This window comes from Oryx dammah, unplaced genomic scaffold, assembly GCF_014754425.2.
Source record: "Oryx dammah isolate SB20612 unplaced genomic scaffold, SCBI_Odam_1.1 HiC_scaffold_2, whole genome shotgun sequence".
Taxonomy (NCBI): Eukaryota; Metazoa; Chordata; class Mammalia; order Artiodactyla; family Bovidae; genus Oryx; species Oryx dammah.
Window position 1 is genome coordinate 158,998,673 of NW_024070186.1, and position 60,948 is coordinate 159,059,620.

Here is a 60,948-nt window from a genome sequence, read left to right on the forward strand (position 1 = left end):
AGCACAGGAGCAGGCAACAAGGAACACAGTCAGCAGTGTGCATCTACCAAGCCAGGAACACTTGGGCCGGGTCCGTTTCCTCAGGGGATCCTGCCCCCACAGGAGGCACGTGCAGAACTGTCGGCTCAGCTTGTCTTTTTCTTAAGCAATGGTGTGGGTGGTGGGGTCCTGTTCTCTGACAGGTAGTACAATGCCCATTTCGCACCAGTTTTACGGTAAGCCCTCTACAGTTTTTTAGACACTACAGAAGCACATTTGCAGGCAGAGCAGAGAAAACCCTAAGTGACAGGATTCGACCTCGCTTCACTGCTGGAATCTTTGCAGGATACATTGGATAGATATTATGACTGGAAGCAAAAACCATTTCAAGTGACTGGTACCAGTATCAAAACATTTACTAACCAAACAAATGAAACGTCCCCCATGAACATTTAAAAACTAGTAAAGTGAGACAAAACATAACAGAAATGTAACCTGTAAAATCTAGATGGTGGTTCTGTGACTATTTGGTGTACTAAATTTTTTCAGCTTTTCTGTATGCTCACATTTTTGGAAATGGCTGCATTCACATATAAGGGTTTAGCTAAATTCCAGGGCTGCAGCATGTACTCAGTAAAAGGTCATCAGTAAATCCTACTCAAGAACAAACTATTAATTCATTATGTGCTCTGTTTCCTGGGGCTGTTGCCTTAAGTATTTCCAGTGAGGTTTTGTGCAATTTGCTTGAGTTGTAGAAGCAAAGATCTCAGGATGTTAGCCTCAACTTCTCCTATCTCACCTTCCTGTAAGTAACCTGGACACAGCCCACCAATCGGAATCCTGTTTCCATGTGTGCAGTGCTGCCAAAATGCTGGATAAACATTCTGACTCAAGAAAGAGTGCCCAGCTGTGGACAAACAAATGAGAGTGCACTGTTCTTTTCCAGGGCTATAAAGTCTTTTTAGACATTATGTCTTAAAATGAGAGGGCATACACAAAAATAAAAGCCAAAATTAAAAAAGAAAAAAGGCACTACAGACATTCAGTAAGGTGTCTGTAACACTAAGCAACATTGTAACGGTTGGAGGGCTTGCTTGGACAATCAAGTGAGTATATAAATTCAGTGCTTAAGAGTCTGAAGTTCCCCTGCTTGGGGTCTGATTCAAAGCTTTGTTGTGTCTTTGTATCAATCCCTTAATCATTCCGAGCCTCAATTTCTCATCAGCATTAAGGAGACACAGACAGTTCCTACACTTCATAGGTGTCAAGAATATAAACCAAAGTAACCGATAAAAGAGTCTTGGGGATCTAGCTAAGGCTCAACAGATGTTAGCTAATATTAGGAGAAAGGCTTTGGAGGCTTTTCTCTGAGGCAAACTCTTGGCTCTTAAGTCACACAGACTCTGAAAGATCAGTAGGGGTCCCTGGACTGCCCCCATTACGATCACCAAGAGTAGCACTGTCCAATAGAAAGAGAGCCAGCTTCAAGAGTAGTCTAAAATTTTCTTTGAGCAACGTTGCAAAAAAGCATTAGTTAACAGATGAAGTTAACTTTGAGTAACATTTATCTGACACACTACACCCCAAACATAATCTTTTCACCATCAGCATGCAAAATGATTAATAAAATATCCATGCTTCCCCATGCTAAGCGTTTTAAACACATCAATTTGAACTAGGTACATTTCAAGTACTCAGTAGCCACGTGTGGCCAGAGGCTACCTTATTACACAGCTGACCTAGAATACATATTCCAGGGCCCCACCCCAGTCCTAAAGATCTGCTCTTTGTAGTTTGTGAAAACAAGCACCACCGTTTATTCTTAAAACTCAATTAAGACCACAGAGTAAAGGAAGGCTTTTCTGGGTGTGGCCAGAGGGCTAGAAAGCAAAGGTTGATTCTGTTTACACAAGTGCAGGTAACAGGACCGTGGTTACCTCCCCCATCCTCTGGAAAGGTGCGCGTCCAACAGCCAAAAATAGGAGAGAACAATTAGTCATATCTCGAGTACATGGCGTTTCAGCTCACATCTCCGGAGCACCTTCTCCATTTACAAGTACATTTCAGGCACAATTCATGAGAGACTGGAAAAGGCCACGCCTCTGCTCCGTCGATTTAACCTTTCCGTATCCTCTCCTTCGGGGTTACCGTCAAACTGGGCTCCAAGACATTAGGGGCCGTATCCCCAAGGGCTAGCACCGGGAACGGCACACAGGAACCCCGCAGACGTTCGTGGAGTCGATGTTTGAAATTAATGGCTTCAAAGGGAGGGTCAGACGGTCACCCAGGGCATCCCAAAACGCATCTCGTACCCACCGGCCCCGGCCCCGGCCCCGGCCCCGCACGCGACCTCGGCGCCCCGCGTCCGCGTTCACTCACAACTCCCCAGTCCAGGAGCCAGGCCGCGGGCGCTTCCAGGGCAGGGCCCGGCGTTGCGGGCCTGGGTCTCCAGCCCGGTGAGAGGGCCCGGAAGGCGGAGGCCGAGTTCCCGGCCGCTCCGAATCCCGCGGGCCTCACTGGTCCCGCTGCAGAGCCGAGGAAACGAGGGCGCCCTTCCGCCCGCCGCGTCCCCGACCACTTCCGGGCCGCAGCTTCGGCGCCTCCCACTCAGCCCGCCCCGGGCCACACTCTTTCTTCTCAAACCCGGAGCGACGCCACAGGCCCCGCCGTCACCACCGCGTGGCCAGGGAGCAGGCCGGCTCCACGATGCGCCCCGCCGAACATGGCGGGCGGGCCTCAAAGCTCGGATGGGGTCGGATTCCCGGTACTTACATCTTCCCGCCGCCGCGACCTCCTCCCGCTCTTCTCAGCCTCAGAGGGCGGCGCGGCTCTGGCGTCAGGATTAGGGAGCGGGAAGGAGCGGTCGTCCGGCGCGCAGCGATGACGTCGAGCCCCTCGGCCAATGGGCGCGAGCGAGAGTGTTAAAGGGCCAAGGCCTGTTTGGGAAGAGACGCGTCGGGGCGCTTACTCTGGAGGGTCGACCGGGGCTTCTCCGGGAGGGCTGCACGCTTCGTGGGGCGATCAAGCTGGCAGCTCTCTGCGGCTGGGAGGGCTACTTCGTGCGGGCAGTTTGCTGGCTGGCGCGGAGAGGGTTAAGGCGGCCGCGGGCCCGCCCCTCTCCGTGCGCGTGCGCACCGGGCGGGCTGCGGGCCAGGCGGCGTCCCGGGTCGCTGGGCTCCCGACCCCGCTAGTACGTGGAGAGTCCCGTGCGGCCCGGCGGCGGGGTTGGAGGAAGGGTGCGCAGGTGCTGCACGCTCTGGCGGCTTGCCGTGGGCACCCGTAGGGCGGAGGTGGCTTCGCGAGCAGGGCAGTTGCGGGGATGGGTTCGTGCAATTACCGCTCATGGCGTGAGGGGTGATCCTGTAGGCGCAGATTCTGTGCCGGCGGAGTTGTACCAGGAGGACAAGGCAGCGGGTAGTGCAGCCAGAACGAGCGGGCTGCAGAAGGCAGGGTGGAAGACAGTGTGCAGAAGGGAACGCGCCTCTGAGGGGCTGACCCTGCCGCTGAGGCCTGCAGTAGAAGGGCATGCCCTGCAGAAGGAACAAATGGTGCGAAGGCTCCTTGGAAGAAACCGGGGCTAGGAAGGTGGAGTTTAGCGTTTGGAGGAACAGAGAACCTGTGCAACATACGGCGCCAAGGCTTCATCCTGCACTGTCGGAGCCTTCTGGCAAAGGCAGGAAGCTGAGAGTTAGAGGCCCAGGACCAGGCAGGAGGCTGTCGGAGTAAAACCTGGCGCTGAGCGGGCCAGGGCTTGCGGATGTGTTTACCGCTGTGTCCCTCCCCTCTCCGAGCTGCGCCTGGCAGGCAGGCAACGTTTCGTGACTGTCAGTGGGGGGAGAGAAGGTGCGCTCCCACTCTTGACGGGCATGTGAACAGGTAGGTGCCACAAGGAAGAGAGGGAACAGATTCAAGGCCCTCGTGGCGGAAGGAACCAGTGTAGCTTGGAGATGGATCAAATATCAGGGGAAAAGACAAGACAGACCAACATGGGGCGTGGTGGCTCCGGATGGATGGATGGATCTGTGATTGAAATCTTCGAGTCATTGCTTTCTTCTCCATGTAGTTTTCCCAGCCAGTGGATGGTGGCCTCTTCCCTTCATCCAGTTCCTCTGGCTCTGTCCAAGGTGTCAAGGGTGCCCCTAAAACTAGCCTGGGCTGAGGGGCATCTGAGGAGTTGGGGATGGAAGACAGTTCCGGGGGTGGGGGGGTAGGCAGCATGCCTTTTGTGTCCTCTGCCTTGGCACCAGCATACCTGGGTGGTGGGGGTTGGCGGTCAGTCTGGGTCCCTTTTCCCCTCTGCATTTAGATTTGGGGAAGGGGGTATTTATTTCTGCACCACTGTCTCAGCTGCTGTGGCCACTGATGGAGGCTTATGTGGGACAGAAGTATGGCTCAGGCTCTGCACCAGAGAAGAGGCCCAGAGGGTCTGTGTTGTGGGTGGTGGTGGGAGTGTGGCCTTGGTGGGTCAGGCCTGCAGCACCCGGAAGTCTATAAGGAAGCCACGGCAGCGTGTCAGAGCCCCATATTCAGTGCCACATCAGTGTGTGCTGGGAAGGCTTGGAATCCAGAGCCTTTGCCCAGGGACACAGTGACACCCAAAGTGAGGATAGGGCAAGCCCGTGACCACCATGGTGGAAGGAGGGTGGAGACACAGCCATCTGGAATCTGGGTTTTTGTTGTTGTTGTTGTTAATGCTCTAGAGTAATAGAATTTGGCATGCAAGTAAATTTTTTTTAACACATTTTATATTAAATGTAAAAGCATGATTTATTCACTTACGAATTTAATCCAATTTGTTTCTAAATATTGTTGATTCATTATCAAGTGTGTTATCAGCTGTTGAGCTTTAAAATTTTGAGCATCTTGGCTTTTGCCATTTTGAGAATCAGCAGGATGTGTTCGGAATGAACATGAGAAAATAAAACTCTGGAGGTCTCCCAACCCCAGCCTTCCAGGAGTCCTGGGTTCCTTTCCACCCAGCCCCCGGTGCCAACTTGCTGAGGCCACGGAGACTGAAGGCCCGGGAGCTGTGGCCTTTGGGGACCTCAGGAGGTGGTTGGTGTAGGTTTGATGGATGGGGTGGGCAGTCTGGAGCTCCAGACCATAGGCATCCTGTGGCCCTGGCCAATATCCTGAGCCCCTCTCCCTTAACCCCCGGGGTCAAGGCCCACCTGTTGATAATGTAGGGCTGCACTCACTTTGAGGAGCATGCCCCCATTAAGGCATACTGTCCCCCTCCCTTTATCTGCTATAAGTCTGGCGGCCTCTGCAGTGCCTGCCCTTCCAGGCTGGTACCCTGCACACTGAAAGAGCCGGGGAGTGCCTGGGCTGTGTTGGAGGTCACAAGGGCCACACAGGAGCTTTGAGCAGGCATTTGCATCCACTTGTAAAGCACGTCAAGGAAGCATGTCTGCCCACTGCTGACAGACTCTGTGCCAAGGGCAGGCATGGTCCAGCCAAGCGGAAGAAAGAGGTTTGGGTGGGGTCAGGGCAGTTGTAATGTATCGGTGACCCTGGGAGAGGCATTAGAGGAGGGGGTGGGTCAAGGGGGACTGACTCCTGTCTGTAGGGGTGAATGCCTGCAACCCCCAAAGGAGCCTTGGAGGGGGAGGTGCCAGCCTGTCCATCTCGGGAGCCAGGCTGGATCTGAAAGAGCCAGCCAGCTGTGAGGGTCTGTAGTTGTGGGGAGGCCTCCCTGGCTCTGTGTTTCCATGGTGTGGGGGTTTCAGATCCTGAGCACCCCCTGACCGCGAGAGACAGACTGCCCAAAGGAGGGGCTGCAGGGCCGGGGGCCGCTTAGTGAGGGGCTTGGGGGCTTGTGCTGGTTTTCATGCCTGGAACCCCATGTCCATTTTGGCCCCGGGGAGGTCAGGTGCACCAGGTATCACTATATCTGAGCTGCCTACCCTGGGGCAGGGCTCAGGGAGGGCGTGGCCAGAGAAGGGGGCAGGTGTGCCCCATCACTGGGTAAGCCGCTGTGGCTCCAGGCCTGCTCTGGCCATCTGCAGCCAGTGACTTGGGGCTTCTCCGACCTTGGAGGCCTCTCATGCTGGCACCCGTGGGGTGTGGGCTGGGCCCCAGGAGTGGGGCCTGGGCAGCCCTGTGTGTTGAGGAAGGAAGGCAGGGCCCCCGCCCCCCGGACCTGACCCCAGCTTCAGTGCCGCTGGCTTGGAGCCCAGGCCATGTGTGCCCATCAGGCACGATGGGACTCTGGGCCCGGTGCTGTGCTGCCTCCTGGCTGTCTCTCCTGCGGGGATCTGCCATCCTGATGGCCCTCCTTGGGCAGCCTCCTGGCCCACCTTTACCTGAACCCTCCTTAGGGTGCCCCGCCCTCTCCTGGGGAAGGGAGAGGGACTTCAGGAGCTTGGGGTCAGGCCTGAGCTAGGGTTCAGGGAATGGGGCATTGTGTCTGGAGAGTGGACACTGTATACTTGGCCTGCTGGCTTCAGCTGTGGAGTCAGGTGAACAACTAACCCTGAACTTGGTGTTGGGGGTACCTCCTGGCGCCCCTGTGGGTCTTCTCCTTGATGCAGAAATGGGTGGAGTTTAGCCTCTCTCAAGTCAGGATGGGCCTTCTGCAGGTGCAGCTTGGACCCCTAGCCCGGACAGTGGGGTGTTGATGAGGGTGGGTGGCACTCACCTTCACACTGACCGATCTGTGTGGGTGTGGGGGTCCCGGGGGCCTTGCTAGCTCATGCCATGAGCATTGCACTGGTCCCCAGAGGTGAACTGAATGGCAGCTGGTGTGGGGTGTCCTTCAGATGGAGCCGCAGGAGTTGACTGCCGCAGCTGGCAGTCCAGCTGTGGGTCGGACTTTTGGAACCTTCCACCCCCACCCCCCAACCCCTGCCGTCGTTCCCAGGCTCTGGCCCCACAAGGGTCAAGTCTGAGTGCCCTGGGGCCTTAGGACCCCACCACCTCTGTTCAAGGACCGGACTGAGTTCAGCGGGGCTGGGGGTGAGTCCAGCCCAGGAAGGCAGGGGTGGCCCTTCCTCCACCTGCCTGTGTGGTCGTTCCCAGTCTGTGAGTGCCTGGGACCTGCCTTCCAGCCTTCCCCTAGAGATGCTGACCTTGGCTCCCTCCCCCATTTTGCTGGGCTTTCTCTGCCTCAATCTTTCTGCTACTTTGTGAGTCTGGGCACAGGGGTCCCCCAAGGTCACCTGACTGGGGTGACCTTGGCTTCCTCTCAAGTGCCGGGCTAAAGATTTGGGGTTGGAATTTGCCCAGAAACTGTCCAGTTTGTTTTGCTTTTCTGAACCCTTGCAGCCCCAGGGCTAGGGCCCTCTGGCAGGGGTTGGGTGGGGAAGTGGACCCTGGCATTTGGCCACAGACCAGCAGAGAGTGGCCACACCCGGGTCTTCCTGGCTTGAGGCGGGGTCTCATCAGCCCAGGTGGACAGTGAAGGCATGGTGGGGGGGGTCACTTCCTCTATGAGGCAGCCTGCCCAGCACTGTCACTGCGGAGACTGCAGTTGTCTCCTGGTATCGGGGGTTCTTTTGGCGGGGGGTGCCTGGCTAAATAAAAGACTGTGTGTCCCAGCTTCCTGCATCTGGTGCGGCCATGGACCTGCACTCTAGACGATGACAGGGACACAGAGCATGTAACAGTCAGGAGCTCTGTCCTTCTGCTCGGCCCCCTGCTTCCTGCTCACTCATCCCAGATTTCGGTGGCACCTTGGACCCTGGAAAGTGACCTTGAGGAGGGAGGCTTATACCTCGATGGAGCAGGCAGGGGAGTCTGGCTCCCTGAGACCTTGACCACTGGTGACGGAACACCTGCCTTCTCTGAACTTTGTACTCAGCAGAGAAATAAACTCTTGTCCTTTGTAAACCCCTGCGGTGTGGTTTTCTGGTGTGTGCAGCAGGCCCAGTGCAGTCTCATTCCACAGCGGCTGCTCTGGTGACTGTCTACCTGGCAGCCTTTCCCCATGGTGAAGGCAGAGGAGGGGCCCACTCGCCCACCCCAGCCACGATCGCCGTCCCCTTCTTTCCTGAGGGCCCTCGGTTCTGGGTGCGGCTGTCAGGCTGAAGGACAGCCCCTGTGTCCACTGACGGTCTCAGCTGAGCCACACTGTGGGCAGGACTCTTCCACAGCCCTGGCTGTCAGCCCTGTGGCGATTTCTAGCCCTCGGGAGCTGAGACGAGGCCGTGCAGGCAAGGAAGGCATGACCCCGGCCCTGGTGGATGTGGCAGCCGTTTGGGGCCAGCGTCTCTAGGACTGTCTGGACTGAGAGGTATGAGTAGAGTGGACAATGCTGGGAGTGGGGGTGGGTGGAACAGGCTGACCCTCCTGTTGGGGAGCCTGCAGGTCCTGCCCCCAACCCTGGGCTTGGAGCTGCCACAGCTCAAAGCAAACCACCAAGGCTGCGGTGGGGGCTTCTGAGGCCGTAATCCTGGTTCTTCGAGGACACGTGCCTCCAATGCTGGGTTCCCAGCAGCCTCGCAGATGACCCGGGGGTGCCACGTGGACCCTAACAGTGGCACCCATCTGCGGCTCTTGGGGTGTCTCCTAAGCGACTCCCCGACAGTTGCCAGAGCTCTGCAGCGTGGTTCATCTCCCACCTGCTGTGTGCCTCCCCTCTGGTCCCCACTGCTGCAGCTAGGCTGTGCCTACACCCTCCTTTCCACACCTGCTGACGGGGTTTCAGATCACCAGAGCCCTGCTTTCATCCTGCCAGTCTCCTCTGCGTGTCTCCACCTCATCTCCCATCAGCAAACTCACCTCTTGCCGGGCCTGTGCCGTCTGATCTCAGTGTATGTGCCTCACACATGCTGTCCTTCAGTCCTGAGCACCTTTCCTCACACCGTGTTTTGTGGCATTGTAGGGAAAAATGATGAATTTCTGAATTTTTAGTGTAGGGGTTAAGGTTAAAAACAAGGCCAGGATACCCTGCAAGAGGGCTGCTGGGGGACATGCAGCCCAGCCCTGCTGGCCTCTGGCCTCTGCTCAGGACCAGCAAACCCAACCCAGCTGCAGCAGCCATGCACCTGCAGACAAGCCGCAGCCCACCTCTCGGATGTTTGCTGCCCGGCAACGTTCAGGGCTGCAACGACCCCTGTGTGTATTTTTTTTATAACATGTAACTAAATGAGAATGTTTTGAAGATCCTTAAAGGGAGTGACAGCTACTGGAAATTATTTTCAGCATTCATAAACTTTGAGAGACTAATAAAAATGCAAAGTTGAAACTGTACCAGATGAAACAAAACCAAATCTTTTCTAAGCCCATGAATTCTAATGGACTGTAAAAGGCTCAGAGATTCAAATCACAGGAATTTAGAAAGCTGTAAGAAATAAGGATGCACCCACCAAAAACGAGCTGACGCCGAAGAAGACACTTCTGGAAAATGGTGTTGAGGCTACGAGCAGCCCTGGAGCCAGAGGCCCCTGGCTCACCCAGATCCGCACCCTCCTCCACAAACCCTGTCTTCCTCATTCCTCACCCTGGATGGAGGGTCTGTTGAGTGGCCATTTATCCAACCTGCTTTTGTACTTGTAGTTTAGGCTTCTTCCACAGGAGTGAGTTCTGTAAATTTACTGCAAATTGAGAAAAACGGGCTTTGCCTTTGTCTTTTTTTTTTTTTTTTTTTGCCATGCCTTGCAGCATGTGGGATCTTTGTTCCCCGACCAGGGATCAAACCTGAGCCCCCCTGCATTGGGAGTGTGGAGTCTTAATTGCTGGACCACCAAGATTCCCCCTGCTCTCATCTAGAACTTGATACAGGAGGCTTGTCTGGGGCTGGGTGGTGCTGGAGCTGCGGGCCCATCTCGTGACTCACAGACCACGGTTGCCTTCCCTCCCAGCCTTTATTTCCCAGACAATCACTGCGCCTTAGGTGCGCCCTCCACGGATGGCCGCTCGGCCCCAGGTGGCCCCGACTGGCTTCCCGGCCCGTGGTGTCCCCCTGGAAGACGCCGGTGGGATGACGCCGGGTGCAGGGCTGGCTCTGTCTGGTGCAGCATCCACGCTCTCTGGAGCGGGGCTCCCAGGACATGCAGCCGTGTTGGGAGCCAAGACCTCAGTACTTATCCGGCCACGTAGCCCTTGGGGATGGCGATGGGCACCCCTCTGTCCATACCCAGGCAGCCCATGAGCCGGCTGCCCCAGCCTGCTGGGCTCCCGCTTTACCAGGTGCGAACGTGGGGGTGTGGCTGTGCCCTCTGCCCAGACTCGCGGCCTGCCCGCACAGACGATTGAGATTCTGGAGAGCTGGCTCAGACCACCTGAGACGAAGGCCCGCCTGGGCTGCTTCTCGGCTTGAGGGCAGCGACACACCCCGTCCATGCTGTGCCTTGATTCTCATCTCCATCGTAGAGAACAGTGATCAGAAGAGAGGTACGGGGCGGGGTGGGCGCGGAGGGAGAGGACGCCCACCGAGGGCTTGGCTCCTCATGGACCTGCGTCCTCGGTGGGTGGCTGCAGGTGGGCGAAGCTCAGGAAGACCTGCTCCAGTGAGGTCTGGCTCACAGAGTAGTCATCCACTCCGTACTTCTCTTTGGCCTTCTCCAGAATGCCAAACACCTGGGGGAGTAGAGAAGCCGCTATCAGCCAGGCAGGGCCTGGCACCTTGGTGGGTCTGGGAGTCCTCTGGCCATAGTGGGTGGGAAGGGCACCAGAAATCCCACCCCTGCCTGGGATGAGCAGGCCTGGGCGCTACACCCCACCCTGACTCTTCCCAGCTGTGGTCCCTCTGCAAGTTCCCTTTTTTATCCAATTTTTCCCCCCATCTCAGATATTTTGGCTATAAACACCCCAAACCTAGTAAGTATTGGGGTGAGTGTTAGAGCAGAAACTGAAAGCGATTGTTCCTTGGAAAGAGCTGACTGGAGAAGGAGTGACTGCTGGGGGCCTGCTGGGGCCCAAGCTCACCTTCGCCCAGCTGAGGTCATCGCCGGGCAGGTGGTAATGGACCATCCCTTGGTGCTCATCCTCCAGGACGCTGCCTGCACAAAGGAGAGACCATGTCCCCCTAAAGGCCAGGCTGGACAGCCGGAGGAGGGTGGCGTTGGCCCCGGAATCGTGACTCCCGTCCTAGTGCTCAGGGATGCACAGACGCACAGCGCCCTCTGCGGCACATACCTGGGAAGGTCAGGCCCACGAACGCCTTGAACTCCTCCAGGGCCTCCTGCTGCCCATCACTCCGGATCTTGGCCCACAGGGAGTAGCCACTGCCAAACTTGCTCTTGAGGTGCTGTGGGCTGCCCAGGCACTTGAACTGACCCTGCACCATGATGGCCAGCCGGGTGCACAAGGCTTCACACTCCTCCATGCTGGGGAGAGGGGGCGGAGCCTGATATAGCAGCGGGGAATGCTGATGCCCGCCCTCCATGCACCTGGGAAAGTGCTGACGCCCAGATCAAGCTGTTCCTGATTCCCACGCTCAGGGTGTGGCCCATTCGCCTCACAGACTCTTCACCAGAGGCTAACAGGTTTTCTGTCCACCCAGCCCCTCCCGGCCCACCCGGCCCACAGCCCCCGTCCTGGCTGAACCTGTGGGAGGTGATGACGATGGCCTTGCCAGACTCTCGGGCCCGTGCCACGGTGTCCCAGAGCAGACGCCGGGCCACAGGGTCCATGCCAGTGGATGGCTCGTCCAGGAAGATGACCGCGGGCTCTCCCAGCAGGGCAATGCCGGTGCTGAGCTTGCGTTTGTTGCCACCGCTGAGGCCGAAGGGATGTGGGGGAAGGCGAGGCTGACAGTTAGTGTGGGGTCCCAGGTCCCAGCAGAGGACGGAGCCCAGGGATGGCAGAGCCCCCGGGAAGGAGAACAAGGTGAACGTGCCTGGAAGGCCCACCTCACAGAGCAGGAGGCCCTCAAGAGCTGTGCCTAGGGGTTCGTCCTGCAACCCACAGAGAGTGGTACCACTGCCTGTCTGCACCCAAGGGGGCCTGACTGGGGGCACGGCCGTGCCTTCAGTGGGGAGTACTTGCAGGGTAGCCCTTCTCATCTAGCACTGCCTGGGCCTTGCTGCCATATCCCTGTGGATCATGGAACAACGGGTGGGAGTCCCTGACCCATGTGCCCCCTGCTCTATGGTAAGGGATACCCCAATCCCACCCTGGGAAGGTCTGGGGTCACCAGGACTGAGGCACACCTGTACGTCCTGACCAGCTTGTTGGCGTGCGGCTCCAGGAGCAGACCCCGCAGCGTGTTCTCCACGCACGCGCTGATGTGGCGCTCGGGGATGCCCCGGAGCCGGGCGAACATGACCAGTGTCTCCCGGCCCGTCATGTGGTCCAGCAGGGCATCGAACTGGGGACAGTAGCCGATTCGCTGCCGCACCTGGGGTTGGAGCACAGCAGGGAGTTGGCAGGTCAGAAGCCTACTCTCAGGAGATCTCCCCAAGGTGGTCCCTCAGCTGGTGCACTGGCCCTGGTGGCTACCCTCCGCCCAAACTTGCCAAGTGGCACTTCGGTGGGGACACTAAGAGAGGTTTGCCTGGCTCAGTGAGGGCTGGGAGCACTAGGACCCAGACTACCCCCCAACCAGGGGTCAGAGACTGGCCAAAGCCTGGTCTACCCTGGGCAGCAAGGGGGCAGACGGCTACAGGAATACATTGATTGTACAAAGTAACTGTGTCTATGCAATGCTTTAGTTGAGAGATATCCACTCTGTAGTTCATCGGATGTTTAACAAACACCTAACCTGTGCTGGGACCTTCCCTTTCTCCCTCTATTAAGAGATGTTTGTTGGCAACACCTTTGGGGCGGGGTGTAGCCTAAGAAGACGGCATGAGAGCTGGTCTCAGGTGAGTGGACACGTTCGGCAAAGCCAGAACGCCGCACGGCTGGCCTCCAGCTCCAGCCACATTCGGCAGCTGGTGGGCACAAGCATGCCTGGGTTCTGTGGATTCCAGAGATGGGATTTCTTTTTCTTTAACCTCCTCTGGGTTCTTAGGCTTCCAGGATCTGGTCTTAACTGGTTTGGAGACCTTCTTGGCTGTGACCGTGGCAGTTACTATCTCTTCCCTATTCTCTCCCTTCCAACTGGAGCGCAGAGTAAACGTGTCTCAGGCTCCTCACGCTGGCTTGCGTTTCCTGGACCACATTTATAGATCCCTCTTCCTTGCATGCCTTTTCTATCTTGTTTATTTCTCTGAACACAGGAAACACAGTTGTTTTATGATCTGGGTCTGATAACTGCAAATCCAAAGTGGTGGGCCTGACCCCCTACAGAGTCCTGGTGTCTGTGGGCTCCAGCCACAGCATGGGGTCTCCTCCGTCTGCTTTGCTTGTGTGCAGTTCAGGCCTTGAAATACTACGTGAGGGGTTCTCGGAGGTCCAGGATGAAAGCCTTCCTGCAGAGAGGGTGCTCTGCCTGCTGTGGTCAGGGCATGGCTGACTGGGAGCCCCTGATGTCGGTTCAGTACATGCTGTCACTCCCAGGCACAGGCCCTTCTCTGCTCCTTCTGTTGCCATGCTCAGCACACGCAGAACTGTCCACAGTCCCCGGGAGCAGCAGGGCCTGCTTCATAACTCAGAGGGGTGGCTTGTTTCTGCCCCCTACACCCAATAAGGTCCTTAACACACGCCCAAGTCTCAGGGGCCAAGTGGCCTCTGTGCAGGGTTGGCTCCTGCTTGCAGACTCCAGCTGGGGGTCGTCACTAAGGCTCTTGCTCTTCCATGGTCTCAACCACGTGGCTTAAGGTTAACCTTTCATCCAGCTTTTGGTTCTTGGTTTGAATGGCCCAGGGCACCATTGCCATCACTGTGCACACAGACTGGAGTCCTTTTGAGAGGGCAGAGTTCTGTGGGTGCCGCTCTGTGCCCAGGTCCAGAGATGTCACCAGTCCGGGGTTGGGGGGGACCCAGTCTCAGCCTGCCCGCCTGCCGCGCCTGGTCCCTTCCGGCCCCGGGCGCTCTGATAGAGCCTCACCCGGTCCCTTCCGGCCCGGGGCGCTCTGATATAGCCTCACCCCTCTCTCCACCACTTGCTTAGCTCTGGCCATGGCCACTGCCTCGTCCTGCTGTCCCTGAGCCTCGAGCCAGAGGCCAGCCTCATCCCTGCCTCCCTGGCCGCACCCACCTTCCCGATGTCAGAGCTGATGCTGTAGCCACCAACAAAGGCGTCCCCAGAGGTGATGGTTTCCTCCCCGGTCAGCATTTTGAAAGTCGTGGTTTTCCCGGCTCCGTTGAAGCCCAGCAAGCCGAAGCACTCCCCTTTCTGAACCGCGAGGGACACCTTGTCCACGGCGAGGAGCGGCGCCCGCTGCTCGTACACCTGCGCGTGCACGGAGAACACAGCCGTGAGGAGGCGGGGGCAGCTGGCCGAGGGGCAGGACCAGCCGGGGCGGGGCGGAGCAGAGCAGGCTCGGTGGAGCCATCCGGGGGCGGGGCTATCCGGGGCGGGCCGCCTCACCTTGGAGAGCTCCTTGATGATCAGAGGCGTGTCCAGCAGGGAGTCCAGGTTGGGGGACAGGATGCGGTTCCTTTCGTCCGTCACATCCTGGTCTTCAGGGAGCGCCGCCGTCCGGGGGTACACTTCTGTCTAGTTGTTTGGAAGAGACCGCCGGGGTGAGCTCCCTCGAGGGGTCCGTTCCCGTGGGAGGAAGAGCTAACTAAGGTCTCCCAGGCTGCTCACCCCAATTCAGCCCGACGCGGGGCCAACTCAGGTCTCCCACAAGGAGAGCTGGGCGGCCATCAGGGCTGACACTGGCCCCAAGGAGACACACACCCCTTTCCTTAGAAAAGCCTAGTGTCTTCGCCCCATTAGCCCTGGGGCCACCTGTCCTGCAAGTGCTGTCTTGGCAGGTTTTGTTTGTTTGGGGAGGAAATGTATGTGACAAACACGAGGGCGCCGGGGTCCCCAGGTCTCCGGGGAGACTGAGATCCCCGAGGCCCCAGGCTCCCTCGACCCATGGCTTCAGAGAGCCCCAGGGGACGCTGTGAGCGCTGCCCGGTGGACTCCCTGCGCAGCGGCCCCAAGGAAGGCTGACCTCGGTGGCAGGGTGCCCCCCTGCAGAGCAGCTGGAGGCCCGACAGGCCACTCACCAGTGCCCGCCTCCTCTGGAAGGCACACAGGCAGGTCTTCAGCCTCCACAGCAGGTCGGCCTCCACGAGGAAGAGCAGGGTGAGGTAGGCAAACCCCGAGGCAGCCATGGAGGTCACGAACCTGCCGACCCCCGGGGTGCTCCATGCGTAAAAGTTCTCTTGGTACTGGATGTCTGTGCAACACAGGACAGGGTGCTGCACCCGTGGCCTGGAGCGCCCCTCCCCTCCAGGGGGTCCCAGCCCCCCCCACCCCCCCAGCCCTCTCTCTGTGACTCCAAAGTGCCTGTGTACAACCCCTGGGTGAAGGCTGCACAGGTGGGGCCCACTGGGCCTCTAAGGGCGTGTCAGAGCCACATGGGGACCCAAGCACTGCCTGCGTTTTGGCGGCTTCACCTTCGACGTGGCCCTTCTGGTTGCAAGGGGTTCAGCTGTCTGGAGTAAGGCCTGGACACTCACTGTATTTCCGGCAGTAGTGGGCCGCCACATCGGAGGAGGTGCAGTACCGTCTGGTCTCGTAGTTCTCGTAGAAGTTGCTCACCGCCATCCCCAAGCAGTGGTTGGGAAGCACCAGGAACACGCGGTCCAGGGTTCTGGAAAGTTCTTCTAACTTGACCGCTGTGGGGAGGAAGCACAGGCCAGTCAGCGTGGGAAGACACAATGCACCCGCATGTGCGGTGCAGGAAGAGCTGGTGTCGGGAGTTCCCCACGCAGCCCAGCTGCGCCTGCCCCAGGGATCTGGCACCGGGCCTGCTCTCCTGCTGGTGCGGTTGCCGTGCGGCACAGCCGCTGGGTACAGCGGCTGCAGCACAGCTGGCCAGGGTGCCAGCTGGTTGAGCGGCTCTGCGGGTCACGGAGTGGGTGAGGGGGTGGGCTCCTGGCGCCCACCTGGGATGCGCATGATGGTGACAACCAGGAAGGTGGCAATGCCCGACAGGATGTTGAATATGGTCAGCCGCGTGTAGGCGGTGGCTGCCCCGGAGAAAAAGAAGCTCATCAGGTACATGAGGGGGATGATGGCCCAGCCGTAGAGCGTGAGCAGCAGCAGGGCGTCAGCCACGTGCCCGTCCCGCGTGAAGGCGTGCACGTCGAAGGCCTTGAATACCACCTGCAGCGGCACAGACAGGGGGAGTGAGTCCTGGCCCAGCAGCCCCCAGGCCCCACCTCCCAAAGGAGCAGAGGTCGGGGGGCGGGGCGTGAAGAGTGGAGGGGTGGGGCGTGAAGACAGACGGGGGCGGGGCTGAAGAAGGGCGGGGTCGGAGGGGAGGGGGGTGAAGCCAGAGTGGGGCGAAGACAGGGTGGGGGCGGGAGGTGAAGACGGGGCTGAAGGAGGGCGGGGCTGCCAGGGCCTTCCCACTCTCCTCCCGCAGCAGGGGTGGAGCCGTCAGCACCTGCTGGGAGCCCAGGCTGATTCTGCAGGCTCCCTCCAACCCCAGACGCGCGGGGAAAGGCCCCAGCGCCACGCAGCTCACCAGCAGCAGCAGACTGGGGACGAGGAAGGATAGGAGGTCCCACAGCAGAGCCGAGAGCCAGAAAGTAGCCACGTGGACACCGCTCACGAACTGCACATGCTTGGCCTGGACGGCCCTCTCGCTGACTGCTAGGATGGAGAATGTGCTGGCCAGGAACGCCATGGCGAACAGCAAGTTGAGGGCGATGTCGAATCCTTTCCGGCCCCTGTGGTGGGAGGCGGGGAGGGCAGAAGACAGGTCAGGGATAGAGCACGGCACATCCCGGCAGCTGGGCCATCCAGTGCTGGCTCACTACTGTCCAAAGCAGGTGATGCAGTGACTCAGCCAAAGGGGTTAAGGAAGAATCCAGAGCCTCAGGGGCTCTGCACCAGGAAAACTGCATCCCCCTACCCTGCCCAGGAACAGCTCCCCTTCTGGGCATCGGGTCCACAGTGATGGCACTGCCGCCCTCCCAGTGGCCTTTCATCTGTTCCTTGTGTACCTACTCCCCACAGACACTCAGGTGTGTATCTGACACTTCCACCCGGCACTGTGGCGGCCCAGGTCAGACCCGCTATTGGGCACGGCATCAGGACACTCACTGGACACTCACTGCACCCGCATGTCTAGTGGCAGTCTCCCCACTCTCGTTCTTGAGTGGGCAAGACCTTCAAGTGCCAGCAACACCTATCAGAGACCAGCGCCGACAGCATCATTCCATAGCTTAAACTGCCCCCCTCCCCACCCCCTGAACGTTTCAACACACGGTGCTGGGGTGGGGAATGCTCTGAACTGATGAAATGCTGGCACATGTGGATGAGTCTCAAGAGTGAAAGCCAGTCACTCAAAGCCACATAGTGTCTGATTCCACCTACGGGAAGGACAGGCAAACCACAGGGACAGAGAGCGGACCCCCGGCTGCTTAGAGGTGGAGGGAAGAGGAACGGGGAGTGACTGCGACTGTGCTGCGGTTCCTTGAAGATAATGAGAACATTCGATAAACCTATATTGTGGTGATGGCTCCATGGCTCAGTGTACTAGAAACCGTTCGATTGTGCACTGTGTAAAGGAGAACCATATGGCAGGTGGGTCATATCTCCTAGAGCTGTTCCAGGAAAAGAAAAACTCCTGTTCTCACCCACTTTCACCATGCTAAGCCCGACTCCCCAGCCTGATCCCTGGTGCAGTGAGAACAGAGGACTGCCACCCAGTCTCTGCTTTTACAGTGGGGTCGAGAGGGGGCGGAGGACACTGAAGGGCCAGGAGGCAGTCTAAAGTGGGAGGTGGCAATGAAAGCCCCATCAATGAACTGCCCTGAGGTGGGGTGACTGTTCTGCAATAAACAGACTTTTCTGGTTTCATCTGGACGGTCCGCAGAGTTCTAGGGGCTCTCTCTGCAACTGGGAAGAGGAGAGTCCTACACCATGAAGGTGACAAGGCCGAGGACAGAAATGCTTGAGGTAGTCCCAGACTTGAGGCCACTGGGGGGCAGCGACACACACACACGCCGGGCACTGAAGGCCGCACCCCCAGGACACAAGTCGGCAAGAGCTGGGTGCAGATTTGGGAAGAGGGTGCAGCACCCTCCAAATCTACAGGAGTCTCTGGTGGGGCCTAGGTGTGTGTGGGCTGGGGTCTCCCCAAAGTCTCTGCTGTCCCAGGAAAGGTTGTATGTGGAAGGCTGGGGAGGGTGTGGGGTTGGGGTCCCCGTTGGGGGGAAGCCCAGCAGTGCCTCAGGTGTGGAGGCGGTCAGTCCTGGTGCTAGGAGCAGGTCCTGAGCACTTGGGGATGGAGTCCTGGGGAGGTGGGACGGGGCACATACTCATTAAACTGGTCCTTGGCAGCCTGCAGGGCGCTCCGGGGCTGGGGGAAGTTGGACACTGTGATGGAGGCTCGGGGGCCGCATAGCAGCTTGAACAGGAGGTTGTCCACGACGGCCAGTGCGGTGGCTGGAGAGTGGTACGCTTGGTTGTTGAACAGGGCGGTGACGACCGTGTGCTCGCCTGTGTCTCTGAAGGACGCTGCCACTAGGCACCGCTCGTTGAAGCCGCCCCCCTCCACTGAGGCCCTGAAAATCAGGAACTCCTCCAGGTCACCTGTGTGGTGGCGGCAGGGGCAATGGCAGGGTCAGTGGCGTGGATGACCGGCTCAAGGCTGGCAGCCCGCCAAGGCCCCGCTCTGAGTGCCTGTCCTGAAGGGCCACAGGAACCACAGAAAGGACACATCACCTTTCACCTGCACGCTGTCCAGGGGCTGAAGGGCCATGGGGTGGGAGCCACTGGACCCAAGGCTGCAGGCCTGGGGGGGCACCCCCATAGCCACAAGCTCTTCCTTTTGCACCCTCATGTGGGTGAGAAGGGGGCTCTGCCAGCACAAGCCACGCCCCCGAGCTCCCCGGGACACCCCCCCGAGACGCCCCTTACCCAGCACCTCTCGAGGCTCCTGGCCCTCGGCCTGCAGCACGTCTTTCAGATGCTCCGACAGCTGCTGATCCAGCCGAGAGGTCCCGGGGACCGAGAAGGGCACGACGGTGTGGCCGTACTCGCCCAGGGTCAGCTTCAGGAGGGGGTCGTCGAAGATCTCGGAGGAGTAGTTGATGGCCAGGAGGGCCAGGGTGAGGCACGTCACGGGCACCAGGACCTGGGCTGCCGCCACCTTCCACTCGCGCCAGCTGTAGGTGGCCTTCTTCAGGAACATGGCCCAGAACTGCTGGCAGTGGAGGGCCAGCTGCGACAGAGGGGCACCAGGGTGACACGGCCGCCAGCCCGAGCTGGCCTTGCCCCTGCCCCTGGCAGCACGAGTGGGCCTGGGGCCTCCGGCTGACAGTGGCGCGCTGGGTCCTGGGCCTCCCCCCAGGGCCCGGGCCCTGACATGGAGGACCCCTGAGAGCACCTCCTTATAGGTGCCCCCTGGGCCTTGGGGCCTCACATCAGCTGTGGTGGCAGAGCAGGTGCTATTCCATCATCCAAGGATGTTAGGGGACTCTGTGATACCCCAGAGAGGAGCCAAGGCCTCGGCCTTCCATCCCTGCTGGTTGGAAGACTACAGCCGCGCTCAAAGCAGAGCAGGTGGACAAACCTCCTGCTGCCTGTATTCCCCACGCTCAGTCCTTCACTGTGCAAGTCAGGCTGGCAGGGACCAGAGCCCAGCTCCACTGTGAGCTGCCCAGGCGACCTCGGCCCAGGCCTCAGCTTCCTGTCTGTAAAACAGGGCCATGGCTGCCTCTGTCTCGCTGGGTACAGGGCCCATGTGCACGGGGCACTGTCAGCCTTATGAACGGCGTTTGCCGTTATTCGTGAGTGGCCAAGTTAGAACAACGAGAAGTGGCAGTGCTCAGTTAAAACGCTCCGGGTTTTCCTTCTCTGGGCCAGCCTTCAGGAACATGAGCTGCTTCCCAGGGGCCCGGACCCTCTGGATGCCCGCGTCTGCCCTCGCGGCCTCTGATGCTCTCACGCTCTCACCCCGGTGTTGAGCCTGACGGCAGTGCACTCCTCCTCAATCAGCGCACCAACGCCGTCAGTCGGGTCCATGGTCCCGCACAGGTGGCCGTCCACGGCCCAGTCGCTGGCCCGCCTCTCGTGCTGGTACTGCAGGGCAGGGAGCTGGATGGCCTGGATGTCCATGCTGGTGTCCACCAGCTTGCCAACCCTGGCCGAGACACGAAGGCTGGGTCAGAACAGGCTCCTTGGGGAGGGAGGGGGCAGCAGAGGAGGAAAGCCAGTGACTGTCAGGGGCACTAAGGCAGATGGCCATCTGTTCTGCCAGCTGGGCCGTCGTGTGCCCATTCACACACTCATCCCTGCCTATCTCCAGGACGCCAGCTGCGGAGACCAGGCAAAGCCCAGGAGAGAGAGAGACAACCAGGCAGGCCCTGATCCTGAGGGCCCTGGTCTCCTGGGGAGACTGACCACGGTCAGCATTTATGCCCCAGACTGTCCAGAGGGACGGGACGGGGCACAGGGCACAATGGCAGTGTGTAGAGGGCTTGCCACAGTGTGGAGACCTGTGGGTCGGGGCTCACTGCATGCCGAGACCAGGAGGCAGAAGAATGTATCTTGGGAGAGGCCACCTTAGGGTAGGCATGATGGTGCATGTGGGGGGCGATCCCATGGACTGTAGCCCGCCAGGCTCCTCTGTCCATGGAATTCTCCAGGCAAGAGTACTGGAGTGGGTTGCCATTTCCTTCTTCAGCATACTTCCCGACCCAGGGATCGAACCTGGGTCTCCTGCATTGCAGGCAGATTCTTTACCAACTGAGCTACTCAGAAGTACATGTGGGGGGTGGGTGGGGGCAAAGCTGGCAGGTCCTGGGTGGCAGAACTCGGAGTCACGGCCTTGGGCTGCGTGGGGGGCTACACTGAGGCTAGGAGCCACCCAACCTGTGCACCTGTGTATTTATATTCACTGATGGCGTTGCTGCCTCTAGGCTGTGTGAGCCCCAAGGGAAAAAATCTGCATAACATTTATTTTTGTATTTCTTGTTTTTAGCACTATATCTGCTGAATAAAACATTCAGGAAATGCTTGACCAGTGTGTTAATTGTCTGGAGCCCTTGCCCCAGTTCTGAGGGGTAAAGGCTAAATTTAACATCTTCACTACAGAAGCATGCCTGGGGTTGATCACCTGAACTCTAGAAGAGCTCCCGGGAGGGGCCCAGGGGAGGGGCCAACACACAAGGTGGGAGTGGAGCGTCCTGGTAGCAGAGTTCCACTGCCTTGCGGCCTGAGTCACCCGAGTTTCGAGAACCTGGCTGAGTCTGTGCTGGTGTTACTAACAGGGCCCTGTGGATGTGAGCTCAGGCCCTGAGGGCCGGCCCGCTGCCCTCCTGCCACCCCGGCCTGCGGGTCCACCTCGGACAGGTGTTCCAGATGACAGTCAAGGGCACTGCTTTATCATCACCCTTTAGAAAAGCCACCCGCAGGGCTGAGACCCTGACGGATGCAGACGCACGGGTACTAACCGGAGGAAGACCTCCTCCATGGTGGTGACGGAGGCCCCGAAGCTGGCGATGCCCAGCTCCTTCTGCTTCTTCTCCAGTTTAGCAAAAAGACTTTCAAACCTGAAAAAAAAAGAGACCAGGCTGATAAGTTGCTTCTCAGTGACTTTCTAGGTGATCTGTTCCTAAATAATCACCTCTGTGCAGTGGGGAGGGGGGCAAAGGAAGGTGAGCTCCTGGAGATGGTGTCTCAGTAAAAAAGTTCAGCTTTGTCTTCCCCTGTCCCCCTTCCTCCCCCAATATAGCATTTTTTAAAATAATCTTTTTATTTTGGCCAGCCATGCTGTGTGGCTTGTGGGATCTCAGTTCCCTGACCAGGGATTGAACCTGGCAGTGAAAGCGCTGAATCCCAACCGTCAAATTGCCAGGTAAGTCCCCACACAACCTCTTTTGGGTACTTGGGCCTGTAAAGCACTCTTTGATAGCACATACGTACGTGAAGTCACAGACCAAACCAAAAGAAATTGGGGAATATTCATGGACTTGTAGGACACAGAGTCCTTTCTAAGGAGAAATCACAAAGGAAAAGATAGAACCCATTTGATGTAAAATATCTGTGAGGGAAAAACCTCTCACAAAATTAGAAGGCAGCAATGAATTGGAAAAAAAGGTACAACAGAAATGGTTGATGTTAATACTGTATACACAGGACTGAGACAGGCAACAGCCAGAAGCAGCAACGCTTAGCACCCAGTAAGCACCAGAAGTAGTCAATCTCCTCCCAGGAGGAGTGGAAGAAACACAGATGACCAGTACGCAGTGTGGGCCATTCCCACCCATGAGATACACAAGTAATGAAGAGAAGTCTGACTCAAAGCTGGCGTCCATAAAATGGACACTCCCCGTCCTGCTGCTGGGGAAGTCAAACTCAACACCTGTCCGGGGGAGTCTGAGAACATGTACCCCACTGCTGGGGGTCTACCCCCAGGGGCTACTGGAGACCTCAACAGAGTTTTCTAGAAAGACGTGCATTAGCATATTTGCATGTGTGTGTCTGTAAAACATGAATATGTGATGACAGAGTGGGTGTTAAAACAAATTATAGTACATCTAAGTCAGGGAACGCTGCCGTGATTAAAACCACATTGCTCAGTCAGGCTTGTAGCAAGATTAATGCACCTGTAAGTTTTCTATTCCAAAGTTTCTGCATGTGAATCAGAAGTTTCGTTTTTACCTGCCCACATGGGGAGTCTGCTCTGTTTACGAGGCATGTGTCCACGACTCAGACTACGAGACCAAGAAGATATGTGAGTTCACAGCTGCACACCAACCCTGAGGGGCTGCGGTGTGAGGAGCAAGCCACGCATGGAGAGTGCCAGTGCACCCAGCACCCTGTGATGACCACCCTTCTCCTTGGGTACAGCCCTGATGCACAGGGAGGCCTGGCACCCCGGGCCCAGCAAGTAGACTCACCAGGTACCAACCATCACCGGCCCAGGAGCTGAGAGGGACCCTGGTCAAGCCCACAGGTGCAGGGTGCGTGTCTCACACACAGGCCCCTTAAGTCCCACTGAGCTCCCTTCTCAGATCTGCGCTTATGTGTGTTCTGGGACATGCATGTACCTCTGTGTGCTCTCTCTAGGATGTGTGCCTAAGCGTGCTCTAAGACACATGTGTACCTGTGCATGCCCTGGGACACACATGTGCCCGTGTGTGGTCTGGGACACGTATATACCTGTGCACCTTCTGGACACAGATGTGCCCATGTATGCTCTGGGACACATATGTACCCATGTGTGTTCTGGGACACAGATGTGCCCGTGCATGCTCTGGGACATGTATATACCTGTGTGTGTTCTGGGGCACATGTATGTACCTGTGCGTGCTCTCCTTGGGAAGAATGAACGACAGCTCTGCCCCGGCGCTGCTCTCCAGCGTGGCATTGGGGACGTGGTGCTGGACCAGCCGGGAGATGCCCTCGGGGTTGCAGTGAGGCTCCTTCACCAGCGTCATGTGGTAGCCTGCGCCTGAACACCCCAGAGTGTTCAGTGCTCACCCAGTGACCCAGTGGGGTTCACCCAGGGCCCCGGGCTCCCTGGGGAGGGGGCAGGCTCCTAGGGAAGGGGATGCAGAGTGGGGGCAAGTGAAGTGGAATCGATGCCCCTCAGGGTGCCTCAGGGCTGTCACGAGGGGCTCAGCTCCCCTCCCCTCACCCTCGCTGGGGAGAGATGCTGGAGGACCCGCGGTACTGAGCACAAGGAGGTGAGAGCAAGCTGGACTTCAGACTGCAAGTGGCAGAGGCTGGGTCCAACTGTCCCCAAGACCTCTTCTCCCTGCTTCCTTGGTAACAGAGCCTCAGGACAAAGTCTGTACTCTCCAGCCTCCCCCCAGCCTGATGGTGAGCACTCGGGGGTCGCCTGCCACTTGCAGGGCTGTGTGTAGGCCAGGGGAGGCCGTGGGAGTCCAGGGTGCACCTCCTGGGGTATCTGGGGGAGGGGTGCTGTTTCTCGGCCTTTGCTTCCTCTGCCGGTGGGACGTGAGCAGACCTGGCCTGCCAGGACCACGTCGGATGGCAAGCAGTCCTCCAGCAGGGAAGCTGCACTCACACAGCAAAGAGGGGGCTGATTACACCCACTGCCCATCCGCCCTGGGCAGTGCTGAGGGACCCCCGCCTGTTCGGGAGCTGTGATGCTGGCGAGCAGACTTGGCTCCTCCAATGGCACCCCTGCTCTTGGCAGACCCGGCATTGACTGCTAGTCCACCAGTCAAGGCCAAACAATGTTCCAAATTAAGACTTTCTGCTCTCCTCCTCGTCATTCTCACAGCCCCTCCACCTGGGCCTCGGGTCTCCACCCACAGGGAGCAGACAGGCCGCCTAGAGAAGGCCGCTCCTCACCTGACCTCAGGGGCCCTCGGGGAACGTGACCGGTGGACACTTTCTCCCGCTCCTGGGCCAGCCACGCGGACCCCGTGCGGAATGGACTTCCGGCTGCCCCCCGGCCCCGCCCACCGTATTTCTCCTTGAGGAACAGCGACGACCCGCAGCACTGCAGCTCTCCCTTGGCCATGATGGCGATGCGGTCCCCCAGCAGGTCGGCCTCGTCCATGAAGTGGGTGGTCAGCAGGATGGTGCGGTCGCTCTTGTGCTGCTGCAGAAGGTCCCAGATGGCCCTCCTGGAGATGGCGTCCACGCCTGAGGTGGGCTCGTCCAGCATCAGCACCTGGAGGGCGGAGGGGCGGCCCCGTGAGGACGGCAGAGCCCCGGGCCTGGGCTGCAGGTCATGCCGCAGGCCCCCGGGGCCTACCTTGGAGCCCGCGATGAGGGCGATGCCGATGGAGAGCTTGCGCCGCATCCCGCCGCTCAGAAACCTGCTCCGGGAGTCCCGCTTCTCCTCCAGCCCGAGCACGTGCAGCATGCGTTTGACCTCCTCAGGGCACTTCTGACACGGCAAGCCTTTCAGCTGAAACGGCAGGGATGGAGACCCGGCCCGTCCAGGCGGCACCGGCCTTGGTGCTGTCCTTGTGCCTCCCCATGCTGGGCCTCACGCCCTGATCACCCCGCACCCCACAGTCTGCTGACGGCTCCCTGGGGCAGGTTCGGTTTGCTGAGAGGCCAAGGGCTCCCGAGGCTGCCTCGCGGGTGATGGGACCACCACGGCAGCCCGCGAATCCTGTCCCCTGCTGGCTCACCTGAGCATAGAAGTAGAGGTGCTCGGCAACGGTCAGATTGTCAAACAAGACGTCGTGCTGTGGGCACAGACCTAGGCTCTTCCGGATCTGATCCATGTCCTGGGAGACTTCGTACCCACTGATGTACGCTCGTCCGCTGGTCGGGGGGAAGAGACCTAGGGCCAAGCAGAAGACCCCAGGGCCTGAGGTCAATGCAAACACCCTCCAGGAGCAGGAGGAGGGCTGAGCCTCCCTGGTTCACGTGGTGAGCACCCCACCCCACCGAGTGGGCTTCCAGAGACAGGAGGGTCATCAGCCCTGGGTGCTGATGCGACCCTGAGCCCTCGGGCAGAAAGGGAGTGGCTGGTACCTGGGGGAGCAGGTTGGAGGGCAGTCCCAGGAACCCAGGAGAAGCAAAGCCCGGAGGATGGTCCCTACCCCATGACCTCCTGACCCTGTGGTCCAGTTCCCACAGGAATGGCACCTTGGACACGTGCTTGATCTTGATCCCGGCCACCTCGGCTTGTTAGGGATGAGGTGGCATGCCCCCACACCCTTGGAGCCCAGGTCCCAACTCGAGCCTGCACTCACGAAGGACGGGGTTACCGCCAGAGCTGGGCCAGCGTGTCCAGGATGGCTTTTAGGAGAGTGGGCGGGGGACCCCCGTCAGTGTGGGTGGAACCCTTCCCTGTGGCCTAAGGGGCTTTCGCCCTGTCCCAGGGCCCCTGCGGCTCCGCAGCTCTCAGCACAGACAGGCCACCTGAGGGCAAGTGGCCTGGTGGTCAGGGGTGGGGAGGGGGCGTGGAGGCCGGGTCCTCACCCGTGAGCATGGAGAGAGTGGTGGTCTTCCCCGCACCGTTGTGGCCCAGCAGGACGGTGATCTGGCCCTCGTATAGGTTCAGGTTCAGGTCTCTGACGGCCGCCTTGCCCTTGTTCCCCACTCTGAACACCTGTGTGAGAGGCAGGGTTGGCCCTGGGCATCAGGAGCCCCGGGGCCCTCACTGCAGAGGCCCTCTATCCTACTCCCCCAGGAATCCCTGTCCACCCAAGGGTGTTGGGTGGAGATCATGCCCAGTGCACCGCGAGGCCGGAGTGCTGATGGAAGGCCCCTTCCTTCCTGCGGCTCCCCATCTGCCCCTCCCCAGGGCCCCAGCACCCAGCGTCTCAGCAGGACTAGAAGGTCTGGAAGACCCAGGCATTGCATACAGCTAGTCCAGAGAGTGTCCACTGCCAAGCTGGTCAGAGATTAAGGGGGCAACAGCGGGTCCTGAGTCGATCCTGAGCCTCCACACTGGGCCCTGGGGCACAGCCAGGGTGGCCAGTGTCTGGGAGAGCCAGTCAGAGGGCAGCCCCAGAAACCCAGGAGAAGCGAGGCCCAGAGGATGGTCCCTGCCCTGTGACACCACGGTCTAGTCCCCACAGGCGTGGCACCTTGGACACGTGCTTGATCTTGATACCGGCCACCAGGTCCTCGGGCTCAGCTTCAAAGTACTCAGTCCTGAGCACCTTCTCAGGGTCGTCGTCCTCCTCCTCTTTCCCGAGCACTGTCCTCGGGCGTCCGCACCAGTACGAGGGCTAGAACAGAAATCTCGATCGGCCCAGTCACGTCAGCTCATTTTTTTTTGCACAAACAGAGCAACCACTGACTGACACGCTGGAGCTGCGAGCCTGCCAGCCCCGGCCTCCCGTGAGGCGCTGCTGCAGAGAACGCACTGCCGAGAGTTCTGGGGTCGGACGGAGACCCCGCGCAGCTCCACACCCACTGCCCTGGGAAGTGCTGAGTCTGTTCCTTGTTCTGCCACAAGGGCTTACCGTGCACAGAGCTCAGAGGTGATAGGAGGGAAAGTAAACCAAGAAACTGAATACAAAGCCAGGTCACAAAGCGCCCTGCCCAGGGCGATGTGGGGAGGCCCGGCTGCATCCTCTCCCAGGTGCTCGTGAAACAAACAAGAGACGCCCGCCGGCCGGCCTCTCTCCCAACGGTCTGGCTCCCGCATTACAGGGGTCACTCGAGGGTGGCACACGGTTGGCACAGTGGTGTGGGTGGGGTCACAGGAGAGGTTAGCACAGGGCTCTGGAAGAAGCCCCCCAGGGGAAGCCCTGCTGGGGGAGAATATGTCACCCACAGCTCCAGCCCTGTTCCCCGTGTACCCCGCAGCCAATGGGGCGGTTCCAACGTGTCACATTCCATTGGTTTGGGGGGACACCTGTCTCCCATTTTAAGTGACTTTGAAATTAGAGTGTGTCTTATGAATTACAGAAACCACCACTCAGAACAATGGCCAGTATTTTTCTTTCTTGGTGACAAAGTGATGGTGCCTCTAAGAATCAGGACCATCTTAGATTTGATGAAATAATGAGTGGACCCTGATGCTGGGAAAGACTGAAGGCAAAAGAAGAGGGCAGCAGATAATAGATGGTTGGATAGCATCACTGATTCAATGGACATGAACTTAGACAAACTCTAGGAGATACTGAAGGACAGGCAAGCCTGGTGTGCTGCAGTCTGTGGGGTCACAAAGAGCCAGACACGACTTAGTGACTGAACAACAAAGACAAAGTGAATGGACCCTTGATAAATATTAGTTGAACCAAAGATAAACAATAAAGTGGCTCCTGGCTAACTTAGCTAATCAACAGGGAACTTGTTAACAATTTGGTGGTGCACGCATGAATACTGTGTAGCTGTTAAAAAGTGAGGCTGGTTGAGAAAAATGCATGTTTAAATAGAAATATATTTACAAATACATTAAAAACATTATAAATATGCACAGATAAAATCTAAAAGTGTATTTGTAAATAGACCCATGTGTATATGTACTTAAAATACCTAAGATGCACACTGGGCTTCCCTGGTGGCTCAGATGGTAAAGTATCCACCTGTAATGCAGGAGACCCGGGTTTGATCCCTGGGTTGGGAAGCTCCCCTGGAGACGGGAATGGCTGCCCACTCCAGTATTTGGGCCTGGAGAATCCCATGGACAGAGGAGCCTGGGGGGGCTAAAGTCCATGGGGTCACAAAGAGTTGGACACGACTGAGCGACTAATACTTTATAAAATGTACCTAGGGAAAAAGAGCAAGTCTCAAGCATTTTTACATCATCCCCTTTTCTAAGTACAAACATATAGATGTCAGATAACATCACGCGTGCCGCACATGCACAGGAAACCATCTGAAGAACTACGCTCAGAGTGTCAGTGGTGTTCTTCTCTGGTTGGTGGGATTGTGCTGTTCACTCCAGCAACATGATCAGTTTTGCAAGAAGCTCTGTTACTTTGTGTGCAGAAAACCCAACCAGATATTTTTTGAGGAAGGTGGCTTGGGTGGGGCTGCGTGCAGGCCCTGTGGCCAGCCTGCCAGTGCCAGCTCCTCCTCTCGAACCTGGGCATTGTAGGTCAGGGGATGGAAGGGCTTGGGGCACGCAGGTGGCCATCAGAACTCACCAGGATGAAGAAGTACCAGGGCTGGGGCACGCCAAACTGGCCTGGGAGGACGGCCTCCACGTACCAGGTCACCAGCCCATAGAGGACAGAGTCCAGCAGCAGCATGCCCAGCACCTGCCCGAAGGTGAAGTCATCGTCCACATTGACGGGACTCAGGAGGTCTCGCCACTGGATGCCTGTGCCTGGAAGACACGCCAGGAGACGGGCCTGACGCGGACCCACAGGGCAGAGTCAGCGTGGCAGCCCCCCCGCTCCTAGCAAACCCGACAGCTCTCCCCAGGCCTTTCAGACCAGAGCAGGTCACCAGATCGGTGTCACAGAACCAGCAAAGCTCATGAACCGACAAGAGCGGCTCACGTTTGGTTTGCGACATATACATGTACAAACGTGTCCATCTACACAACACACCTGTACACAGACACACGGATACATGTACACATACACGTATGAGGTGCATTTAATACAGGTCTTTTCAGAGAAGGGAAACATGTCAGTGCACATAAAGCTCTGTTTAGCAGTGCTCGTGGTGTCCTGTCTTCTCACTGGTTTGTGGCATCACCGTCCAAAGGATGCCTGGGGATTTCCGGGTGGCTGACTCCAGGGCCCCTGGTGGAAATGGCTGGTCTCCAGCCTTGTGCTCTGTTAACTTCCAAACAACTACAGATTTGTCTGTTTTAGGGAAATTCAGTATAGAATTTTGAAAACAGTGCCATCTAGTTTGACTTCTCTTTGTAAATGTCTATTTTAAAGAGCATCTGAGTGCAGGGAGCCAGCGTGAGGAATCCCACCCGTGACAAGGTCATGCGGAAGGACGCCTGACAAAACGCAAGAACGTGTTCGGCTTCAGGGATTCCCCCTGGAAATTCCTGAGCATCCACCCCCCCAAGACCAGAATCTGCCTGCTTTACTATGTTATGCTTTCCACCTACTCTTCTGTCATTAACAGGGGACTGTCCCCCCACCGCCTTTTTCTGGAAAAAATTGGAGCTTTTAGATAATAAATCTCCTGGGCATAATACAAGTGTTTCAATCCAAAAACCCCTCTGATGGCTTTCTAGCCTGCCTGCAGGACTCGTACAGCTGCTCATGTGATTGTTTGAGGCCTCCCGACTGCAGGGAGGCACAGGAAGCATAAAACATCCTAGGAATGTCGAGGCTTCCAAGGAATCAAAATCATTAGAATAGGACTGATTAAAGGTTTCATTTGTTGAGCCAATACTTGCTGCAAAATTTTCATATCTTTTATTTTTAGGTATAGTTGGTATATAGAAAAACAGGTAGTAGCCCTGGTATTAGCAACACTAGATCTTTGAGTTAAGTACTTTCTTTGTTATAACCCGCTGCACCTTTGTTCTATAGGAATGTAACTTTTTTGTACTTTTAGGGTGATGCAGAGTAAAGAAAAAACACTTCTAGGGAAAAGGAGTTTTCTGGACAATTATCCAGGAAGAGAGCCATAAAAATGTTAACAAGCCTCTTGGCCAGAAGATAATGTAAACCACCTGAGACCTTTTGTATACGGGAGGGTATGCAAAAAGAAAGTTTTGTCTCAATGAGGGTCAGGACAGCTGCCCCTGCATAACTCTTATTTCTTTATGTACAACTTGGGGTATATAAGCTGATTTTGAAAAATAGTTTTTGGAGTCTTGCACCGATGCTGGGCTTCCCCATGTCGTTCTTTTCCTTTTCCGGCTGAATTCCCACCTGGAGCACGGAGGCTCATCATGTCTACTTATTTGTCCCGGCTTCTAAGATCCGTAAGAGAGAGAGCCCAAGGCGGGGCACTCTCCGATATTCAAACGGACGCCAGTGGCCTAACGTAGATGGTGCAAGCTCCTTGTCTGGAACTTTATTGGTCTTCCACATAATCCAAGTTATTCAGCCTCTTCTCTCCACCTAAATTTCCTACTATATTATTTTCTTCCTAATCTAATCTTATATCGCTAAACAAATAAGTTTTCCTCACCGACGCTGTCCACCCTTCGAATTCCCTGGATCCACCGGGGCTGGACCCCGGCATCTGAGCCCTGGAAGGTACTGTGCATTAAAAAACAAAAATCCACAGTTTATCACACACTGCTGAACAGAGAGACACATATATTTAAAAGTCCCAGTATCGGCTGAAGAAAAATATTCTAATGAAGGATAAAGCCACACTGAATGTTCTTGTGGACATCCACGCCCTCCCTCCTTAGACCACAGCCAGGAAGCCATGAGAAGTAGGAATTGAGGCCTGGAAGAAACGCAGGCTTTGCGCCTGAAAGAGGATGTCTGTGTGGGGTGGGGCTGAGAAGCAGGGTTATATTTCCCCTCCTGGGAGCAGAGCAATGCCAGCTATCGCAGGACGGATGCCAGCACAACACGGGCCACGTGGAAACCCATCCTGTCCCTCCTGCCTCTGCGTAGAGCCGAGGAAGCGGGAAGGCGGACCACGTCTGGGTCCATGTGCCTCTTCAAGCCCTTCCGTGAGAGGGTCTGAGTGATGGGAATGATCAGGGCCTTCTCCTGAGAGGTGAGTGCTCTGCCACTGGAGATTTCTCAGCAGGTGTGGGGTGAAGGGTAAGACCAGGTGCACTTTCAGCCCTTCAGAGGAGCCTTGACTCCATCATAAGTGAAATCTGAGCAAAAACGGGAGTCCCCAGGCCAGCATCAGCCCAGTAGCGTTTATTTGACTGCCAAGACATTTCACACCTCAGCCTAGTGGCACAGAGTGTAAAGAATCTGCCTGCAATGCAGGAGGCCAGAGTTCGATCCCTAGGTCAGGAAGGTCCCCTGGAGAAGGAAATGGCAACCCGCTCCAGTAATCTTGCCTAGAGAATTCCATGGACAGAGAAGCCTGGCAGGCTACAGTCCATGGGGTCGCAGAGTCAGACATGACTGAGCGACTAACACATGACATTTTACAAGTTAGGAAATGTCACAAAACCCGAGAAAGCCATGTCCCGGTGTGTCCCTTGTTCCTCTCTCAGGTTCCCTGTCTTCATTGCCAATCCCTGCAGGAGGTATCAGGGAAACAGGGGGAGGGGAGACGCTAATCCCACCGCTTTACCGAGAGCTGGGAGCTATGGAGCCTACAGACTGAGACCCCAGGCTTAGGGACCCAGCCCATGAAGCAGGCGGAGACTCAGAAGTGACCAGCCCGAGCCCCACGACCGGCAGGTGCAGACTCTCACATCCAGTGTCTTCTGGCAGTGACAGCTGGTCGCAGGCAGGGCTTCGTGGGGAGCTCAGAGCAAGGACGGGGGTGGCCGATGTCACGGTGAACACACTGACTCTCTATCCAGTCTGCCATGTTTCTCTGACCTGCCTCCCTTGTGGCTCCGGCCCCTTCTACCTGTCGTGAGGACCTGCCTTCTGGGTGTTCGGCTCGTGGAGCTGCGCTGACGTGGCTGGAGCGAGCGTCTCAGGGCTGGAGGGCCCTCTGCTCAGACCCTCTCGGGGCAACTGAACCAGCAAGGGCAGCTGTGAAAAGGGAGACTACTCACCTTTGGCTTCAAATTTCCCTATGAGCTGGGCTCCCATCGCCATGGCGACATTGGACAGGAGGCAGGAGAAGAGCTTCTGGCTCAGCGTCATCCAGTTGTACCGAGGAGCGACGAAGAAGTAGGGGATGTAGGAGAAGAAGTAGAGGAAGCCGCCAATGGCCGCTGCCATGTTGGCTGTGGATGGAGAGAGGGTAGGACGGGTGTCTGCCGCCCCACCATGACTGCTCCACCCTCTCCCACAGACCCGCCTCCAGCTGCCTTCACCTGACGTGACCAACACTGAGCTCTGACCGCCCACCACGCACCCCTAGCCCTGCCCCATCTCGTTCACTCATTCGGCCCACAGAGACTCGATGGACCCGCTCAGTGCCAGGCCCTGGTCCAGGCACCAGGGAGGCAAAACCCTCCATTTGGGGAGCTTAGGACCAGTGCATACATAGCTGGTGGAACTGGAGGAGCTTAGGACCAGAGTGTACATAGCTGGTGGACAAGAAAGCCAACAAGGCAGGGATGCTGGGTAGGCACAGCGTGGGAGGGGCAGCAAGCCGCTGATCTGGGACAAGATGCACCCTGGGCCGGGGGCTGTAACTGTAACCAGGTGGCCAAGGGAGGCCTGGATGGGAAGGTGACACGTGGGAAAGACGTGAAAGAGGCAAGTGTCCATGGGTGCTGGGTGGAGCTTTAGTCCACACAGTGACCCCCACAGGCTCCGGCCTTAAGACTTCTTTATGCCCTAAAGATCTGTTGAGGACATCAGGGGCTTCCCTGGTGGTCCAGTGGTTAGGAATCTGCCTGTCAATGCAGGGGACGCGGGTTCGATCCCTAGCTCAGGAAGATCCCACATGCCTTGAGATAACTAACCCCGTCCACCACAGCGAGTGAACCTGAGCTCTGGAGCCCGCGAGCCACAGCAAGAGAAGTCGCCACAAGGAGAAGCCTGCTCACAACTAGAGAAAGCCCCCGTGGAGCAGAGAAAAACCCAGTGCAAACAAAAACAAACAAATAAACAAAATTGGTTAAGGCAGTAAATTTATATGTATTTTACCTCAATAATAAAAAAAAAGAAGTTAGTTACAAGACACGAAGGGCAAACTGAGGCTGCCCCGAGACTGAGGCTCCGAGTCAGGTTTAATAGGAGAGACGGGGGAATAACAGGGCACAGTCTGACAGATGACGAACTGAAATGAAGGTCTGAGATCCTCAGATCCAAACATCCACACAGAAAAACCAGACCTAGACCATCAGCAGCCTTCTTCCCAGCAATAAGGGAAGCCCCGTGGCCACAAGCTAATGTTATCAAAGTGCCAAGGAGATGCTTACACTCCAGCTAAAACAGCCTTTGGAAGTGAGGGCAAAACAGAGCCCTCCCAGGACACAGAAAGTCACGGAGAATTAACCCCTTGCCGAACTTCACTGAAAGAACTGTTCTAGGATGTACGCCAACACTTAGAGAGCTGAACGCGGAGGACGAGCAGAGTAAAGAACATGTCGGCCCCTGGGTCGTTTCTGCTCAGATGCCCTCGGACCCCTGAGCCTCACTCATCCCGAGAGAAACACCGCCGTCTTCTGAGCTGGGGATCCCCTAAGACAGGACAACTCACCTTTGCTGAAGAAGGTGCTGACCATGAAGCTGAAGGAGATGGAGGAGACGGCAAAGCAGGCCAGGAAGACCAGCACCAGCGCAGGGTCGCTGTGCGCCAGCACCGCCACGCCCTTCTTCACCTGCACGGCAGGGGCAGCTGGTGGCAGGGGCAGGGACACAGGGCCACCTCCGTGCCCTCTGGGCGGGCAGCCTCCACCGTTGGAGCTGGGACCGGCAGGAGGAGGCACCACACGGCGCTCCCGCCCACCAGGGTGGAGTCTTGGGGGTCGCCCTGGGGGTGCCACAGCTGTCTCTGCCCCCACCCCCACCCTGGATGCCTTGCTTTTCACATCAGACTCCCTTCCGGGGCCGCGCTCACCTTGACGCAGAAGAGCAGGGTCATGAAGGAGACGGCGACGAGGAGGAGGAGGAAGAAGAGGAGGAACCACGCGGTCCAGAGCAGCCAGCTGCTGAGCCCCATCATACGCACGTACTCCTGGGGGTGCACGGGCGCTGCTGCACTCGATCCATGACGCCTCCCCGGGGCCCAGCGCACCCCCACCATGCCACGCCAAGCCTGCCCTGGCCCATACAGCCGTGCCCGCGGCCACCTGGGGCTGATTTGGCTGAAACTAACTAAGATTAAAAATCCTGCTCCTCAGCCCTGCCTGCTGCAGGTGCCCAGTGGACCTGCAGAGGGGGTGGACCCCGGTCTTGCTGCTCTGGCGAAGGTGGGACCAGGGCCGATGAAGCGTCTCTCCTGGGCCGGCAACCAAACAAGGCTGATTTCCCGGCTTTCTACTCACAATTTCAAATGGCCTGAAAAATGGGACAATTGGAATAGTGGCCACCCACACCCCCACCCCTTGGGCTCCGTGATCATTCGGCATCTGGTCATGCTGGGTCCATCTATGTTATGTGGGGGTGTGTACACATGCAAACACCTTCTCCTGAACTGTGTCCTTGTCCACAGCTGACTGCTTCAACACTGCACCATTATCTTAAAGTTATTTAGGCGCTAAGAGAACAGGACCCACTTCATGAGTTCCCTGAGCCCCTCGTTTGCAACAGTTTAAAAGCTCCAATAATCACAGAGTTGGCACTGCTGAGAATACCCTAAATGCCCTTCCACTGGCACTGCAGACATTGCTAAATGGAGTGCTATGTGGTGCTTAGTCGCTCAGTCGTGTCTGACTCTTTGCAACCCCATGGAGTGTAGCCCGCCAGGCTCCTCTGTCCACAGGGATTCTCCAGGCCAGTATTCTGGAGTGGGTAGCCATGCCCTCCTCCAGGGGATCTTCCTGACCCAGGGACTGAACCCAGGTCTCCCGCATTGCAGGCGGATTCTTCACCTTCAGCCAACAGGGAAGCCCAAGAACACTGGAGTGGGTAGCCTACCCTTCTCCAGGGGATCTTCCTGACCCAGGAATCGAACTGGGGTCTCCTACACTGCAGGCGGATTCTTTACCAGCTGAGCTAACAAGGAAGCCCTACTAGAGGGAGAACCTCACGTAAATTCTGATGACTCTGGCAGAGTCAGTGCTGGGAGCTCGCAGGAGACGCAGCTGCGTCCAGGTGTCTGCAGCTACGTAACATCAGTGAGGGGTACCTCACACACCCGCCAGGCCCCCCGACATCTGCCTGGCAGCCAGACACTCCGGCCGCCCTTGATTACCCCTACAGTTAGCTTCCTGCTCGCCACGTAGGGGAATGTTTATCTCCTGTTGACCTACATTCTCAACAGAAAGAGGATGCAGGCCACACACATAATTCGGAATTTTAGCAGCTGCATCAAAAAAGTTTAAAGGGAGGGTTTCCTGGGAGCCCGGTGGCTCAGACTCTGTGCCCTCACTGTGGAGGGACTGTGTTCAATCCCTGGTCAGGAAACTAAGATCCTGCAAGCTGCATGGCATGGCCAAAAAAAAAAAAGTTTAAAGCAACAAGTAAGATTAGTTTCAATGATGTGTTTTACTTAACCTGATGCATTCAGAACACTGTCTTTTCAATGTTCAGTCTTTAACATGAAAAGTTAAAAAGTGTTAGTTGTTCAGTCATGTCTGACTCTTTGCAACCCCATAGATGACAGCCCGCCAGACTCCTTTGTCGATGGGATTCTCCAGGCAAGAATATTGGAGTGGGTAGCCATTCCCTTCTCCAGGGGATCTTCCCGACCCAGGGGTCAAACCCAGGTCTCCTACATTGCAAGATTCTTTCTTGTCTGAGCCATCAGGTTAAGTCTTTAGTGTACAGCATAGGAACTACGGTGCTTTATCAGGGTGGTAAAAATCTGGATGGACCAGGCTTGATTTCAGAGAAGCCCAAGATGGGCTGAACCTCATGGGCATCAGCCCCACGCCCAGCTGCCCCGGTGACCTCAGTGCCCAGCAGCTGCCTAGGCTGGACAGCAGGACTCAGGACAGGACTGCCTGCGGCTGCACAGAACCAAAGCCCAGGGTCCCTCCAGGCAGACACAGAATGGTTACCTTCAGCTTCTTCTCCTTCTCCTGCACGATGGCCCGGATGATGCTGAGGGAGGTGTAGGTGAAGCTCAGCATGAGCAGCAGTGGAAGCTGGTACTGGATGGCGAACAGGAAGGGGTCGGAGATGAAAGGTGGGTAAGGGAACCGCTTGGCGATCACCATGAGCTTCTTAAACAGCTGGTGCGCGGAGGCATTGGCATGGTAATGCATGATGGCCCTGTCCACCGCGTGCTGCACGGCCAGGAAGCCCTCACGGATGTAACCTGCGTGCGAGGGCAGAAGGTGTTTTGGCTCGTGGGGGCGACACGCACGGGGGACGTCACATCTCGGTGCCGGCGCTCAGAGTGCTGCGGGCACCGAGCTGGTGGCGGGCTGAGGTCTCGCAGGGGCCGCTCACTCCTCTCTGGCTCTTGAGCCCTCCCTCAACCTTCCCAGCCGGCCAGGCAGCATCTCTCTGACTGGCCTCCGTGTCATCACTTCTTTCTCTTTCTCTCTTCTGCCTCCCTTGCCTGCTTTTAAGGACCAACTGAGATAACTGACAATAATCTTGCTCCCTTGAGACCAGCTGATCATCAACGTTCATTCCCATCTTACAGGGAGGCAGGATCCACAGACCAGAGGCCAGCACTACACACCTCTGTGCGCTCGGTGATCCCTCTCTGCCGGCCCTGTCTGACTCCTCACAGGCGTCTGTGATAAAACTTTTACAGTGAAAAAGAGAGGGACAATACATATTCCAGTCCAGAGCAAGGCCTGCTAGGGGCTGAGCCTATGGAAGCGCGGGCACAGCCTCAGAAGGGCGGCCTGGGTCCTTAAGGTCTGAGGCCCAGGGGATATTGGGGTGCAGGCCTGGGTGGTGTGGGCACCCTTGTCCCTAAAATAGTGAGTGATGTTTGGAACACCTAATGTTCTCTGACACTGAACTGTGAGCTGCCTCTAGAAAACAGAAAGGCAATTCTATGCCCAACCCCCGCACAAGGCCGTCATGTCTGCCATCTCCCTTGAGAGTAAGTGGTTTCAATGGCTGCGATAACAGCAGGCGCCCAGTGAATGGTACCCCTCGCTATGCAGGGTGGCGGTTTAGTTCTCGTCTTCACAAAGACCTTGCAGAATAGGCAACACTGCCTTCATGGGACACACAGGGCCACCGAGGCCCAGGTGTGGAGCCCCCGCACAGCAAGAGGAGCTGCAGCCAAGATGGACCCTGGTCTCCTGGCTTGAAAGCCAGCGTCTGTCTGGCTGCATGCCACCTCCCCCAGGAAACACCCTGCCTGCCTCCTGCTCACATGTGGTTCCCCTATGAGGCCACGCATGCTGCTGCAGGGTCTTCACCACCACAACCTCTGTGGTTGCTCAACACCAACGAGCACCTACCCTCTGTGATCAATCATAGCCCCACAGCTGAAATTTTAATGATTGTAAATAATGCTGTGGGAAACATCTTTGTGTGTCTGGATTTTCTCCTTCTTTCAGGCTATTCCAGGGGCTGTGTCTTTATCAGGGATCAGGGGTCTAAGGTATGGACCCTTGGTGGGGGGGGGGGCTGGGGGACAACCCGGGCCCCATTCATGGTGGGGGGGGCGGTGCTGTGTGCCAGGTTCACGTCCTTTCCACGCCTCTCCGGTCTTTGTGGGTTTTTTAAGCTGATTTGGACTAAGGAGTCCTTTATGACAGAGGAAACATTCACTCTTCATCATTTGCTGCAATGTTTTCCCCGTCTCTTGTTTTAAAATCATTGTTCTATCTTTTTCTTTCATTTTTTTTTAAGCAAATTTCAAGTTTGTACACAGTGAAATCTGTCACGCTTTTCCTTGGGGAACTGCTTTCTCTATTGCTTCCAAGCTTAGGGAATTGTCCCCACAAACAGGAGGGACAGCGCTGCCCTGGATCACCATGGCCAGGGTTTCCTGCCACTGGCCATAGGCAGTGGGCATGGCAGCTGATGTGGTTTCTCCTCCCCACTTGGGGACCTGCCTGGTGTTCCACTGTGGGGCCTTATACACTTCACCCTGCCATGCTTGTCCCAGCTCCACTTTCTGATTTAAACCTTTTCCCTGGAACTTTAGCCTGGTGACAGGGCCCTGGCCTCTGAAATGCATCTCCAGAGGCTGGCCGCCTCCTGCAGTCCCGGCTCCATCTAGGGACATTCCCCGGGTCTTTTCATCAGACTCTCTAACAAGTTCTGCCTCTTGCAGACCTAGGAATTCTACATTCTTTGAAACACCCAGGATGCTGCCTGAAGGTCTTGGCCTGAGGGCAAAGCCTAGTCCTGGAGCCCAGAAACTCAGTTTTAAGATGGGACCACGGTCAGAGGAGACAAACAAGCCAACTACGCGCCAGCCTTACACTGGACAGACCAACGCATGCCGTGACGGGACGAGTCGAGATCTGACTTCTGCAAACACTCCACTGACTCAATGAAATTGCGGACAATTACACAAGGACCACAGAGCTTACAAAGCCTATAAAACTGTACACAGAGAAGGGCAGGAGAGAAGGGAAATGCGGAACCAACTCCTAAAGACCCTGTGCAAATCGAAGCTCCTTAAAAACAGAAACATGAAAGCCCATGTCTCCTGGAAACAGACAGCCTTAGGTGTTTTTAAAGATTATTTTGGTCTCTCAGAATCCAGGCTTACTGGACGTCTTCCTTCTACTGCGTGCGTGCAAAGTCACTTCAGTCTTGTCTGACTCTCTGTGACCCCATGGACTGTAGCCCGCCAGACTCCTCTGTCCACGGGGTTCTCCAGGCAAGAACACTGGAGTGGGTTGCTGTACCCTCCTCCAGGGGATCTTCCCAACCCAGGGATGGAACCTGTCTCTTATGTTACTTGCATTGGCAGGTGGGTTCTTTACCCCTGGTGCCACCTGGGAAGCTCCCGTTCTTCTGCAAAGAAGATCTAATGTTCGTAAAAAATCTTCCTCCAGAGCTTCCCGGGTGGCTCAGTGGTAAAGAATCCACCTGCCAATGCAGGAGACACAGGTTCGATCCCTGATCCGGGAAGATCCCACATGCCACGGAGCTACAGAGCCCGGGCACCACAACCACTGAGCCTGTGCTCTAGAGCCCAGAAGACACAACTACCGAAGCCTGTGAGGCTAGAGCCTGTGCTTCACAACAAGAGAAGCCATGGCAACGAGAAGCCTGGGCACCACAAGGAAGAGTAGCCCCTGATCACCGCAACTAGAGGAAGGACCACATGTCAACGAAGACCCAGCACAGCCATAAACAAATAAATAAGATAATTAAAAAAACCTTCCTCCAAAGAAATGCAGAGTGGGTTCCCCCATGTGACTATCACCAGCCAGCAGCACCCAGGGAGGGAAGGAGGCCCCTTGAAAGTGCTCCTCACCAGGTTCTCCGCCATCAGGGGATGTGGGCTCCCTGGGTCCTGGGTTTGGGAAGAGTGGAAAAAGGGAAGTGGTGTGCCATCCCTCTGTCTCTTTCAGGAAAAAGGAGCCTGTCTGAGTCCACATGTAGTTTCTTCGCGTGTAACTGAAGCGTAAGTGGTATTTCACCTGCAGAAGTAAAGAGAAAACCAAGCGTTGTGAGGGGTCCGGTCAGAGGAGCAAATGTCCACGTCCAGTGTTGGGGGCCTGGGGAATCCTTGTTCCTGTGACCTCAGCTCTACCCCCCTCACCCAAGGTCTGGGTCTCAGGAGGTGGGAGGGAGTAGTCCTGCTGGGGCACAGGGAGCCCGGGGGTGTCTCTGCATCACCCATCACCACCCTCCTCTGCGTCACCAACGGGAACCCCACCTGTGACGCACCACCACTGACCAGCAGGCCTCCAGCGTAAGGCTGGGGATCCGATGGCTTCCCAGCCTTAATGCCGGCGGGGCGGACCAGAAAACCTTTCTTTTTGTTTGTTTAAATGTGTGACTGAAGTTTTAATGCCATGTGGCACCAATTTCCAAGTATCTGTGGCTTTCCTACTTATCCTATTTGATTCTGTCCAGGGAGATCAGTAATGCCTTTTACAGAACAACGGGACAGAGGGGCCACAGCGACAGTCTACAGCCACTGTCCTCAGGCAGGCGAGGCCTCTAAAACTTCTGGATGCAGGGGACAGTCACATTTGTTCCCAGGTAGGCAGAGTGTCTGCAGGTGGGGAGGGGGCTGTGACCACCGGCGGACTGGCTCCTGGAGAAGCAGCTGGTCTCCTTGGGGCTGGGGTCCTCACCGCCAGCGGCAGGGGGTCCCGGCTGTGGTTGAAGGTGTGCTCGAACACCAGGGCGGCCAGCACGTTGGAGGAGCGGTTGTCGTATCTGATGTAGTCCTCGAAGTCCTTCTCGGAGGCGAAGCCACGAGCTATGGGGAGAAGGGGTGCCTGGAGTTGCCCAATCACCTGCTCTGCTTGAAAAAACTGCACCTTCAGATGAAGGACTAAAACTCCCAAGTTTCTCTAACACTTTATAAACCTCTCCTAAGACTTGAGGAGGCTTTTGTTTCTGGCAGAGATGGGCCGTAGTGAAGACCGGCAGAACCTCACCATCCAAGAGGATCCTGCGCTTCTGGAAGCTGAGAACCAGAGCTGGGCCGGCAGCAGCATTGAGTGGTTACTGGCCCCTCTCTGGGGGTGGCTGCCCTGCACTGGATTCTGCAGCCCACGTCTCTCTCTCTCTCAGAACCATAATGGTGGGCTTTAAAAACCCAAGGGGGTGTGGACATATAGTCTGTTCAGGGACCCCATTTCATGTGAATGGTTTGACTCTTAATCCCCCAGGGAGGAAGCAAAACCTTCCCTTAAGTCCTGGCTGCCCTGGACTGTACAGATCAAGGGAAAGTGGTGCCCAAACCAAGGGCAAGAGAAAAGAGGAGATACTCTCTGTTCTGAGAGCACAGACCTAACGAGGGTGGCTGCACGTTTCCCGGGGATGTCCCTTAGCGGGCTTCCTGCTGACCTTTGTCAGAGCCGCCCTCGCAAAACCACATCCCAGGAGAGGTCCCTGGCACTGGGCACTGGAAACACGCCTCGCCCTCATGACAAAGAACTTCACTGGGGTACGTGGACGCCATCCCCACTCGAACAGCTGGGGGCTGCAAATCGTCACACACGTTCCTTTGCGTGACCCTCACAACCCTGGTTCCTGCTACACTGAGACTCCACACGGCCGAGGGATTCGGGCAGTGTGGCCACAATGGGGGCGGCGGGGTCCACCCAGCTGCTGCCCGGCTCCTGCACCACCAGCCCTGCCCTGAGGCCCAAGCCTAGCTGCACTACGGACCCTCGCCCCCAGCGACCCGGACACCGCACCTCGCAGGTTGATCACCAGCACCCTCTGCACGTTCTCCACCACCTTGCGCACCGCCTCACTTTGGGATGGGATGTAGGCCAGCTCCCAGGTGGCCCCCGGGGGAGGGAAGCTGAAGAAGAGGGGCAGCTCTTGGATGGACTGGCTGGGGTAGAGGGTGGCATTGGGCACGTTCTCTGACTGTATCTTCAGGCGGAGCCAGATCAGGATCCCAGAGAACAGCAGGGGCAGAAAGAGCTCCAAGAGGGTCACCAGGACCTTCCGCTTCTGGGGAGAGACGGGACCGCGAGGTGAGGGAGCCCCACAGCCCCTCCCACCAATGCCCTTCCACCAGGCCCTTCACCACCCCCTCAGCTGGAGGTAGAGGGCCCCACAGCCCCTCCCACCGATGGCCCTCCACCGGGCCCCTTGCCCCGCACAGCACCCACAGAGCCGGGCCCACCTGCAGAGTATAGTTCTTCCAGAGCAGCAGCGCCAGCTGCCTGAGCACCGCCATCCTTGCTGGAGGGGCCACTAGTCATGGATCAAAGACAGGGTCAGGGTGTTGGTGAGACGAGAATGGTGTTGGTGGGAGGTGGGAGGTGGGGGGACAGTCGGTCCTGAGACACAGGCCCTCAGCACCTGTTTGTGTCCCAGCCTGACTCAGACCAGCTCCCGGAGAAGAGGGCGCCAGGTCTGTTCTGTCCTATTCTGTGAGTTCCAGGAACACACCCTGTTAAGAAGCTGACTTAGTTTCTTTTGGAACCAGATGCACCGTGACCACCAGAGTGGCAACCGTGATGAACGCTATTCATAGGTTCTCTGCAGTTGATATGAATGTGCTGTTTCTTTATTTTTTTTTTAATTTATGTGGATATGCCGGGTCTCAGTTGTGGCATACGGGATCTAGTTTCCTAACCGGGGATCAAACCTGGGCCCCCTACATTCGGAACGCAGAGTCTTAGCCACTGGACCACCAAGGAAGTCCCTGAATGTGCAGTTTCTTGGCCGAAACTCAGGCCGATGCAATCCCAGCCCTGACACTTTACTCTCCACCATCCTAGGACAGTAAAAGCAAAGTTAGCTCAGAGTCCTGGCTGTGGGCTGATGTCTGAGAGCTGGAGAGGGCTGTGGGGGAGTGGTGAGGGCCCTGACCTGGGAGCAGACACCGCAGGACACACAGGTGGCCGGAGGGCGCGTGCTCTCCCACCTGGAGCCCTAAGGACCAGTTTTTCCTGCCTTAACTGTGAGTAGTGGCCTGCAGGCCTCCACCTGACAACACTGACCACTTTCTTCTAGAGAGAATCTACTCTCAGTCACTTGTGAAAGTTGACATTTTTTTAACTGGAGGATAACTGCCTTACAATGTCATGGTGCTTTCTGCTGAACAAAAACGTCAATTGGCCATAAGTATACCTATGTCCTCTCCTTCTCCCTCTCAAACCTCCTCCCACTCCAACCCATCCCACCCCAAATGTTCTAATTTAAATCCAGCACATGGAACTGGGAGAATCTGATGCGAGATGGATCACCAAACACAGTGACGACAGAAACAAGAACAGAGGCTTATCAAGCTCTCCCTGGATTGAGGGAAATCCGCCTTCTGAGACTGCAGTGTGAGAAGCAGAGACACAGAGCCACACTAACCTCTAGAGAAGGAGGGGGTCGGAGGAGCTCAGGAAGGCCCCAGGATGCCCGCGGCTAGAAGCACGTGGTTCCAGAAGCTGCGGGCCTGAAGGCTGAGGCTGGACCTGAGGTGGGCGGTGAGGGCAGCAGAGGAGGGCAACCCGAGAGCTCCTGGTCACTGTCCACGCCAAGGACGCAGCTGGAGCACAGAGGGGCCCTTCACAGATCCTGGTCCTGCCTGTGGGGAGAAGCCCCCATGACTCACAGGAAGAGTCCTGCGTGCAACTAGCCAGCTCCACACTCACACGGACCCAACACCGTCCATCAGGTGGGTCAGGATGCAAGGGAGACTTGGACAAATGGCTGGAAAATCCTTCCCTAGTTAACCCACTCCAGCACTACAGCCCAGAGAACCCACCTCCAGACCCAGTGCTCACGGAATGAGAGCGCGTTTGTTTTCTGAAACAGCCAGTTTTACTTTTGTCTCCAGTTAGTTGAAAATCATTTTCAGGAAAGCTCTTTTTAAAATTAAACTCTTGCTTTAAAAAAAAAAATGTGGCTGTCCGTATCTGTCTAATGGTAGTTCCTCAAAATGTATGCTTTAAAGGGCACTCAATAAATATTAATAGCAAACACAACTGCGAGAAGTTATTTACAAATTAACTTAAAAAAATACGGCTTTTCATTAACCGCACAGTTAAAATGTGAAGCGATTAAAGCTAAAATAGTATGAAGTGCTATTAAGCAGCAACTTAGTAAGTCATCCGAATTCTTTTAGAATTAACAAGCTGCAAAACCTGTCTTAAGAGAAATCATAGACCATAGATAATAGAGTAGTTGTATAGCGTTACCCACGAAGGCCTGTGGTCTGTGATCAGTTTCAAGAACTGGTTCAGGCTAAACTGGGGAAGGGGTGCCTCCAGGGGGCCTGGTCATCCGCACGGCTGGCTGACGGGCGCCTGGTGTGGCCAAGACGATCGCTCCTCGACCAAGAGCGGAGGGTGAAAAGGTCACAGTTCAAAGACGTCTTCTGGACAGAGGAGTCGACGACTTCCTTTTCTGGAAAGGTCTGGCCAAGAAAGGACACGTCCCCAGGCCTACTCCCACCTCTCCAGGTGCAGGGGGCTGGGAAGGCAGAGAGACAGCCCGTCCAGCTTCCCATGAGAACAACCCCGGACAGCGGCGCCAGGGAACTGACCTGAGTCCCAGCAGCGGCTCCTGGCTGAGGCTGTCCTCTGGGGCTATGGGAGGTCTGGCTGGGAGGAGGTGGCCCCGCGAGGACGGCTCTGGGGTGGGGCTGGCAGGCCTCTGAAGTGCAGGGGGCTGACCTTGGAGCTCGGAAGCACGGATACCTCATGGGACATCGGGAGGGGCCCAGGGCTTACTGGCATGACGCTTCGGCACCTTTGGGCAAATGGAGGGGGGGGGCGCGTCAGGGCATAATTCAAAAAATAAAAAAATAATTGTAAAACAACTTTCACTGAATTAGAAAATCAAAGTGCAAAAGAGATCACAAGCAGGTTTACTTCAGCAGAACCAAATACTATCAAAGAAACTTGGATTCCCGGAAACCGAGAACTCTGGAGAGGCACTGTGTTCTCTCTCCTAGTGCCAAACCATGAAAGACTTTCCTATTCTTTTATATTTCAGAACTTCCTAACCCAGCCCTGGCTCTGGTACCCTCCTCCTTTCTCAGATGAGGAGGAATCGACGGTCCCAGGATCCCACCCTCCTGGTCTGTTTTTACCATGGAACCCCTACAATCTTATGTACCCTAAAAGCAGCAAACACCACTATAAAATCTGTATACATTTCTCCCAGAACCTAACACTAGAAATCAAAAAGAAAGCATATTCCTGGAGCCTCACTACCATAACAGACATCATATGTATTTTTTAAATTAATATATCTGGCTGTACCGGGTCTTAGTTGCAGCACGCGGGATCTTTTTTAGTTTCAGCCGTGGGATCTAGCTCCCTGACCAGGTACCGAACCTGGTCCCCCTGCGTTGGGAGTACAGAGTCCTAGCCACTGGACCACCAGGGGAGTCCCATCGTATGTATTTCTGTCTCCCCACATGGCTCTGTGCTGGCCTGGCTCTATCTGAAGTCTCCCTGAGTGCCATACCAGTGGTCTGCTCTGTCTAAGTGGAAAATGAATTTAAAGGAGGAGATTCCCGGAATTACAAAATCTGGGAAGCTTTCTGGTTATGAAAGCAAATGTACACGAGGAAAGGAAGTTCAAGTTCCTCAAAACACTTGAGGCCTCGGCACTCAGAGTCTCCCAGAAGTGGCTGGGGGGTGGGGTGGGGGGGCAGCGCTGGGATCCAGAACCAGGCCAGGTGGGTCCACTCCAGGCTCTGCCTGCAGAGCCCCTCAAGAGCGTCTGAGGACTTCTCACTGGGCTCACTTCACACCTCCCAGGACGGAGTCAGCAAAGGAAGGGAAAGCTCTTTTTACTACGGAAAGGCTTGTTTGCTTACTGTTAAAACATTAAACATTACACAAATCATTGACTATTTCAGTGTTTGCTTTTCAGGTGAGCAATTGAGCTGGTTCAGAGTGAGTGCAGCCGTGGGCTGCTCACTCCTGAGCATGCTCTCGAGGGTGCACCAGGTCCCTCTGAAAACCATGTCCCAGTTTGGGAGCACTGTGTCGGGTGCGTGCCAGCACGTGCTGAGTCCTAACACCTCCCTTCCTGATTTGGGGACTTTTTCACTATGGGCTTGAATATGTCCTCCAGTTTCTATGCACCCAAGCAAAAGAAGCTTTTATCTCTGCATACACAGAACAGAATGGTGGGAAGTATTCTTGCCTGGGAAATTCCATGGATGGCGGAGCCTGGCGGGCTACAGTCCATGGAGTCATGAAGAGTCGGACACAACTTAGCCACTAAACAACAACAAAACACTTCTGGAAAAGGTCGCTGCCAAGCGGGCCTCAAGGTCAGCAAGAAGTGGACAGGCCCCTGGGGCCAGGCACATAGCGTTCCATCACATGTTCTGATATGTCCCAAGCTTGGCACCTCTCCTTCCACGGAAGCCAAGTCTGCATAGGCGTGGAGGGAGGCATGGCTGGGTGGGAGGGGTCTCAGCAAGGCCAAAGTGTGAGATCTCCCCCGTTATGGAGAACAGACAGTCATGGCTCTGCCTCTTGAACTCAGACGCAGAACAGAGAGAGATGGCCTTGTTGGTGATATTGGCTGGGTCTTGGCACTTTTCCTGAGGACCAAGGTGGGCAAGAACCCATCCCAGCTGGGAAAGCATTTCCTGATGGACACAGGGAGCCCACAACAGTCAGCGGTTTTAAGCCTATGTGTGTACCCACTGAAGAAGGCACGAGAGTACTTAATTGTGTGCTGGCAGACCCTGCAGCCTTGCAGGATATACAAAGCGAAAAAGCATTTACTCATCCAGCAAACGTTTGCTAAGTGCTTATGTGTGGTGGGCACTTACACCAGGTACTAAGGATTCGGAAATGAAACTCAGTGTTCTTATCCCAAGGAGTTCACAGTTTGCAAATGCTCGCATGGACTGTAATTGCTACGTGCTGAGTTGCTTCAGATTGTGTTCTGAAAAGTTGTGTTCAACTCTTTTGCAGCCCCATGGACTATATAGAGCCCACCAGGTTCCTCTGTCCATGGAATTTTCCAGGCAAGAATATTGGAGTGGGTTGCCATGCCCTCCTCCAGGGGATCTTCCCAACCCAGGGACAGAACCTACGTCTCTTGCATTGGCAGGCAGGTTCTTTACCACTAGCACCACCTGTGATCGCTACAGCTGAAGCCAAATGAAGCATCACGCGATTCTGGAGGAGCTCCAGATTCTCTGTGTCTGTGTGTGTGAGTGTGTGGCTCTGGGAAGGCTCGCAGGAGGTTACACAGGAGACCAGTTTTGTTGGGGTGGGGAGGGCATTATAGGATTCTGGAGAAATTAAAGAGTGTGTGTAGGGAACAGACGGAGAAGGCAATGGCGCCCCCACTCCAGTACTCTTGCCTGGAAAATCCCATGGACGGACTCTTGCCTGGCTGCAGTCCATGGGGTCACTAGGAGTCAGACACGACTGAGCAATTTCTCTTTCACTTTCCACTTTCATGCGTTGGAGAAGGAAATGGCAACCCACTCCAGTGTTCTTGCCTGGAGAATCCCAGGGACAGAGGAGCCTGGTGGGCTGCTGTCTACGGGGTAGCACAGAGTCGGACACAACTGAAGTGACTTAGCAGCAGCAGCAGCAGTGGGGAACAGAAAGTAACTCTGAGTGGCGGGGGGAGGAGCGGCAGGGACTGAACCAGGAAGGGGAGTCAACCAAGGCCTTGGGACTCTCTGCCAGGAAGGGCACTGGGGTGGAACCTGGGTAGGGGCCGAGAGCGGGTAGAAAGGTATCCCGAAGTGCTGTAATTCCGCTCGAGGGTGTTCTGTTTGCTTAATCTTTTACCCAGTAAAAGATCTTTTAAATGATCTTAAATTGTGAAAATATCTGACTCAGTGGATTCCACAGGTGAATGTCCCAATACCAACAAGCAACATAAAAAAATCAGGCTGAAAACAGTAGGCATATGTATAGAGGATGGTTCCCACCAGTGAGCCCCACTACTGGTCTTCAAGCGCGATGGGAAAGAAAATCTGGAGTAAAGGAATGGCGAGAAATCCTACTTAAGAAATGAGGAAAATTTTGGTTTTACTAATATTTAATCCATGGATGCACCCTGGCACTCTTGCTGGTCTGCGTGTAGTGGCTGCGGCTCCCTGATGGAAGAGGGGCTCCTTCATCACTCTGTGACATGTGGGTGATAATGGGCCCTTGCCCGCTGGCTTACTAACATCTCTCAGGTGTGTCGGAGTTTACACACTTCGGGATATCGTGGCTTTAAGCAGACCCTTAAAGGGCCAAAGCTCGATGATACTTTGCAGTGATTTGGTGAGCGTCTATTGTGAGGACTTAAAAAGGAAATATACGTTTTCTTTCATGAGAAGTTTCAGACCTGGAAATCTTTCTTTTTTCTCTAATGACAAAGGAGTGCAGCAGACTGTCAGTCAGCTTACCGGTTTTAAGCCAATGTGCTCAAACCTATCCCTTCAAGGAAAAGGTGAAGATGCGTGAGTTTCAGAATAACCTGTGCTGAGAACACAGCATTTATGAACACAGAGTCTGGGGATGTTTACCCCAGCGCGTGACCGTATTGCCACAGATGCGGCAAGAACACCATTACGTGAACACTTATACCTGAACAGCGAAAGCTTTGGGAGCCAGAACGTCTACCCCACACCTGAGAGCCCCTGAACACTCACCAGCCCAGATTCATCAAGAGCTCTGGCACAATTGGCGGCTGGGATTGACAAGTAAGTATCAGGCACACAGCACAGTCTGCGTGCCTTCCTGAAGTTCACTGTGGACTGCTAGAAAACCAGGAACTGACATGCAGAGAACTCAGAACCAGACTCGCAGATGCTGGCCTCAGGCCTCACCAAGGGTTCATGAATGGGATGTAGACTTGATCACCTGGCTCTCTTTTAAGAACAGCACACATTTGTGCAATAGACTTCGCACTATTGAAAAAATTAATCATGTTCACTTTGCCTCTCATCCATTTAATATGTCTGTATTTGTACCTGCTTCTATGTCCATGATATTCAGGACAGTAGCATATGGCTATCTTTAAAATTTTAATTTATTCACCTATTTTTTGGCTCTGCCACTGCACAGCATGTGGGATCTCAGTTCCTTGACAAGGGATCAAACTCATGACCCTGTGGAGTCTTAACCACTGAATCACCGGGGAAGTGCCCACATGGCTATCTTTTCTAATAAACAAATAAAATATATGGTGGTGCATGATCCAGTTCTTTTACATATAGCAGTGCCCTGGAAAAGAGCTTCTGGACAACTTATTCACACAACTGGCCCTTCTGTGGATAAGGTAGGAACAAATCTACAAGGCATGGTCACGGCCCCAGGGCCCTGTAAGGCCAGGTTCAAGGCCATGCTTCAAGGGCATGGTCATGCGGTGGCCAGAATGGAGACTTAGTTGGTGAGTCTCACACTGTGCCATGATCTGTGGTGGCGGGCTCCTCAGAACTACATGGCTCTGAGTTTGCACTGAAGCTCCCAGCAACAGGTGATGGGGTATATTTTTAAACCAAAGGTGTGGCCCAGAGGAGGCTACAAGGAGAGAGTTCCACAAAGTCTGTGCCATTGCCTACTCTCTTAACCTTGGCTGCAGCCTCGGTCCACTTTGCCATCCCACTAGCCTTCTGCCTCTGGAGGTGCAGGAAACGAGGTAATGAGGCAACCGAGCATCCCCAGAGAGAGGTAACCATGGATTTTCTGTAACAAGCAAAGCAGCAAGCTCATTAGCTCCTGCAACAGTGCCTCTCCGCCCATTGACTCCAGATCTCTCCAAATGTGGCGGATGACTCAGCGAGGCAGGGGGACAGGCACTGCCCAAGTCTCCCAGGACAGGGACGGACATCGTCTAACGCTTTCCTGGGGGTGGGACATAGGACTTCTGTGATTTTTGTCGGCTTGGAGTATCATCCACTATTCCGGCCTCTGCTTTCCGAAATCCTTCCTATTATTTCCCAGTCTAGTCCTCGCCCCTTCATGCAGCCACCACTGACAACCCTGACTGGTTTGGGGGTTCATCTTGGCTGCATGATGGAATTTTCTGGAGTGCTTCAAGATAGAAACTAATACCTGAGGCCCACCCCTGGAGATTCTGGGCTGTGGTATGGGTCTGGGACTCTTTCCTGGGCGATTCTAACCTGCAGCCAGGGTTGAGACCCTGTTCTTGTCAAAAGCCATCCCTTCACCTCTGCACACTTGCAGCAGCTTTTCTGGATGTCCTGTGTGGCACTTATCTCATTCTGTCTGAGGTCAGTTACTTGGGAATAACTAATTTCTTTAGCTCTATCCCAAGGTCCCCAGTTGTGCACACAGTCTTGCCTATCACTCTCCCCAGAGTTCTAGACTGCTCTGCTCCCCCCACACCCCCAAAAGCCTCAAGAGCAGAGGAGTCTACTGTTATTTCAGGAAGTAGGGCTGGAGAAGAAACTGCCAATTAGGGAGTCTTACCTGGGCCTTCCCAGTTGAGACTAACTGAAAACAGGTTCCCATGAGACTTCCTGGCATATACACTGTGGAAAGCTAGTGACTTAAAAAAAATAAAACAACATGAACTCCCTGTCTTGTTCCAAAATGCTGTTTCATCAGAATGGTGATCGATAACCTTAGCAAAGGGATGATGTCATCCTGTTTGTTGAACGTAGTAAGCAACTGTTCAATTAAAAAAAAAAAAAAAAAAAAACACCCTGAAAAGTTAAAAAAGGTGGAGAGGATTCCCATGGCATCAGTTTTTACCTGTTTTCCCTTTCTTTTACTTTTCCAACGACCTTAACTTTTTAAAGGAAAACATCCTTAATCTTAAAAAAAGCAGCACCAAAGTGTTTTGAATCAAGTGATGCATGTGCTCAGGCGAAAAAGAGCCTAACTCTTCCACCTGCACCTCGCCTGCCTGGGTCTCCAAACTGCTCCGAGGTCTCATCCACTATTTCAACAAGCGTTCCCGGAGTGCCTGACATGTGCCAAAGTGCTGGCTATGTGCTAGGAGCGCAAGCCCCAACAAGAGCCATTCTGTGCCTTCAGGGAGCTCACAGCTCAGGAGGCAGAGAGGCAAGCAAACAGAAATAACCCTAGCAGGTAACTGTCTTTAATCAGGCAAAGTCCCAGGAAGTGGGGAGGGGCATTCATTCGAGGGACAAATATGCACCAGGCATGCAACCGAAGCCTTCTTTTAGGAGACGGCCCCTGCCCTCATGAAGCTTACAGTCTACTTCAGGAAAGAGAGGATACCTGCTGCTGCTGCTAAGTCACTTCAGTCGTGTCCGACTCTGTGCGGTAAACACAAATTCACGCCAAATACAGACTGACCATGGGCACCGAGGCTGTTGCAGGCCCTTCCACCTAGACCAGGAGGTCCTCTTCCTTTGGTTCCCCACACAACTCCCACCACTAACAGTGGACCACTGGACCCCCACCCCGAGGCTCATGAGAAGGAGGGTTGGAGAGCAGGGCGGACTCCGATACGAGAATGCATTCCCACCCACACTGGGAATCTCTGCACCGAGAGATGAGCCAGCAGCATCCTTGGCGGCCCTGCCTCGGCTCCCCGGCCAGGGATGCTGCATGGCTTTCGCAGCAAGTGCTCAAACTGCCGGGTGAAGGCCAGCGGCTTCTAAGGTAGGAAATGTCTGTCCACCCTCCTTGGCTCGGCACAATGGATTCCGCAGAGGTTCTAGTTCCGGGAAGGTTAAGTTTCTCCTAGGGGAGCGGCTTTGGGCAGCTGCCTGCGGGGATGGGGACACGCCCAGAGCTCTCGCCGAGGGGCAGCCTGAGTCAGGGCGGCCTGGCATTGCGGGGAGATGCACCTGCTGGGCCGGCGCCGGAGGCCGGAGGCAGGGCGGGGACGCCGCGGGCTCGCAGGAGCGGCCGGGTGCCCCGCCCAGGAGGGGGACGGCCGGCGGGACGGAGGGAGTCCCGGGCGGGGAAGTGGCGCCCAAGCCAAGAGCCCAGCGAGCCAGCTCGCGCGAGATGCGGGTCCTGGCTGCACTCACCGACCCTCAGCACCCGGGCGACGGCGGTCGGCGCTGCCCTCTCGCGGGGTCCCCGCCCTCGGCTCCCGGCTCCGCTCTTGCCTCGCGGCGGCGATCGCTGCTGACAGCTGCTGGGCCACCGCGGCGGGGAGAGGGCGCCTGAGACCAGCGTCGGGCTGAGGACCTGGCCACCCCGGGTCCTGCAGGGGGCGCGCCGGCCGGCTCGCGCATGCGCAGCAGGTCGCCCCTGCGGGTGTCGGAACCGCCCCGGGGAAGCCCCGCCCCGGCCCGGCCCAGCCCAGCCCAGCCCAGCCCGGCCCGCCCCGGCCCCTCTCAGTTCGCGCCTGCGCAATGCTCCGCGCGTCCGCGACACGGTCGGCAGGGGGCGCGCGACGCGGGAGCCTGGGTGCGGGGTCCACCCCTGAAGAGAATCGCGTGGTCCACGTGCATTTCCAGGCAGCTGAAGTAGTCGTTGCCCGACTTCTGGCTTTCCTGGCCATCCTCCATTTCTTCTCCAGCACGGTCTTTCGTTGAGTTCTGGGCCTCTTCTCCCGACGCTAGAAGGGTGCTTTGCCACCATGGGCCTGGTGAGGAGACGGCTAGGCAGACGAGGCCCTGGGGAACATGGAGGGCGTGGAAATTTCTAGAAAACGGCCGTGGGGTGGGTAGGACGGCCCAGCCTCCCCGGGTGTGGCGTTAGTGCCAGGGGCAATTAATGGGGTAGCGAGGCCTCGAGGGTCACCTCAGGCAGGAGCGTCGAGAGTCAGAGCCAGGGTCACCTCAGGAGGGTCACAGGTCAGGTCGGAGTCCCCTGAAGCCGAGAGAGTCGTGAGGATGGGTTAGGGGTCACCTTGGACGGGAGGGTCCCGAGCCCCGGCCGGGGTCACTGGGGGCGGAGGGGCTCGAGGAGGGGACGGCGCGGGGCCAACAGTCGCCGGGGGCTGGCTACTCGGCTCCTGACTGCCTGAGTCGTGAGCGCGGCCAGCGGCGCGTTGATTCCGAGGATCCTCCTGCCGCCGGCTGCCTGGCTGCCCTTGGCTGGGCCTCGGGCGGCTCCTGGCGGAGGTCGCTGAGCCCGGACGCCGCCTGCTGACCAGCCGGCCTCCTGCCTACTCCGAGTGCGCCCCTGGGATGCGGACACGACCCTCTGAACTGTAAAGTAATGACCCATGGTGGGAGCTTACTTCTGCCCCCAGACTCCTAATGGATTAGCGATGGAGCATCACAGAGCCCCGCGTCTTTACTTAGGAACTTATTTCACTCTCTGAAATGGTGTTATTTACTTGTTTGCTGTTCTTCTGTCTCTCTCACCAGAAAGTGGGCTCCAAGAGGGACGTTGTTTAGTTCACGGCGACATCCTAGGGTCCTGGCACAGAGGAGGCATTTGATAAATATTTATTGAATGAAAAAGCCGCAATGACCTGGCTTCAGATCTTGCCCGGATTCCCTAACTAGTGCAGGCCTGGCACTTAAAGTTCGTGAACCTCAATTTCCTATTCCTGCAATTAAAATTGGAAAATCCCATGGACGGAGGAGCCTGGTAGGCTGCAGTCCATGGGGTCGCGAAGAGTCCGACACGACTGAGCGACTTCACTTTCACTTTTTACTTTCATGCATTGGAGAAGGAAATGGCAACCCACTCCAGTGTTCTTGCCTGGAGAATCCCAGGGATGGAAGAGCCTGGTGGGCTGCCATCTATGGGGTCGCACAGAGTCGGACACGACTGAAGCGACTTAGCAGCAGCAGCAATTAAAATGATAATACCAAACTCAAAGGTATTTAGTATTTCAAAATGAAATGGGAAAAACCATAAGTGCTGATTGCAATGCCCTGGCACCTACAAGCAGAATATAACTAGAGATTTAATCTGTACTGGTCTCTGTAATGAGTATTCAAAAAAAAAAAAATTGAAGGCAATTACTGAATGAGTGGATTATTAATGTCACAAACATCTTAAAAATTGTCTGTCCCATCTTTCCTTGTATACTTCCTTCCCTCACAATGAAAGTATTGGGAAAAACTATGAACCTGGATGACTGGTCCTTCTCTTCACCCTGCTTCTCTTCCTTAATCTTTTTTTATTTCAAGAACCAATCCTTCCCATTTCTAACTTAAGTTGGTTACACCATGAGTTTTTTCAAACCCTTTCTAAACCTGATCACAGTTCTGCATAATCAAGTTCAGAAACAGAACTGGCTGACTCAGAATTTCCCTTTTATGGTTGGGGCTACGAGAAGAAGAATGATCTTGCGGATCAAGACAGAAAACTGCAGAGAGTTCTATATCTTTGTTCTTAAATCATGTTAGGGTGCCTGCTATTGTAATTATTATCAATTTTCATAATCATGAACTGTGAGGGTGTGAAGGTCACTGGCAAAGGCATATTGTCACATGTAAAGATTCCAGGCTCTGGGGTCCCAGTTTGCAAGCAGCTGCCAACAGTGAACTGGACTCGACTCACTTCAACTATCGCTGAGGGCTTCCCAGGGGGTGCTAGTGGTAAAGAATCCATCTGCTAATGTGGGAGACCCGGGAGACCGGGACTCAATTCTGGTTTGGGAAGATCCCCCAGAGGAGGAAATATTGGCAACCACTCCAGTATTCTTGCCTGGAAAATTCCAGGTACAGTGGGGCCTGGAGGGCTACAGTCCATGGGGTCACAGAGTTGGACACAACTGAACTAAAAAAGCAAGGCAAACCTAAATGCTCCATCTAATCTTCATCCATTGGGAGATCCATATAACGGTTATCAAAGTACACAATAGAGCTGAGACCAGAACCCAGGTGTTCAGGTTCTTGAGCTCTTTAATACACTCTGGTATGTGAATTAGTCACATTCATATACCATGGATATATGCCTAAAAGTTATATGATAAACTTCTTTGGGTTTGTATGGCTCAGACATTTCTCAAGATTGATAGAAAATCCTAAAGTGGATAGTGACACTCATAATCAAATCTTGTGGCTTTACAAGCATCAGTAAGCCTAGTCATCATAATAGCTGGCTGACATATGGTGGGGCTTCCCAGGTGGCTCAGTGGAAAATAATTTGCCTGCCAGTGTAGGAGACACAGAGATGCAAATTTAATCCCTGAGTTGGGAAGATCCCCTGGAGGAAGAAATGGCAACCCACTCCAGTATTCTCACCTGGAAAATCCCATGGACAGAGGAGCCTGGCAGGCTATAGTTCATAGAGTTGCAAAGAGTCGGACAGGACTGTGACTGAGCATGCACGAGGACATATATAGTAATATATGTATATATACTATATACATTTTTAAAATGAAAGCAGTATTGTAGCTCTATTTCATTTGAGGGGCACAAATATTATCTATATATCTACACATGCTTACATATGTGTCCTTTTATACAGTTCAGTCGCTCAGTCGTGTCCGACTCTTTGCGACTCCATGAATCGCAGCACGCCAGGCCTCCCTGTCCATCACCATCTCCCGGAGTTCACTCAGACTCACATCCATCGAGTCCGTGATGCTATCCAGCCATCTCATCCTCTGTCGTCCCCTTCTCCTCTTGCCCCCAATCCCTCCCAGCATCAGAGTCTTTTCCAATGAGTCAACTCTTCGCCTGAGGTGGCCAGAGTACTGGAGCTTCAGCTTTAGCATCATTCCTTCCAAAGAAATCCCAGGGCTGATCTTCAGAATGGACTGGCTGGATCTCCTTGCAGTCCAAGGGACTCTCAAGAGTCTTCTCCAACACCACAGGAAAAACCATAGCCTTGACTAGACGGACCTTAGTCGGCAAAGTAATGTCTCTGCTTTTGAATATACTATCTAGGTTGGTCATAACATTTCTTCTAAGGAGTAAGTGTCTTTTAATTTCATGGCTGCAATCACCATCTGCAGTGATTTTGGAGCCCCCAAAAATAAAGTCTGACACTGTTTCAGTTCAGGCCTCCCTGTCCACCAACACCAGGAATCCACCCAAACACATGTCCGTTGAGTCGGTGATGCCATCCAATTATCTCATCCTCTGTCATCCCCTTCTCCTGCCCTCAATCTTTCCCAGCATCAGGGTCTTTTCAAATGAGTCAGCTCTTTGCATCAGGTGGCCAAAGTATTGGAGTTTCAGCTTCAACATCAGTCCTTCCAATGAATACCCAGGACTGATCTCCTTTAGGATGGACTGGTTGGATCTCCTTGCAGTCCAAGGGACTCTCAAGAGTCTTCTCCAACACCACAGTTCAAAAGCATCAATTCTTCAGCGCTCAGCTTGCTTTATAGTCCAACTCTCACATCCATCCATGACCACAGGAAAAACCATAGCCTTGACTAGACGGACCTTTGTTGGCAAAGTAATGTCTCTGCTTTTTAATATGCTATCTAGGTTGGCCATAACTTTTCTTCCAAGGAGTAAGCGTCTTTTAATTTCATGGCTGCAGTCACCATCTGCAGTGATCTTGGAGCCCAGAAATATAAAGTCAGCCACTCTTTTCACTGTTTCCCCATCTATTTGCCATGAAGTGATGGGACCAGATGCCATGATCTTCGTTTTCTGAATATTGAGCTTTAAGCCAACTTTTTGACTCTCCTCTTTCACTTTCATCAAGAGGCTTTTTAGTTCCTCTTCACTTTCTGCCATAAGGGTGGTGTCATCTGCATATCTGAGGTTATTGGTATTTCTCCCAGCAATCTTGATTCCAGCTTGTGCTTTTTCCAGCCCAGCGTTTCTCATGATGTACCCTGCATATAAGTTAAATAAGCAGGGTGACAATATACAGCCTTGATATACTCCTTTTCCTATTTGGAACCAGTCTGTTGTTCCATGTCCAGTTCTAACTGTTGCTTCCTAACCTGCATACAGGTTTCTCAAGAGGCAGGTCAGGTGGTCTGGTGGCTTTGGCATAGTCAAGAAAGCAGAAATAGATGTTTTTCTGGAACTCTCTTGCTTTTTCGATGATCAGCAGATGTTGACAATTTGATCTCTAGTTCCTCTGCCTTTTCTAAAACCAGCTTGAACATCTGGACGTTCACGGATCACATACTGCTGAAGCCTGGCTTGGAGAATTTTGAGCATCACTTTACTAGTGTTTGCAGTAGTTACTGACATTCAATGCAGAATTGTAGAATAGGGCTTCTCCAGTTGTTTCCAGAGGACTATGTTATAATTGGGGGATGCCTTCTAGACCAAGGGCTGTACACATACTCCTTCATTCAGTGATTGAGAGGCATTAATTTGTAGTGGTTAAAACTGGTTATGGGCTCTGGCCACACAGTGTTGAAATGAAGCCCAGATCTTAATGTCTTAACTCTTCTCTGCCTTGATTTCCATGTATAAAATGAGGATGATACTGTACCCACTTCATAGGATTGTTATGAGTATTCAATGTATCAAAACATATAAAATACTTTAAAAAGTGCTTTACAGGTCAGTTTTCAATTTTGGGGAGATTATCAGTAAAGACTTTTATAATCATTTGTGACAGGTTCTTGTGTAAAAAGAAAATTTTTACATTTGAAAATAAAAATTTTCATTTTGGGGGGTAAAAACTTAAGAATGGGATTATTGGATTGCATGGAAGTGTATGTTTAGCTTTATAAAAAAAGCCACCAAAGTATTTTCCCAGGTGGCTCTACCAATTTGCATTGACACTGGCTCTGTATAAGAGTTCAGTTGTTCTGTGACTTTGCCAGCTCTTAAAATTTTTTAGCCATTTTAGTAGCTGTGTAGTAGTATTTTATTATGGTTTAAATTTGCATTTCCCTCATGACTGATGATGTTGGCATCTTTTCATGGGCTTGTTTGCCATGCATGCATGCTAAGTCACTTCAGTCGTGCCCGACTCTGTGCGACCCTATGGACAGCAGCCCACCAGGCTCCCCTGACCATGGGATTCTCTAGGCAAGAATACTGGAGTGGGTTGCCGTTTCCTTCTCCATTGTTTGCCATACATACATCTTTTCTGGGGTGAAGCATCTTCAGTGTTTTTGCCCATTTAAAAAGATTGGGTTGTTTGTTTTCTTATTATTGAGCTTTTGAGAGTTTTATGTATTCTGGATACAGCTCCTTTGTCAGTAAGCAATTTACACACATTCTCTCCCCAGTCTGTGATTTGTCTTTTTATTCTGTTTACAGTCTTTTGCAGAGAAAAAGTTTTTAATTTTGGTGAAGTCCAGTTTATTAGTTTTTCTTTTATGATTTTGGTGTCATAGCTAAGACTGTTTTCCTTAATCCAAGGTCACAGAGATGTTCTGTTTTTTTCTATTAAGTTTTGAGTTTAGGTTTGTGTTCTTTTTTTTATTATTATTATTTTTTAATTTTTATTTTTACTTCATTTTACTTTACAACACTGTATTGGTTCTGGCATACATTGACATGAATCCGCCACGGGTGTACATGAGCTCCCAAACATGAACCCCCCCTAGGTTTTTGTTCTATTTGAAATTAATTTAATTTAATGGATTGAAGTATAGATCAAAGTGGGTTTATTTTTTCCTGCATGGATTCCACTTGCTCCACCACTTGTTAAAAAGATTACTCTTTTTTCATTGAATTGGTCCTTTGTAAAAAAATTGACCTTATTTGTGTAGGTCTATTTCTGGACTCTTCTGTTCCATTGATCTGTGTGTATATGATATTTTAGCCCAGAATTTGGAAAATTTTTCTGCAAAGGGTGAGATAGCAAATATTTTTGACTTTTCATGCCAAGAGGCAGAGTTGAAAATATCATATAGCTACTTGTTACATGAGACAAAGCAAATTTCCATAAAGTTTTTATTAGTGGGATGCAATATAATAATTGAATGTGGTTTTTTCAAAGCATATATCTACTAGTGAGAAGAATGAAATTCTTTTTTATGGGATAGCATACTGTGTAGCTGTGTTCAAAGATAGTGTCCCCTACCATCAAAATTGACTGTAAATGTTAATCTGTAATGATATTTGCATATTTCATCATGAACATATGATTTTGAGTGCATTCATGACTTTGAAAGGCATTGATCAAATTCTATTAAATTCTTTCCTTTTAGCTTGTTCTTACATTCCAGATTAATCACATTCAGTAGAAAGTTAGGTGCAAGCTCCTCTATTGCACAGTTAAATTGATTTTGAAATATGAAGATTTCCTTTGCATTTTTGTTAAGGTCTGAAAAAATGCTTCTGAAATGTAGTTTGACCTTGAAAAATCTACCTGCTGCAAATTTGTCTGGGGATGGAGATTGCTCTTCTTGTGTTCTGACAGCATTGGAAGTGCTTAGATCACCTTGCAGTTACTTGTGACAACCAAACAACATTGGTTGTTATAAAAATGGCTATACCACAGTATAAGTTTCACATAAAAGTACTGTAAAAGCTAATCTTCAAAAGCTATTTAGTGTTCAGTAATAGTAGTTGAGGGCAGCTTTTTTAACCATTAAAATGTGTCAAAACCATTCTTAGTTTACAGGCTGTAGAAAAATGGGTAGTGGGCTGGATTTGGTCCATGGGCCATAGTTTGCCTGCTTGTGCTTCAGCTAATACCCTATTGCCTTTTTTAAAAATAATTTTATTTGTTCACTCATTTACCCATTTGTTTTTGGCTGCACTGGGTCTTCGTTGCTGGGTGAGGGCCCTCTCCAGCTGCACAGAACGAGAACTCCTCTCGTTGCGGCGCGTGGGGTTCTCATTGCGGCGGCTGCTCCTGTTGTGGAGCGCAGGTTCTAGAGTGTGCGAGCTCAGTGGCACACAGGCTGAGTTGCCCACGGCATATGGAATCTTCCTCAACCAGGAATGGAATCCATGTCCCCTGTATTGGCAGGCAGATTTGTAACCACTGGACCACTAGGGAAGTTCGGCCATTCTAGTAGGTGTGTGGTGCTATCTCATTGCTTTTATTTGCAGTTCCCTATAATCAATGATGTTGAGCCTCTTTTCATGTACTTATTTGTTATCTCATTAGTTCATTAATTTTTTTCCTCATTTTTAAGTCTGGTTTTTCATCTTACTGTTTAGTTACATGAGTTCTTTGTATATTTTGAATAACAGTCCTTTATCACATATGTTATTTGGTAAATGTTTTCTGCCAGCCTGTGGCCTGTAGCCTCTCATTTTCTTGGTCTATTTGGTATTTTGTGGTTTAGGAGAGAGTTCTTAATTTTCAAAGGTTTGTGGGGCTTTTTGTTTATTTTTCCTGTTCTTAGTGTTTTTCTTATTAATATTTACTTTCAATGCATTCTGATCTAGGAATAAGTTCAATATTATTCAGCATTTTAGAATTTTGACTTTTTTATGGTTACCCAACTGTTTTCATAAATAGTCCATGGAGGTGTATGAACTCTTTTGACTCACTTATGTTGACCCTGTTTTCATATAGTGGACATTTTGATCCCAGGGATGATTTGTGTGTACACTTTTAAGGTAGAATTATACCAACAATGATGAATTTTCATCTTGAAAGTATTTTCAACAAGAACTCCACTAAACTAATTTCAGGGAACCACATCAATATCTCAGTCCTTTCAGAGTCAGGGGCTATGACTTCTAAAAGTAAACCGAGAACCTGAGAGACCTTATCTGTGGAAAGAAACAGAACTCCATGGCTGCCATTCAGACTCAAGCCCTGTGATTGGGCAGAGTATCTGGTTTTAATTCCTATCTTAGGGAGCCAACATAATGTAAATCGACTGGCAAAGACTGATACTTTGCTGGACTTTTATTTTTGGAAGTAGGGGAAATGTTTAATAAATAAAATTCTGTAATCTCTCAAACCCTAAGGTAATCTCTAGGTAGGTGCTTCTCAAAATCACACCAGTAGGAAGTGAGCTACTAAGGTTCTGTGACCTCAGAAGGGAAATTGCGTCCTATTCCCTACTTGTGAAGGGCCATGAAGGATCGCAGATTCAACCAGTTTTCCCCTTTTCAATATCAGTTGGGTGACTTGGGTGATCATAGTCTCATCTTTTAGCACAAATTGCTATACCCTGGGGAGTCACATGCACACTGGGACCAGAGGAATGCTCGTTGCCCGACAGCCTAACCTTGATCCTGGATGCAGAAACTGCACAAAACCTAGCAGACATTTTTGGAAAGGGAGCGAGTGTGTTTTATGTTGTATGTAGATGGTTTTTCTATCAGGTAGAGAAGTTTAGAAATTTTGTATGCAGGATGAAAACAGAAATTGCCCCCCGCCATTTCTGCTGGTAACAGAAACCTTCTTTGTCTGTGTATAAGTGGGTGTGTAAGGGGGTAACTGTTCCATATGGTTCAGGAGATGCTGACCTCTTCTCCGCCACTTTTCCCTACCCTCCTTCTATCTGCCACCCTGCTGGGACTCAAGCTAACCCATTAAGACTCCTCTTGGAAACCACTAGGATGGAGACTCTTTTCTCACTGGGGTTTTGATATAAGCCTAGAGCTCCTGGGGGCCATCTCCTCACAGCCCCATGTATTTAGAGCCCACCTGACAAGAAGAAAGGCAATGCCAAAGAATGCTCAAAATACTGCACAATTGCCCTCATCTCACATGCTAGTAAAGTAATGCTCAAAATTCT

At 54.2% G+C, this 60,948-nt stretch overlaps 2 protein-coding genes across 9 annotated transcripts in view; both read right to left on the reverse strand.

Moving 5' to 3' along the window:
• RNPS1 (RNA binding protein with serine rich domain 1) overlaps positions 1-3,730 on the reverse strand; it is a 10,090-nt gene extending 6,360 nt beyond the window's left edge. For 2 of the 4 annotated variants that reach the window (XM_040254382.1, XM_040254357.1), the window contains exon 1: positions 2,752-3,730. In XM_040254382.1, coding sequence (XP_040110316.1) covers positions 2,752-2,753 — 2 coding nt within the window. In that variant the 5' untranslated portion in view covers positions 2,754-3,730. Of the gene's footprint in view, positions 1-1,916; positions 2,318-2,358 lie in introns of those variants that run through there. The other 2 variants (XM_040254367.1, XM_040254372.1) reach the window with 2 other exon arrangements.
• A 5,441-nt stretch (positions 3,731-9,171) lies between these two features.
• On the reverse strand, positions 9,172-51,532 carry ABCA3 (ATP binding cassette subfamily A member 3). Of its 5 annotated transcripts, XM_040254293.1 has the most exons (34): positions 51,482-51,532; positions 44,072-44,277; positions 43,725-43,942; positions 42,895-43,111; positions 41,711-41,812; positions 41,271-41,535; positions 40,197-40,324; positions 39,368-39,533; positions 36,018-36,277; positions 33,914-34,030; positions 33,554-33,674; positions 31,953-32,126; positions 28,468-28,649; positions 26,455-26,598; positions 25,844-25,973; positions 25,045-25,199; positions 24,660-24,815; positions 24,365-24,575; positions 23,231-23,381; positions 21,379-21,477; positions 19,880-20,066; positions 18,842-19,145; positions 18,241-18,514; positions 16,440-16,644; positions 15,856-16,075; positions 15,427-15,585; positions 14,971-15,143; positions 14,339-14,467; positions 14,006-14,200; positions 12,075-12,262; positions 11,470-11,640; positions 11,059-11,249; positions 10,849-10,922; positions 9,172-10,500 (listed from the first exon to the last, which is right to left on the reverse strand). In XM_040254293.1, exons 5-34 carry the CDS (start codon positions 41,762-41,764, stop codon positions 10,369-10,371), a joined length of 5,115 nt encoding a protein of 1,704 aa, XP_040110227.1. In that variant the 5' UTR covers positions 41,765-41,812; positions 42,895-43,111; positions 43,725-43,942; positions 44,072-44,277; positions 51,482-51,532; the 3' UTR covers positions 9,172-10,368. The 5 variants fall into 5 exon arrangements, with proteins under 5 accessions (XP_040110227.1, XP_040110243.1, XP_040110236.1 ...); XM_040254309.1 differs by lacking the exon at positions 51,482-51,532 and having other exon boundaries at positions 43,729-43,942; positions 44,072-46,362; XM_040254302.1 differs by lacking the exon at positions 51,482-51,532 and having other exon boundaries at positions 41,711-41,781; positions 44,072-46,362.
• Positions 51,533-60,948: the final 9,416 nt, after the last annotated feature.

Bases quoted from the DNA above. Each gene is read 5' to 3' on its own strand.
- ABCA3 (XM_040254293.1), bottom strand. From the start codon at position 41,764: ATGGCGGTGCTCAGGCAGCTGGCGCTGCTGCTCTGGAAGAACTATACT. The intron at 18,515-18,841 runs GTAAGGGGCGTC...GCCACCACACAG, and splicing joins GGAGCCTCGAGAGGTGCTGG to GTGACCTGGAGGAGTTCCTG. The intron at 11,250-11,469 runs GTTCAGCCAGGA...CCCTCTCCCCAG, and splicing joins ATCGTCATCACCTCCCACAG to CATGGAGGAGTGTGAAGCCT.